The sequence below is a fragment of the Juglans regia genome, chromosome 7 (assembly GCF_001411555.2).
Source record: "Juglans regia cultivar Chandler chromosome 7, Walnut 2.0, whole genome shotgun sequence".
Taxonomy (NCBI): Eukaryota; Viridiplantae; Streptophyta; class Magnoliopsida; order Fagales; family Juglandaceae; genus Juglans; species Juglans regia.
The window spans coordinates 6,044,357-6,115,446 of NC_049907.1; the positions used below are offsets into that span (position 1 = coordinate 6,044,357).

At 36.8% G+C, this 71,090-nt stretch overlaps 7 protein-coding genes across 7 annotated transcripts in view; 3 read left to right on the top strand and 4 right to left on the bottom strand.

The window, feature by feature from the left end:
* The first annotated feature begins 8,967 nt into the window (after nt 1-8,967).
* Nucleotides 8,968-13,246, top strand: LOC108979198. The gene is made up of 2 exons (XM_018949812.2): nt 8,968-9,307; nt 12,659-13,246. The coding sequence occupies exon 2, from the start codon at nt 12,687-12,689 to the stop codon at nt 12,969-12,971; it is 285 nt and encodes a 94-aa protein (XP_018805357.1). The 5' UTR covers nt 8,968-9,307; nt 12,659-12,686; the 3' UTR covers nt 12,972-13,246.
* Nucleotides 13,247-13,662: 416 nt separating this feature from the next.
* Nucleotides 13,663-21,660, top strand: LOC108979199. Its single transcript, XM_018949813.2, has 16 exons — nt 13,663-13,977; nt 14,115-14,205; nt 14,916-15,090; nt 15,176-15,281; nt 15,787-15,869; nt 16,970-16,996; nt 17,121-17,281; nt 17,431-17,544; nt 17,890-17,970; nt 18,177-18,241; nt 18,921-18,977; nt 19,200-19,271; nt 19,548-19,793; nt 20,444-20,559; nt 20,805-20,918; nt 21,149-21,660. Exons 1-16 carry the CDS (start codon nt 13,924-13,926, stop codon nt 21,294-21,296), a joined length of 1,710 nt encoding a protein of 569 aa, XP_018805358.1. The 5' UTR covers nt 13,663-13,923; the 3' UTR covers nt 21,297-21,660.
* Nucleotides 21,661-21,746: 86 nt separating this feature from the next.
* On the bottom strand, nt 21,747-23,790 carry LOC108979202. Its single transcript, XM_018949816.2, has 3 exons — nt 23,498-23,790; nt 23,054-23,265; nt 21,747-22,363 (listed from the first exon to the last, which is right to left on the bottom strand). Exons 1-3 carry the CDS (start codon nt 23,694-23,696, stop codon nt 21,983-21,985), a joined length of 792 nt encoding a protein of 263 aa, XP_018805361.1. The 5' UTR covers nt 23,697-23,790; the 3' UTR covers nt 21,747-21,982.
* A 1,011-nt stretch (nt 23,791-24,801) lies between these two features.
* On the bottom strand, nt 24,802-28,422 carry LOC108979201 (UDP-galactose/UDP-glucose transporter 2-like). The gene is made up of 7 exons (XM_018949814.2): nt 27,956-28,422; nt 27,485-27,513; nt 27,192-27,393; nt 26,370-26,612; nt 26,174-26,275; nt 25,983-26,090; nt 24,802-25,211 (listed from the first exon to the last, which is right to left on the bottom strand). The coding sequence occupies exons 1-7, from the start codon at nt 28,079-28,081 to the stop codon at nt 24,930-24,932; spliced, it is 1,092 nt and encodes a 363-aa protein (XP_018805359.1). The 5' UTR covers nt 28,082-28,422; the 3' UTR covers nt 24,802-24,929.
* Nucleotides 28,423-40,431: 12,009 nt separating this feature from the next.
* On the bottom strand, nt 40,432-44,556 carry LOC108979196 (LRR receptor-like serine/threonine-protein kinase GSO1). The gene is made up of 7 exons (XM_018949811.2): nt 44,508-44,556; nt 43,377-43,535; nt 43,176-43,250; nt 42,850-43,014; nt 42,156-42,662; nt 41,110-41,250; nt 40,432-40,679 (listed from the first exon to the last, which is right to left on the bottom strand). The coding sequence occupies exons 1-7, from the start codon at nt 44,554-44,556 to the stop codon at nt 40,432-40,434; spliced, it is 1,344 nt and encodes a 447-aa protein (XP_018805356.2).
* A 19,163-nt stretch (nt 44,557-63,719) lies between these two features.
* Nucleotides 63,720-65,047, top strand: LOC108979195. Its single transcript, XM_018949810.1, has 2 exons — nt 63,720-64,349; nt 64,733-65,047. The coding sequence occupies exons 1-2, from the start codon at nt 63,720-63,722 to the stop codon at nt 65,045-65,047; spliced, it is 945 nt and encodes a 314-aa protein (XP_018805355.1).
* Nucleotides 65,048-69,370: 4,323 nt separating this feature from the next.
* Nucleotides 69,371-71,090, bottom strand: part of LOC108979203 (receptor-like protein 1) — a 14,168-nt gene continuing 12,448 nt past the window's right edge. The window contains exon 2 of the mRNA XM_018949817.2: nt 69,371-71,090. This exon is cut by the window's right edge and continues 638 nt beyond it. Within this exon, the coding sequence (XP_018805362.1) occupies nt 69,519-71,090 (1,572 nt within the window). The 3' untranslated portion in view covers nt 69,371-69,518.

Here is a 71,090-nt window from a genome sequence, read left to right on the forward strand (position 1 = left end):
GAGTAAGAGTTGTTTTTAGAAATGGAGAGGGGGAGGTGCTGGCAGCCATTTGTGATCAAAAGGCTAATGTAATTCAGCCAGACCTGGCAGAATGCATTGCTTTATAGAGAGTTTTGAAATGTTGTTGTGATTTGGGTTTTAATCAAGTCATTTTGGAAGGAGATGCACTATCAATTGTGCAAGCTGTTAACAACAATGAGGAAAACATGGCTTGGTTTGGACACATTATAGAATCTATCAAGAGAGTATTGGCAGCCAGAGAACAATGGAAGGTTCAGTTAGAACACAATAGCATCGATTAAGTCTCTAGTTCCAGCTATTGTAGGATCAACACAATAGAACATAGGTCTCATTCAACTTTCTAGAACATAACCATCGCAGTCTCTTATTACCATTACTCCAATACCAATTTTGTTGTTGTCAACACTTATAGCCACATCCCGGTTCACCTTGACCCAGTTTGGTCGAGGAGTTTCCCAATGTAAGATCATAGGCTCTGTAGTGGTGTTATGCACAGGTTGATTCTGCATGGCCTCTTTGTGATCCTCAAGAGATTTGATAGCTTGTTGATAGAGACAAGTAGGACTTTGAAAACAGCCTTCATGTGTTAAAGTGTGTTTCTTCTTAACCATATACAACAAGCCAATACAACAAATAATTCCAGCTCCTATGACTTTAGTGTCTAATACATCTACTCAAAAACTGCCCAAAAATCAACTTTAGGTTATAGCAACTTTTTGGAGTGCTCGTGAGCCCATAAGCCATACATCCCTTGCTGAGGGGCATGATGTAATGAAGCCCATGCAGTTGGGCCAGGCTGAAGGAAGTAAAGAACTGAACTAAAAGGGATCAGGCGCCCATACGAGAAACGGGGCGTTTTGGAAGCAATTAGAGACAAACCGTAGATGATGGCTTTTATTCTAGAAGATCCTTCTGTTATTTCTATATGTTTAGTTTACCATTTTACCCTTTTATTATGTTTTGAATTCCAGATGTAAGCATTCTAGTGGGTGAGTTTGTTACTTGTCTATAAGGGAATATAGTGGGCAAGAGGGGGGGTGGTTTACGTACGTTTTTGCAGAATATGGTCTGGAGCTTTTCTCAGAGCTATGGAGGTTGGGTATACCTCGAATATACCTGTTATCAATACTGCTTTCATCTAAGAAACTTCTATTTCATCAATATCCATTTACTTCTAGTCTATTTTATCAATATCCTTACAAGTAGTACATTACAATTGGTATTAGCAGCACCGATCCTCTTTGATTATCTAAGCATCAAGAAGTACTGCAGAGGCAAGAAGCACAGGAAGAACGCATGCTACAGCAAGAGGAGAGAATGCATTCCATGCGTGCAGACATTGCTCAACTCACCGAAATGGTGAAGACTTTGGTGACCAACCAAACAACACAAGTGGTCCATCGTGACCTCAATGGGTAGCAGGATGGTAATTTCCAGGAGTTTCGGTGTGAAGGCCATCGTGGACTGAAGTTGGACTTTCCCTACTATGACGGCACTAATCCAGCAGGTTGGATTTTCAAAACCTCTCATTATTTTGACTATGATCAAACACCACTTGCACAAAAAATGTTAATGGCATCATATTACATGGAGGGGGAGGCCCTCGTATGGTACCAAGATGCAATGGAAACGGGTCAGTTTAATACATGGGAGACATTCACTAGAGCCTTGTTACTACGATTTGGCCCTACGGCTTACGATGACCCCATGGAAGCCCTCACACGACTCAAACAAGTGTCCACAGTAGTACAATATAAAGCCCAATTTGAGTCCCTCTCTAATAGATTGAAAGGCCTTCCTGAAAGCTATAAACTAAGTTGTTTTCTTAGTGGCTTAAAGGATGAAATCCGCCTCCCCGTGCGGATGTTCCACCCGTTGACTCTCAATGTTGCATTTGGCCTCGCTAAGATCCAAGAGGAGTACCAGACCAACTACAAGAAATCAGTGAAAGGTTGGCTGGACAGGCAGCCACCCTCATATAGCTCGGGTTCTGGGGTTGGGACTCATTTTACCCAATTTTAAGGGCCTAGACAGAAGTTGATTAAGGCAGGCAGGCATATTCCTTCGTCGCAGATGGATGAAAAGAGAAAGAAAGGACTGTGCTACCATTGTGAAGAGAAATGGAACCCGAATCACATGTGCAAATCCCCTAAAATGTATGTGCTCCAGGGTTGTGAAGAGGAGCTGGAAGATAAGGGAGAAGAACTTTATTTCGATTCTCAAGAGGTGCAAGAAAGTGAACCTGTAGCAAAAAAGTTGGAAATCTCACTGAATGCCATCACAGGCACGCCTAACCCAAACACCATGAGAATCCGTGTAAATGGTGAAATGGTGCTAGTTTTGGTTATAGTTTTGGTGGATTCAGGGAGCACTCACAATTTTCTGGATCCTTCCATAGCACAAAAGGTGCAGTTACATGTGGACCATACACAACGGCTGAAAGTGCAAGTGGCAAATGGTGAAGTTGTGACTTGTGCAGGAGCATGTTCAAAGACAACACTCAAATTACAAGGTAACTATTTCCTTGTTCCATTTTATTTGTTGGCTTTGGGTGGGTGTGATGCAGTGTTGGGGATAAGGTGGTTGGAAAATCTGGGATCTATCAATTGTAATTTTTCCAAGTTGATCATGCAATTTCAATGGCAATGCAGATTGGTAGAGTTAAAAGGCCTTCAGTTAGGGAAGCCTTCATTTGAGGAAGGCAAGAGGGTGTTGTTAAATAGCATGAATGGGCCTAAAGGGGTCTTTATCTAGCTATGTGCAGTGAGTTCCAACCTAAACACCAACCATAGCCCAAACACTACCCTAAACAGCAACCTTAGCCTATTATTACAGCACTTTGGAAAGGTTTTTGAGAAACCAGTGGGATTGCCACCCAAGAGAGCCCATGATCATAAAATTTCCCTCAAGGAGGGAACCCAACCTATTTCCACAAGACCCTACTGATACCCATACTACCAGAAAACTTAAATAGAGCGAATTGTCACTGAATTACTCAGTTCAGGGATGATTAGACCAAGTTCAAGCCCTTTTTCCTCTCTTATTTTACTAGTAAGAAAGGTGGATGGCAGCTAGCGCCTTTGTGTAGACTACAGGGCCTTAAATCAGGAGATGGTGAAAGACAAGTTCCCTATTCCCGTTATTGATGAGCTGTTGGATGAGCTCTTTGGCTTGGTAGTATTTTCTAAAATGGATTTAAGGTCCAGGTACCATCAAATTAGGGTGGTTCCCGAAGATATTCACAAAACTGCTTTTCGTACTCATGAAAGTCACTATGAATTTTTGGTGATGCCTTTTGGGCTCACCAATGCACCCTCCACTTTTCAAGGCCTGATGAATGTATTTTTTAAGCCTTTTCTAAGAAGGTTTGTTCTGGTTTTTTTTTTTTTTTCATGATATCCTTGTCTATAGCCGAAACATGGAGGATCATTTGGGCCATTTGAAGCAAGTGTTAGAAGTCTTAACTCACAACCAGCTTTATACTAAGTTGTCCAAGTGCAGTTTTGGGGTTTCTGAAGTGGAGTATTTGGGACACATTGTATCTAGTGAGGGTGTTAAGGCTGACCCAAACAAGGAAGCCTCCATGGTAGAGTGGCCCATTCCTACCAATATAAAAGCCTTAAGGGGTTTTTTTAGAGTTGACGGGTTACTATCGCAAGTTCATTAGAAACTATGGACTTATAGCTGCCCCATTGACTGCCCTTTTGAAGAAGAATGCTTTTAGTTGGAATGAAGCAGCCCAAGAGGCTTTCCAGCACCTCAAAGGGCCTGTTTCTAAGCCTCTTGTTTTAAGTCTCCCAGATTTTACTAAACCATTTATCATAGAATGTGATGCTAGTGGAAGTGGTATAGGGGCAGTGCTCATGCAAGAGGGGTAACCCATTTCATATTTCAGTAAGGCCCTGAAAGGCAAGGCTTTGGCCTTACCCACCTATGAAAGGGAATTCTTAGCCCTAGTGACGGCTGTGCAACGATGAAGGCCTTATTTATTGGGCTAAGCATTCACTGTTAAAACAGACTAGCAGGCTCTTAAGTTCTTGTTAGAGCAGAAGGTGGGGACTACATCCCAACAGAAATGGATAACGATGCTAATGGGGTATGATTTCAGAATTGAGTTTAAAAAAGGTCGAGAAAATAAAGTGAAAAATGGCCTTTCTAGAAGGCATGAAAAACTTGAAGAAGAAAGGCTGCTAGCCGTCGTTTCATTTCCAACGGCTGACTGGATCGTAGAACTAAGGCATAGTTATTCTTCAGATGCCGAGTTAATTGACTTGTTGAGTAAGTTCAAAAATCACCAGGAGGTTCCAAGGGGGTATACCTTGCAGTAGGGGCTGCTTCTGAAGAAGGGGAGGTTTGTGATAGCCCCTAACTCTGCATTCAAGGAGAAGGTCTTACAGTTCATTCATAGCAGCCCACAAGCAGGCCACTCAGGGTTTCTTAAAACCTACCAAAGAGCTAAAAGAGAGTTTTTTTGGGTTGGAATGAAAAAAGATATCAAGAGCTTGGTAAGGTGTTGTGATGTGTGTCAAGCTAACAAACATGAGACCCTTTATCCAGCAGGTCTTTTATAGCCTTTATCCATACCAGAGCAAGCATGGGAAGAAATTTCTATGGACTTTGTAGAGGGTCTCCCATCAGCAAAAGGAGCAAATGTAATCTTGGTAGTCATTGACAGACTCACAAAATATGGCCACTTCATGAGTTTGTCACACCCTTACACTGCCAGTGATGTAGCTCAGATCTTCCTAAGGGAGGTATTCAAGCTCCATGGGTTTCCAAAAGCCATTGTTTCAGATCGTGATCCTACATTTCTAAGCTCATTTTGGAAAACTCTATTTTCACTACAGGGAACTTCCTTGAACTACAGCTCAGCTTACCATCCCCAAAGTGATGGTCAAACTGAAGCTTTGAACAAGGCCGTGGAAGGGTATCTAAGATGCTACGTGGGGGCTAAACCAAGACAGTGGGTTCAATGGCTTCCTTTGGCATAGTGGTGGTACAATACTTCCTACCATACCTCTGCCAAGATGTCGCCTTTTGAGGCGTTATATGGGTATCAACCCCCAAAGTTAATTACATACGTGCCTGGTACAGCTTCTAACGAGGCAGTGGACAAGATACTTCGGTCCAGAGAACAAACCAAACAGATCCTAAAGGAAAATTTAAAATTTGCTCAATAAAGGATTAAGAAATACTCGGATCAAGGCAGAACGGAGAGGGAATTTGAAGTGGGGCAGTGGGTGTACCTTAGGTTACAACCTTACCACCAGAGGACAGTGGCTATACGACACAATCTCAAGTTATCTCCTAGGTTTTATGGGCCCTTCAAGGTGGTGCAGCGAGTGGGGACCGTGGCTTACCGTTTGGAGCTGTCGTCGGGATGGAGGATCCACCCCGTGTTCCACGTGTCTTGCCTCAAACAAAAGCTGGGTTTGCAAGTAGTGCCCCTTTCGTCGCTTTCGCCAGTCAATGATGTCGGAGAAGTGCAACCCGAACCAGAAACAGTGCTTGATTGCCGCATCGTGCGCCATGGTCATCGAGCTCGCACGGAGGTGCTCATCAAGTGGGTCGGGGCATATGCTGAAAACAACACCTGGGAGAGCCTTAGGGCACTTCAAGAATCTTACCCACACCTTGTGGGCAAGGTTCTTTAAATGGGCGGGCTTGTAATGAAGCCCATGTAGTTGGGCCAGGCTGAAGGAAGTAAAGAAGTGAACTAAAGGGGACCAGGGGCCCATACGAGAAACGGGGCGTTTTGGTAGCAATTAGAGACAGAAATTGTAGATGATGGCTTTTATTCTAGAAGATCCTTCTGTTATTTCTATATGTTTAGTTTACCATTTTACCCTTTTATTCTGTTTTGAATTCCAGATGTAAGCATTATAGTGGGTGAGTTTGTTACTTGTCTGTAAGGGAATATAGTGGGCAAGGGGGGGTGGTTTACGTACTTTTTTGCAGAATATTGTCTGGAGCTTTTCTCAGAGCTATGGAGGTTGGGTATACCTCGAATATACCTATTATCAATACTGTTTTCATCTAAGAAACTTCTATTTCATCAATATCCATTTACTTCCAGTCTATTTTATCAATATCCCTACAAGTAGTACATTACACATGACCATAATATGTGACCCGGGGTCTCCTCTTCAATCTGACAGATAGGGCAAAGAGGGTCACTAGCCACACGTCTCTTGTGCAAGTTAACTTTGGTAGGCAAGGCATCAGAGCATGCACGCCAAAGAAACATCCTAACAGCAATAGTTGTCTTCAAAGATCAAATTAGTTTTTGCCACATCATGAGATGATGATAAAAAAAAGGATGATGAATAGATTTTTTTTTTCATCTCTAATATCCTCATAGACTCAAGGTGGATAATTTTGAAATCTTGAGTTTGAAATTTAAATATTGCCTTCATATTCGTAGATTGATTGTCGATGAGATGATGAAAATGGCGTTGGTGATAAAATGTCGGCTAACTGGAATATAAAATTTAAAGTTGTGATCAACAATGAGTTGATAATGGGCCAAATCCAACAAAGAGCTAAGAATAAGCCGAAAGATTGAGCCGACAATGAGCTACATATGGTCTTAGTAAAATATGCGACCAATATCAAAACACTAAGATTGGGTCTAAGGTTTCAAACCATGCTCACAATAGACCAAGAAAATCCAATGAAAATGGCTTACTCCAAATGCATTAAGTTGAAATAAAACATGGTTGAACAACATATGAAAATTTTGTGGGAGATAAAGCTAGTAGAAGAGCTTTAAAAGAAAGCATTATTGATCTATTCTCAAGCTAGTATGTAGAGCTTTAAAGAAAGAGCTATTGATCTATTCACATGACTTGAATGGTAAGATTTGATTAATAAGATTCAAAATTTAAATTTTCTATGATAAATCAAATTATGTTATGTAAGCACTTCATTAAGTGTGCTCTACACACAGGGTTGAGAATAGAATTTTTCTAAAAGAAAAAGTACATAGGATCAAGTTTGGCATCAGCCAAGAGTTCTAATATCATGATAAAAATTAAAATATAATAGAAATTGAAATGAAGATGCAAGAAGAATGAGGAATAGAGGTTTTGATGGCTACAGTTTTGCTATTATCAATTGTGATTAAATATAAAATATAAATCCCTATTTATTAGAAAAATTACATAGAGATAAGATAAGATAAATATTATCGTCATTATAAAAATCAAATCTCATGATTTGATAATTATGAAAATCAAATAAGAATAATAATCGAATAAAATTATTGATTTGATATTATCTCCACGTGCAATCATTTGCTTCCCAACCTAGCGTTTTCAGCTTAAACACCTAGGCTTCTTTCATTACATAACTTCAAACAATACTACTAGATCTATAAATTCATGTCTTTTGGTCTCCATTGATTTTAGAGATAACTCTAAGGTAGAAAAAAAATCCTCAACTCATGAAAGTGTTGTAATGACCTAGTTCAGTATTTGTAGGGATGGAATATTATTTGGCCTAAACAAAGGCAATATTTTGGGAGTCAGTTGAGGTTTATTGGGATATTTTGAATAGATAGCAGTCCCAAAATTTATTATGAAGACTATGAGATTTTAATATTTATGGAGCAAGTTGGCCCATATGTATTGAGTACTAGCTCAAGAATTTAATTTCAAGTCCAAAAATATTTATTAGACGGTTTGGACTCGTTTTGAAATTTTAGGTTGGCCCATTAAAGTTTTGAAGTGACTTGGCATATGAAAATATGGGCAGGCCCAAAAAAATCGATTGGGCCCACTGTATGTTTCAGATCATTTGCTAAGCCCATAATAGAACCCAAAGAAAAACCCCTAAGACCCACGTAAGGCCCCCCGAATACGTATTCTAGAATTTTACTCAAATTTTAAGGTCTAAAATTAAGGAAACGTTTGGATTTAAAGATGACTTGAGATGATTTAAGATAAGTTGAGATGAATTGTAAATAATAATGAGATGAGTTGTGAATAGTAGTGAGATTTATGAGATAAAGTTGTTGAATAGTAATGAATAGTAGTGAGATGAGTTAAGATGTCCTGCGAATCCAAACGTCTCCTTAAATTTTAAGGAGATGTTTAAATTCTTTAAACTTGTTTTTTACTCAAATTTTTGTAAGCTTTACAATTCTTTAAAACCGGTACTCTAGAATCTGATAAACACACAAGAGTCATACTTTTTTAGAAGCTTGCTTTGTAATACATTAACTATCTAGGAATCCAAAAAATTCATAAAAAATAAAGTTAAAATATCAATATTTTATTATATTAGATGATGTGACAAGTTTTTGTTTGTCGTGTCAATAAAAGAGCTTTCAAATAAATTTATCCAATACATAAGTTGGGGATAGAATTTAATGATATTTTATTTTTATGACAAATTCAATCGAAGAGAAATAAATGTTATGAGACCTGCCATTCCTCTTCCACTTCAACTCTCTAACATATACTTAAGATATCTTGTCCCATGATTAACATAAAACTCGAAAAATACTCATTTAAAAAATTTTCTTAATAACTTAAAAGTTTTTAAATAAATAAATGATTATTTTTAACTATTTATAATTCCATACGAAATGGAAGGTAGTTTTATGTATGAAACGAAGGATAATTTTATAAAATTGAAATTCATTCTTAATCAAATGAGATGATTAAATTGATTAATTATAAAATAATTATACATATATTATTATTTTTTGAATAAGAGAAATGATATTTTTAATCTTAAAATTATAATTTTTAAATAGTGTACAATAAAGTTACTCCTGTTTATAATTTCTCATAAAAGCTTGAACCGGAAATGACCGAAGGGCAAGTGTCCGAATCCAGTTGGAGAATGTCAGGAGGCTCCAATTGGAGAATGGATAGGAGTGCCCCTGGAGCCATTCCAAAGGCCAGAATTTATCAATTTTAAGTAGAAAAAGAGTGCCGAACAACTCAGTCCAGCGAGGCTTTCTACAGTTCACACGCAAAGTTGCAAACTATACCAAATATTTTTCCATACCAAATATTCATCTCTCTCTCTCTCTCTCTCGATCTATCTAAATAAGCTAACTATTTGTGGTCATCGCGTGAATGGTGTCTGTTAATGGTTCGGCCCGGTGAAAGATCTTCAAGCCGAGTCTTGCGGAGATGGATTAGGCGCGCACACGCATAGCAAACAGAAAGAAAAACCCAAAAAAAAGTTGAAAAAAAACGTAAATCTAACGATACCCTTCAGCTCCCACATTCACCTCGCGAAGATCTCATTTTCCCTTTTTCCTCAACAGCAGGTCTCTCTCTTCTCCTACTTGTTTATATATATCTGATTTTTGTTTATTTGGGTTCAGATCTAAGGTTCTGACTTTATATATGTGAATACGTAATCCATTTTTGAAGATAAATTTTGGTTCTTGATTATGGGTTTTGATTAATCTTGAAGGTTGTGGTGGGTTTACTGATATAAATTTTCATGTGGAAATGAACTGGCTTTGGTTTGTGTGATAAGATGTCTGATTTAAGGGTGCGTATCTTAATGTGGGTCAGATGTACTTGTGTATGTGTGTGTGTTTATATATATATATATATATATATATATATAATAGGTCAGATTTATTTTCATTTGAGTTTTGACATAACTTTAGGGTTGTGATTTGGACGAAGAAACAAAGATTTAGAACCAGGATTACGGAAACTCTTTGGCACCGGGTCAATTATTGCTTTGCTTATTAATGATACATATGAGGTCACAACTAATTACGAAAAAACATAATGGTGGTGACTTCTGCCCCTTAAACAGAAAAGGGTACCAGATGACTTACTTGCATTAAGGTCTCTCAAATTACATGCAATTGGCTAGGAATCGAGATTCAGGAATGAATATAATATGTATTGCATAATGGATATGTAAAATCAAGCGTTTATGTTTCATCTTATCTCAATAGGATGATATTGATGTGTGAAAAATCCTTTAGACGTAACCTTTTCTCATTGGATAATGGATCGGTCTTTGATTGAATTGCCCGTATATTACCATGTTCCTTAAAGTGAAACCAAAGCATCAATGTCTTCTTTTCAAGTTGCTAGCTCTTATTTTTTGGCTCACCCGATTCTCTTTACAAATATAATCATGGAGAATGTAATGAGCTTTTCACTTGACACCTAAAAAAGGCAAATGTGGAGTGGCTTTAGTTGGTAAAGAATCTGATACTATAACATACAGTTCGTCGTCATTCACTAGAGGCCAATGAAATGGTGATAAATTGTTAACAGTAAAGCTTGTTATGGACAAGGAGGTGAGCCATCTATGTAGAGATGAATGGTCATGCTGTCTGCAGTTGGTTTCCCAATGGATTTGTCAGGGGAGAATTTGTATGACTGAAAGTTTCTAGCTTAATATCAGATGGTTGATTGCATCTTGTTGGATTGGGTTTTGTACTCTGGACTCTGGTTGATTACGTCTTGTTTGATTGGCTTTTGTACTCCGGATTTATTTACCACCTGAAAGTGTCACAGGGCAATTATGCTGCTGTGGTATTGCTTTAAATCTAGGTTACATGGTTTACTATCCTCTCACTGGTTGGAAATATATAGCTAGTTGCTGTATTATATTTAAGGGATCTATATATGGCTTTCACAAGTATGGTGAATTAGAATGCCTTGAAGCAGGTTCTAAGAAATCTACCTTTCTTATATCCTTTAAAATACTTTTATGACTGTTTCTTTATTTAGGTTGAGTAGTTCTTTGCTATATGTTAATCTTTGTTTCTTCTGGGGTTGTTTCTTTATTTATGTTGGATTTTTCCTATTAATGATTCAGTTTCATGGCTAAAGTTCAAGGTGTGTAAGACCTATGCAGATGGGTAGTTTTTCGCCAATGGTTCTTAGGTTCTCGTGAAATTTATTTTTAGCATTTTTCCTGCTTATGCCCTTGAACAAACATTTCGTCATGTGAGTGGAAGTTGGATGATAATGAAAAGTTAACTTTAGTAGTCATGGCCATGAATTCTGTATGAGCAACTTTATTGTGAATAAAGATGATCAGGATAATGATCTGTACTTAGTAATGGAATGATCTTCTCTCTCTCTCTCTCTCAGAGTATTGGTTCCAGGGCACTGCCATTTACAAAAGAAGTAATAAAGTTACTGCATGTTTGGGTACAAGTATTTTTTAAAAAGTATTCAACTTCAATGCAAACATCTTTAAATCCTAATAGATTTTTTATACTTCTTGTGTACTTGGGCTATGCCTACTTTTGTATTAATAAAACTTATTTTACTTATAAAAGAAAATCTTAAAATATTTTTCTATTTTCTGCGAAAAAAATTTCATCCAATCATTTCTCCAGGTTTCCATGAAAAATTAAAAATGTAAAAACCAAAACAACTCTAATCAAACCCATAAAAGAAAACCCTAGAAAAATTATATTCAAACAACTTTTCAAATCTACTTATTTGCTTTCACAAACATTAATACGAAACATATTTAAAATAACTTTTCGTCCAAAGTTTCCTATCTACTTTCACAAAACCCAATAAAAAAACATCTCCAAGACTTTTCTCAAATATTCTCAACCATTTTTTATTTTTATCCAAACAAGTTCATTTGGTATTAGCTGTAATGTTGAAATCTTATTGTGGAATCTTTTTGTCACTAATGCGTTACTCGAGATTTATATGTCTGCATCTATATTAATGCCATGAAGATGGATGTGAAATAATGCCTTCCTGTGGTGAGATTTTTCATACTTATTAAAAGAATGGTGTGATTTATCATTGCATATGCATTGATATGCAAGTGTTAGTTGCACGTGGGGTTTCATGGTTGCCTTTTCGGTTCCTCATAATGCTTGCTGACTAAAAGTTTTAGGCACTACATGGCCATGGAGACTTGGGCTCAAATCCTGGCAGCTACATACATCATACTTTTCCACATTACTTATGTATTAAAAATATATAGGCACTTGGTATTGATGCGCTGAGAAAGTGACATGCAGCTTAGATACTTAACTTGATCTAGTTCACACCTAGGTGAGTGTGGACCCTTGTATGTGCCTGATCTAGTTCACGTCTGGGTGAGTGTGGACCATTGTATGGCCATAATATATTAGGATACTAAGTAATGTGGTATTCTTAGTATCCAAACAAGCCTTAATATATTAGGCTAGTTTGCCAAGAGCTCCATTTCTGCTTTCATATAACGATGTCTCTATAATGACCTTAAAAATACTTGTAGCCTTTATTTTTATTCTGACCTTTATATGTGATTTGAAAATAACCACCACCTCAAAGCCTCTTCATAAATCATTGATGCTAATAGTAATTCCATTGAGTTTTCTATCTTAAACAAGGGATCACCCTTTTGTCACTGCTGTTCTCATGCTAATAGTACAGTTTACATATGACATAACTTTTTTATTGGTCGACTGCTTATTCCATTAATTCTAGTGATAGAAGTGTTTTATGATTCTGCTTATAGTAATTGGTGGGTGTCAGTTATAACGGGTCTGTTGAATTGAGTTTTTTTTCCTCCTTTATAATTGTGTGCGAACAATCATATATACAATGTGGCAATACATCCCTGGATTTGCCACCTTAATCGTTAAGGTTTTCCTTTTACCTATCATCTTCTACTCAAATTTCAGGTTGGCTGAGAAAGGCAGTGCATAAGCCATGGTTCTTGACAGCATTCTAGCTTCTCCTCATCGTAGGTCACCATCATTCAGGAAGCAATTCCCGCGGGATGATCCATTGAGCTGGGCAACACTCCTCCAAAGGCACCGTTTTCTCTTAACAGCTCTAGCTCTCCTGGCATTCCTATGCACTGTTTATCTTTATTTTGCTGTCACGTTGGGGGCTACTGGGTCATGTTCTGGTTTGACCGGAGCTCAAAAAGCATTGTGTCGTCTGGAGCATGCAAAGGCTTCTGTGGCTAAGGGAAAATTGAAAATCCTTTGACAAGAGGATGAAAATGAATAGTTGGAAAGTTTTTACCTTCATTGGTTCTTCTTATTTATAAAGGGATTTAAGTAGATATACTATTAAGTTGTAACAGGTGTTGTACTGATTTTGAACTCAATGGTCCGGAGATGGCAGTGAAATCCGATTAATTACATACAAGAAATGTATCAAGATTTTCATTTTGAAACCATGTGTAACGACTTTGGTTTGAAGGAGCTGATGCTATTTCCTTTGAAGAATTTTTACGATAAAAAATTCCGCTTGTAATTTACAATTTTATGGAGTTTTGCTCGGGAAACAGAGAATGGGAACTATCGATTAATAGGCAGGACTGGGGATGAGATGAAAATTTTATATTTTATTTTAATGTTTAAAATATTAAGTTTTAGTATTATTATTGTGTTGAGATTTGAAAAAGTAGAATTGAGATTTGAAAAAATTAAATTATTTATTATATTTTATATGAGAATTTAAAAAATATATAATGATGAGATGAGATGAGAATTTTATATTTCATTCTACCCCAAACTTGCCCAAAGACTAAGACCAGGACTATTGAAAATGCGAAATAAGCATGTGTGCGAAGTGCAATGTATTTGAATTTTGTTTTTGTTCTTTACTATTGTTCGCATACGATAGATCATATAGATTATTCAATTGAGGCAGCTTCTAGCAAACGATTGAAGAACCTTCAAATAACTAAAATTCACTAACCTCAATTCCTCAGAAAACTAATGGCTTCTGATCTCAACCAAAGTAGAGTTCTTAACTTTTCTTCATCCGATACGTTTTTCAATCGATGGGAAAAAAAATTTAAGGCCTTAGGTTTATGGTACGTTCTTAGGTTTTTCATGACGGGCGCTTGACCGCAGAACCCACTCTTTCTACGGCCAAACCTCTCTCTCTCTCTCTCTCTCTCTCTCACTCACACACACACACCCCAAAAGCAATGGCGAGCCCAGAAGATGAAGCGAAGCTCGAACGATTCCTCCAGTGGTTACAGGTTTCCATTTCCTCTTTCCACGTTTTGTTCCCGATAAATCAGAAGAACCCTGACCACCACCCACAAGGAAGAAAAACATCTTGCAAGATTTTATCTTTTGCGTGTTTTTTCCTCGAATAACTTGGACTGGATTTCAGGTGAACAAAGTTGAACTACGGGGTTGTAAGATCAATTACTGTCATTCCAACAAAGGGTTTGGTATTTTCTCAGCTAGCGGAGCTTCTGATGGTAATTCATATCTTCTAGTCACCTTGTACATTCACAGAATACACATACATATATGATATATACTGCCCAAACGGGTACTTTGTTAAAATTACATCTCCGTTTTTTTTGCTAGCTGAGGAAATATTTGAAAATAGTAATAATACAAGTGGTAGGGAGTCGTGGACTTCTTTTGAGTCTAAATGAAACTACGTAGATCATGGGGTGCAAAATTGGTTGGGAGTCGTGGACTTCTTTTGAGTCTAAATTTTCCATGATTTGACTGTAGAAGCAAGAAAGGTACAATTGGCATATCTTTTTCTCAGTTTAAAGAGTGACCGAATTTGGGGGGAGTGGGATGAATTTGTGAAAACTACTTTCTTTTCTTTCCTCCCCGTCGTACAAGGTTCTTATGTGGGCACCTATTTGTCTGCTAGATATTTTAGGAAGAGCAGAAAAGTAACGGCTGAAGTTTTGGGATATGAAACCTAAGACAAGTCTGTGGCATAATGGACCAACTAATTTGAGATGAATCATACAATCCAAGATTGTAGCTTCATTAGTTTAAGCATAAGAAGTTTCTCAAAAAAATTTCCAGGACTTTGTTTGCCAATTTTTTTAATAAACCAGTGTAAACATTACTGGGAACTGTTTCTATCAACTCTTCTCTTCAGCTGTTCATAAACGGAGGAAAATAGCTTCTATTTTTAAATTGATTTTGAAGAAAATTTCAGGTGTTCTATTAGTTGTTCCACTAGATTTGGCAATAACTCCTATGAGAGTGCTGCAAGATCCTCTTCTTGGATCAGAATGTAGAGCAATGTTTGAAGAAGGAGAAGTAGATGACAGGTTCCTGATGATACTGTTCCTAACTGTGGAGCGCCTTCGTAAAAATTCTTCATGGAAGCCGTATGTATAATATTTTCTTTGTTTTAGTCCCAATTAATGATTTTTACAAGTGGTGGGAAGCATTGAGGTGAGCTGATTCTATCAGGTATCTTGATATGCTTCCACTCACTTTTGGAAACCCACTTTGTTTTACTGATGACGAGCTGTTGGAGCTGAAGGGAACGACACTTTATCGGGCCACTGAACTGCAGGTAAAATGATTTTTGGACGCATTTCCATTTCAGATGGGCAATTAATGGTTAATTCTTTTTTCTAATGTGACGTTTGGTGGAATTCCATTAAAAAGGGCGTCTGTGTTTATGCAATTACAACTGTAAATACAGGGATTCATCTCTCTTTTATATTACTCTGGGACATCCCTTTAATGTTTATACTGGTGTATATGCATTAAGCTGAATTTCAATAGACCGGGTATAGGTTGTGAAAGCTGGTATGGAACTTGCAGAAGCAGCTTGTTTAGAAGCTAAAATGGTATAATGGGGTTGATTTTCGCAATGGAGTTGATATATATATACATATATATGGTTTGTCTATCCATGTCAACTAAAGATCCATAAAGCATCTTGATATTGTTTCTCTGTGTCACCTTTAGCATTTTTATGTGTGTGTGTGCTTATTTGAACACACATTTGGATTAAGTAGGCTTTCTAAACTTCCATGTACAGCATATGTGACCAAAGACCGGTTTAACTGCAGAAGAAAGGGCTGCAGTCTTTATATGATAATAAAGTGAAGGGATTGGTGAAGAAACTTTTAACACTTGAAGGGAATTCAGAAAGGTGTGTGGCCCCTTATAGCATTGAAACTATATTAATAGGGTTTATTCAGTGAAGTGTTACTGGTTTATCAGAAGTGTGCCAACCTATATATGTTTTTATTCTAGATTAGATGCACACTGAATTTTTTTATTCTATTTTCTTAATATGACACATCTTGAGTTATTTATAAACTAATTATATTTTGATCTGTCTGCTGGAAGAGTTTCATATTTTGACGACTCACAATCAATATTGAATGTTTGAACATTTTTTTAATAGCTATTTGTGTGTTTGGTAAATTTATCCATCAGCAGAATTATGGAACTCTTTTCAAGCTTGCTATACCCAGTGTTGTGAACTAATTGGTCTTGATTTTTATATATTTTTTAAAATATTTTTCTTTTATGTATATTTTTTTATGTTTTAATTTTTAGTTATTTTATAGTTTTATCTTTATTTTTACTTTTTAAATATGTTTATTATATTTCAAAGATCGTGAGGGGTCAATGGATGAGCTTAGTATTCTCTTATTTAACACTACTCCATTGGGTGATGTAATAGATTTCAAGGGTCTAATTGTTCACGAATTCATTGTATCTCTAGTCAATCATCTAGTGGCATGCCATGCATAGATTTGTGCATGTGGCATGATGCACATATGGCCAGCCATAACCTAACAATATTTTTGGAAATCTGGTTACCATTTTTAAGTAGACCTAAGCCCAGGGAGTAATTACTATTCTTCCAATAGTTTTATATGAATATGTCTTGAGTTGAGTTTGCTTTATAGATTTCAAAGGTTCGGAAACCGAAGCAATGATGGTCTGCAAATCCTGTAAACTACATAAATATAGATTTTATATTGAGTTGTACAATATCCTCTCTTGGTTTGACTCACTTGGTTTGCTCGGGCATTCACCAGCTTTTTCTTTATTGCCTGTAATCTATTTAATTTGCTCCAAAAATAATGAAGCCATTTATCATCATCATTTACTTATTATCTTCTGAATTTCATTGCTATTGCTAAATACTAAAATGTACAATTCTTGTCACTTCTTTTTCCAGTGATTGCTTTTGCTAAATATTAAAACATATACAATTCTTTTTGCTTCTTTTTTCAGTGAGGTGTCCTTTGAAGATTTCCTTTGGTATGTACCTTTTTCTCAAAATACTCTTATGATCTTTTGTCATAACAGGAATCCTGTCCTTGCTTTGCGGTTCATTGTGTTTTAAACTTTGTAGACTAATGTTGCACAATTATCTTGGTGCTAGGGCAAATTCCATATTTTGGAGTCGTGCTTTGAACATTCCTCTGCCACATTCTTATGTATTTCCAAAAACTCAAGAAAAGGACAGTAACTTTGCTGTTAGCAAAGATTCTGAAGATTCCACTAAATACAGTGGAGATTTGGTCAGTGGAAAGGATGAAAAAGGTAAGTTTATGATGTCCTCTAACCATTGCATATATAATTAAACAATTTGCTGGGTATCAGATCTGGTATTTCTTGGGTGTAAAATGTTCCCATCAAAGTAATCTCCATGCCCAACGAGATGCACCAACATCGGTACCTTTTGATATCAGGCTGTAGGGTTCAGGATGTTAGTAGCCAAATCAATGGAGTGACATCCGCATCAATACAAGGGGAGACTATTTGGGTGGAAGGTCTTGTGCCTGGCATTGACTTTTGCAACCATGGTATGACAATAATTACCATTCTGAAATTCTTTAATTGCTACTGGTTATTTTCAATCCCTTTTTTGGTGGGGGTGCTTTTCCAACATTGATGGTTACCTTCTTTTTGCTTTTCAATTTTATAATTTCTTAAACCCTCTGAACCTGGAAACTTAAATGTGTGTTTTGAAATTGCAAGCTTTTGGACAATGAGTATCCAACAGAATAAAAAAAACAGTTACCTATCCAATAACGAGAAAATAATATTTTGCTCAAATTTTCTCGCCCAGTTTGCTTCTATAATCTGGATTTTCTTGTAAATGTTTTATATTGATTTGTACCTTACTGGTTGAGAAAATGACTGCTCAGATTTAAAGGCAGCAGCAACATGGGAAGTTGATGGAACAGGATCAATTACAGGAGTTCCGTTCTCTATGTACCTTCTTTCTGGTACTATTCCCTTTCTGACCTTTTAGTAGGTATTTTCATTCATATGGGTCTCAGGTTCAAATATTGTGCCTTAAATGTTAGTTTCTTGCAGCTACCGGAGTTACCAATGTGCATCTTCACTATTTTTTTTCCCCTTTACTTTGCTTTTGTTTGAAGCAGCTGGGATATCTGACTAGTCGTGATTTTGTTTTTTCCTGATTTAACAGCTCAACAAAGTCCCTTTGCAATTGAGAGAGAGATTTCCATCAGCTATGGTAACAAAGGAAATGAGGTGCTTCATTTTGCCTCACAGGGGATATCTTCCTTCTGATACTAAAATTGCCTTTTCTTACTTTGTGTTCAATGTGTATATCTATTTACCATTGCTGGTTCCACCAGTGAATTGATTATCCCTTGATGAATTATCTGCATTGTCCTTGTGTATAGCAATGGTATGGAGTTAAGAGTTAATTTCACTGTATTAAAAATTCATCAAATACTACCTTGCACGAAACCTGTCTGCTTGCATCATTTTACCATGTTTCATGAGGTTTTTGCATATTTCACTTTGTTTTGACTTGGCCTTGCCATGATCATTTATGACAACTTAGTTTTACCAATTTGCTCCATTGAAGAAAGCCTTATTTCAAATATTTGTGCTATGCCATGCTGATCTTGTTTCTGCTGTTCCATTCTATCTAGGTCCATATATCCTGTTTAAATATAAAGAATGGAATCGTTTAATTCATTCCTCTACTTGGGTCCACGTTCATGATGGTATCTTTAATTCCACATATAGTGCATTCTTCTCTGGAAAGGGCCAAAGTGTCATTGAAATTTCATTTTCTTGCTTTCTACCATTTTATTTTTTATGCATTTGGTAGAAGTCTGTTTAGAAATGCACTTTTATAAACATAAGGTCCAATTATTTGAGCTTGTAACAATTTCATTCCCTTTTGTATTTGATGCAGGAACTACTTTATTTGTATGGGTTTGTCATTGATAAGAATCCTGATGACTATCTCATGGTAACTCCATCTAGAGAAAATACGTAGCTTTTGAATAAAGTTATTATAGTTTGTGATGGTGACATACTTTCAAACTCAACTGGAAGAAGACAACCATTTGGTGTTTGTCTATGTTGATCCTCCTGCCCTTTCACTCTATTTAGGGCCATATATACAGTATTAAATTATTGTGGGCTATCAAGATAAGGCACATGGATCATAAGTGGTTTGATGACTACACAGGTCCATTATCCCATGGAGGCAATCCTGAATGTTCCCTTTTCTGACTCAAAGGTCCAGCTTCTTGAAGCACAGGTCGGGTATCATCTGTAATTAAGTTTATGGTATGTGGTTTCATGGTGATATATCACTTGTATGGCTCGTCCATTTTTCGGCGGATGCATCATCTAAACAGAGTTACTATACTGCTTTACTTTCCTATCTATCAAAAAAAAAAAACCTTCCAAGTTTCTTTTATAAGTACTTGCCTTCCAAAATAGAATTTGTTTTATCAGCAACTCCGATTTGTGCTCTCAGAAAGCTGAATTCTATAAAATTCACTTTATCTACAAATCTTGTTTGTGCTTACAGAAGGCTGAATTGAGGTGTCTATTACCTAGAAGTTTGCTGGATCATGGTTTTTTTTCAGAAAGCACAGAAAAAAGCGAAAGAAATGATAAGTGGGAGGGAAGAGTTTGCAATTATAGTTGGAGTGGTCAGCGCAAAATGCCCTCTTACTTAAACAAGCTGGTTTTTCCGGAAAGTTTTTTAACTGGCTTGAGGACCATAGCCTTGCTGGAGGAGCAGATTTTTCTGGTTTCATCAATGCTGGAAGAGGTTTAGTTTCTCTATCATCATCTTTTCTTCCACTGTATACCAGGCATATACATAGTTTCTCCGAGATCCATATACTAATAGATCTATAATCGAAGACTATACAGTTTATAGGTCACATTGAGGCAAAATATTTGGCTGAATGGGTTAGCCTTCGAAAGTTGTATTTCTAAACTGAAGTAGCATCAGGACGTGCAATCCTTCCTTTCCCTGGTCAAATATCATCGACTCCTAATGTCGCTATTCGTTAGAAATTAGAACTTGCTTAACCTTGCACCACACTGATTTTGAACATGATTTGGAAGAAGTGAGACCTTGGCTGCTGCTAAGATCTTGATGCTGTGCATTAAAGAAAAACTGCTGTGGACAAGCATTTCGTGATCATAATGTAATTGTTTATATACTGTTAACTATTGTTTGAAAAAGTCCAGATCTGAATATGATGGATCGACTCAACTACTCAATGGAAGATAATTTGCAAACTTGGATGCTAGCTTTATTCATGCTTTGTGTGATATTTTTACTTACAAATGGTTGGGATATATTCATATTGATACAGATTTTTTTTCATGCCATAGGTAGGAAGCCACCTCTGGTTCAAATTCTTTTTCTCCGATTCTTGACCCCTGATTGAATCTTTGTTTTTCTTGAAGCTTGCTGGGCCTGGAGGGGAGAGGCAACCATCTGATACAGAAGTCCGAGCAGCAGTATGGGAGGCCTGTGGTGATTCTGGAGCTTTGCAATTGCTTGTTGATCTTCTTCAGACAAAGTAAGCACTGGAATATATGCCATTGAATTTTGATATGCTGATACTAGTGAGTTTTCTCATAAAAATATTAGTAGTCTTTATCAATCTGCTCGCTTTACTTGCAATTTCAATACTAGCTCTCTTGGAGACTGTAAAGGTTGAACAACTTTAAAGGGTTGCATACATTAGCCATCCGCAGAAAAGAAAAGGCAAAGAATAATACTTCTCCCAACTTTGCCTAACGCAATGATTTCTGTGAATGCAAGGATGATGGATCTTGAAGAGAATTCTGGAACAGAGGAGTGTGACACTAAACTGCTAAAAGGAGTCCACACTACTGAATGCCAGGAGCAACAAATAATTTACAAGAAAAACTTGAGGTAGCATTTTTTTTTTTGCTGTGATGAGTGTCTTCTAAGTCAAAACTATATGATTCAGTTTAAGGGGAAAAAACTAACCATTGCTGGTATAAGCTTAAGATATGACTCGGTCTTTCCTTGAGACTTTACATTCTCAATCTCTCATTTCAGTCTGGCAATTCAACTGCAAAATCTTCAAGAGAAGTTTAAAATGAATCTTTGACATCTGTTTTGTTTTTGCTTGTCTGCAGCCAAGAGATAGATGGCCAAACCCAACAGAAGTTGAGTAGAAACAGGTTCTCTAGTATTGTATATCGACGAGGACAAAAGCAATTGACCCGGTTATTTCTGAAGGAAGCAGAGCATGCCTTGCAATTAGCTCTGAGAGAAGGAAACTGAATGTTATGAAAGTTCTATAGATCATGTCAGTACGGGAGTTTCATTGTTGGTGAATCTATTTTTATGAATAAGCATCAAAAGTTGCTCTTCTTTTCCAGTTCTCTGTAAAACCCAGCCATTTTTATCAGATTTTTCAGCGGATGTGCCTTCTGTGTCTGGTAGGCCTTAACCAAACGTACCATTGAGTTGGCCGTTTGGTTCCGTCCTCGACTATAATGGTTAGGTTGGTTCTCAGGTTGCATAGTTATTTATCTGAGAGCCTAACTGAATTTTACAATTATTCAGTAATTAATATTAACTTTGATATTATTTAATATTACTTAAATAGTTTTATAATTTAATACACCAAGTTAAGTTTACATCATCGATTTGTAAATTTTATTTTTCTCTATTTTTAATATTTTGGTAGATATTATTCATCCTATCTCTTGGCATGCCACCATATCAAATGAATGAAAAATTGAGGATTACAGATATTATTTTCTCAAGATATATTAGCATGTCAGCACAAACAAAATCATTGAACTTTGTTCTCTTACAATTCTTGAGTACCCGGGACCAAAATGCATGTCACTTTCTCTCAAGACTTTATAGTCTTTGGTGTACATGCATGCTGGAGTTTTTGGTTGCACATAGTCACGTACAAATTAAAATTGGCACCCCCACGCTATTTTTCCTACCGCCGTTTACTCCAGGCCGGCCACATTGGTCAGCAGGGACCCCAGGGTGTATGCAGCAGCTGCAGCAATGGCGCCATTGAAGAGAGTTACAACCATAGAAAATGCATAATTCTGGCCTGCAATCTTGGCCTTTGCTAGGCCGAGCAGCGCGAGTGCGAACGCAGCAAGGACACATGCACCCACAAACTTGAGGGTGTCGCTGTGGGTGAAAGGGATGAGGACGATGAAAGAGAGAAGAGGAACACTCCCAAATAAAAGGAAGGCCGCAAAGGTGACGAGACCATGCTTCCAGGGCTTGTCTGCTTGGTCCGGTGGTAGCATTCCTTTCTGCGCCATCATCTTCTCGTCCACCATTATCTCCTTGTATTTTGCAAATATGTTCACAACCTTGGACCAAGTAAATTATATTAGCTTTTATGGACCCTCAAAGATTGACATCCCAATGAATTCTTATAGTTATTCTACGAGCTAGTGTGTATATATATATAAGAAAATCTATTAGTCATTATTTTTCTCATCATTCTCTCATCACGTAGCATTAAATAATAGATTCACAAATGAAACATAATAAATAGTTTCTAATCATTTAATGACACATAATAAAATGACGAGAGAATGATGAGAAAATGAATGATGGATAGCATTCTCATTCCAGGAAATGCTTGCCAATATTATATATCCCAAAATTGTTTAGTTCACGAGAATTTTACTGAATTTTTAGAAAATATAAAATTATAAAAATAGAAAAGGAAAACGAAAGTCCAGCCCTAGTTACAAATTAAACCCATTTTTTCTGATCAAACATTATTTTCATCATGATTAGTGTGGAAAAAAAGCTAGTAGCCTTTCATATTGTTTCAAGAAATATATATTAAAAGTGAATAATTCTTCTCATCAATCACTATTCATTACCCCATACTCTATAAAAAAAATATATCAAGTGTGCGTAGGATGAATAGTGGCTGATGTATATCGACATCAAAAGTACTTGAGCATAATCCTAAATATATAAATGGAGCAAAAAGGCATATATAGTACTGTCATATATCTCAAACTATATATATATATATATATTACCGTCATGGCATCATTGACGTCCATCCCAAGAGTTTGATATTGTCTCAGCAACCCAAGCTCCTCGGTGCCGCCATGGTTGGAGACATCCCACTCCGTCACCGCTCTTTCTCTGGCGGCAACATCCTTCTCGGTGCTGCTCGACACAAAATCCCCAAACCCCATTGATATGCCATCCGCCACTAGATTTGCAAATCCAAGCACCAACACATCAACTGCATCCACAAGTATTAATGGAAGCCAAGAACTTTGGGGATCGATGCTAGCTGATCTTAAAAAGTTTTTGATATCTTTTATATATTTATGATAAATGGAAGAAGACTAAATCTGAATTATTTAGTTACAAATGATGGTTTGGATTAATTCTAAACTTCTCCTGCACATTTATGACATCATAATCGGCCTGACTGAATATCTATAAACAAGATCATCTAAAAAATATGGTACCGGAGGAACGACGGGTAGCAGAGATGGATGAAATGAGAGAGAAGGAAGTGACAATGGCATCAAGGCCTGCATACACAATACTCTTCACAAACTCTCCCTTCCACGGCTCTCTTGGCCTGATCTCTCTATCACCTCCCACTTCATCACGTAGCAGAGCAGTACTGCTGGTAGTAGCGCCGACACTGTTCTTCTGATCCATATTCCTTTTCTTTTCTAAAAAAAATCTGTAACTTGTTGATAGTTTTACTATTTTAGATCCAAAATCTTTTCACGGTTTGATGGTTGAAAGACGTAGACTATCCATCGAAATCAGTTTAAGGACGGTGAAAACGAAAGACAGCGGGTCTCGTTGTCACCATGCATGCGACTCAGCCAACACGTTTCATAGAGCCAAAGCCTTATCCTTACAATATTTTTTGTTGTTTGTGACATTTTTGTTAATCAAAGCCGACTTTTTAAAAGATGTATATGTGAAAGAAGTTGAAATAGAAATCAACGGATGGCACAAACACTATACTAAAGAGCTGTTGAAATATTAAAGAATAAAAAATTTTCAAGGGCCAAAGAGAAAAACAAGGAGATTTCATTTACACAACCGTCTCCTAAAAATAATATCTTTATTCTTGAATAGGTCAAATTAACAGTACTTGGGCATATATGGTTCATAGAGAGGAGCCAAATTAAGAGTCATCAATGGCAACATACCAAGAGTGTTGGGAGCCATTAATATGGATCGAACAGGCATTAATATTAAACTTGATCGAAGCATTATTGAATAATATATTATTATTTTTTTAATAATAATATTTTTAATTTATTTTTTTATATTTTACAATTATACTAATCATATATTAATTAATAATTTAATTTGATACTTAAATTATTATTTTCCAACTTAAATATATTGTGGCTCAAAATTGAGAAACAATAATTTAAGTAAATAAAATAATGGTTATTGAGTGTGAATAGTTAGGGTGTATTTAGATGTTGAATTGAGTTAAGTTGAGTTGAGATGATAAAATACTATTAGAATATTATTATTTTTTATTATTACTATTTTGGGATTTGAAAAATTTGAATTGTTTATTATATTTTGTATTGGGATTTGAAAAAGTTGTAATAATGAGTTGAGATGAGTTTACTTTCCAAACGAAGCCTTAGTCTTCAAATTTGGAGATGAATTTAAATGTACTATAGTTCAAAGTTGAATATTTTAGTATATCATGCTGAATCTATTGCAGTGATTTTAAATACAAATTCATCAAATTTTGAATATGACACTTATTTGATGAGTCAAATGCCAATGCTCTAAGGTCTTATTTCCAACGTAGAATTACCAGAATTAACTTATAAGAATATTGGATTAAAGGGGAATAGCATGGAGAATAAATATAAGTTTCAACTTGCAACAGTTCTTAATAATAATATATGATCAGACTAGTCGCCTCTCTTCTTCATGATATTGTCCTACATTTTCTATTTCGATTATCTCATGATCATGATCAGTGCTGGAAGGCTTTGCAATATTCTTGGCACTGGCAGAAGAGGTACTACTGGAGGAGACCCTGATCTTGTTTGGTTTGTTATCAGGCAAGAGCTTCATTGTGATTCCCATGGCTATCAGCAGAAGCCCAGTTCCATGTTGCTCTGTCAATGGCTTTGTAAATATCATGTATGAAAGTAACAATGTCACTGCCTTCCTTGCTGTTGTCACCTGTGAATCATTTTTTTTTTTCCCAAAAATTTTATGTTAAAATTTCTTAAATTAGGCTAGTTTCAGTTTTCTTGCTTCAAACTAAACGATTGCAATATTCACATCTTTCCATCCATTAATCGTGAAACTCACTCAAACTATAGTGTCTTGAGGCCTGTTGCCGCCCCGGAGGACTGAAGTAAGACATTGCTAACTTCTAGCAATGTAGTATTTTATTATATTTTTCATAATCTTTAGTCATACATTTTTTAAGTGACTTCATAGATCAGCAACGGAAAATGTGACTTGTTCTAGAAAAAAAAGTCAAGTTTGCTAAAAGGGGGTACCTTGAAAGAAAGGGCACTTGTTCCTGAAATAAATAAGTTTCAAAGAAAGGAAAAACACAACAACCAATGACACTAATGAGGACTGATTTAATTGGATTCAAAGATGAGATGAGATGAGATGATTTTAGATGAACGATGAAAGTTGAAAAAAATATTACTAGAATATTATTTTTTAATATTATTATTATTTTAGAATTTAAAAAAGTTGAATTGTTTATTATATTTTATGTGAGAATTTAAAAAAAATTGTAATAATAAAATGAGATGAGATGATATTAAACGTTTTTTCAATACAAACGGAGCGTAATTGCATAACAAATTGATGGAAGATTTTAAAGGCACAAGAGAAGGAATGGAATTTATTGAGCCACATAAGATCTCATTCTGAAATAAATTGATATAAATATTGGAACAAGGAAAAAGCTTGTGAGAATAACGTACGTACCATGGCAGTGGTGGCAGCACCAAAGAGGGCAATGAGAGAGAGGACTGAAACTTGGCCAATAAACGTGGCCATGGCTTCAAACACCAGCACGCCATAAACGTATGGATGCTGCATGAAAAATCAACAAGATCTTTTAGAACAAGAACAGTACAGTTTTGAGAGGGGGGAAAGAAAACATTTTCGTCTGTTACATTTGAGCATGAAACCCAAGCTTTGAATAATTCTCCTGTTACAAGCATTGGTGGGATCAAAAAAGGCAAGCCAACAACGGTTGAGCAAAACAGCATCTCAGTCTGCGGATAAAGATAAAATAAATAACAAATTACATGTAGATGTCACACTTTCTTCATGAATGCCTTCGTTATTTTTTCACATTTAAACACACACCTGGGTGGTTTCAGGATTGATGTTAAAGATTGCTTCTTGCAAATTACCCAAAAAGGAATCCATGATTAGAGCACCCGATACCATTATAACACCAATTACACTGAAGTTTGGGGAGGTTTGTGCATCAGCTAAGGTGAAGAGGATCAAGCCCACAACCAAAAGTATGGCGGATAAGTATTCGTGAGGCGGGTATTTCCGCCTGAGACCGGGTATGAATGCACCCATTATCATGACAGGTAGAACCTGAAACACCAAAATTATAGAATTGAGAAAATATATTCAAGGACCTGGAAATAGACTCATCTCAAAGTGCCAACCGAAGCTGATGGTGTGACTGTAGTCAATATTTGTGAAGAAGGGATCTGGTTCATTAAAAGCAATCAAATAAGAGTTTCGATATCCTAAAAAGCCTCAACCATTTCAGAAAGCAAACATTTTTGTAAATCAAAATACTTCAATTTATATCTCATTGGAACTTTAAGGCCAATTACCTCAAACTAAACAATATCTCGTTGTTTTCAGAAAATTTTTCAACTCATTTAATCTCATTTTATCTAATTATTACAATTTTTCTAAATTTTCATACAAAATAAAATAAAAAAATTTAACTTTTTCTAATCCTAAAACAAAAATAATATTAAAAAAATATATTCTAATAATATTTTATTCAATTTTTAACTTTAATATCAATTCATTTCATCTCATATGCAAAAATAAACGAGGTTTTCTTGTATCAGTGGGTGAAGCCATGGGTGCATTTATAAGTAACCAATGTCATCAAATTTACAAGTAGAACAGACAGATATTAGACTAAATGCATACCTTTGTGGATTTGAACATGAGTTGTGCAGGGTAGTTAAGGAAAGCCAGAGACCCTTTGGTAAGTCCATGGGAACCCATAAGTACAGCAGAGAGTTTCACGTAAGTCTTCCAAGGGTTCACCATCTGCTTGGGGGTGAAGCCTTGGAGATAAAGCAGAAACAGGTAGACGAATCCTTGAACAAATGTGAAATACCAACCATAGCTAGGGAAAAAAAAACTAAATAATTCATCCAAATCCATCATGAATTAAAAATAAAAATAAAAAGATATCAATCAAACAGTACCAGAATTACCTGAATTGGAGCCTGTTGTACACATATTCCTTAAAAATAAGGAAAATAAGAGGGACGTTAGAATTTAGAAAAGAATCTTGATTCTTGAATAAAGGAGATGTGGATAGTTTTCTAGCGCTTTAAAAGTCATTTAAGAAAATACGATACACTCGTTTCCTTTCAATATAAACAAAAATAGGGTCGAAGTTTCATATCGATTTCTTTCCCTCTATTTTAATTCTCAAGAACCAAAACCAAGGCAGTAAAAACCTCAACACTCGTCCATCAAATAAATTATTCTCGGAAAATAGGTGCAACCAACGATTGTTCTCTGTTCAGTGGAGTACAAGAACGAAGAAAAAACAGATAACTATGATAACACATACTAAAAGAATCAAGTAAACTTCGCTTTATTTCTCTTTTCCGTATCTCAGTTTTCTCAACAGCCAAACAGTGGAGAAAGATATCGAGAGAGAGAGAGAGAGAGAATACCTCGCAGATACCATTGACAAGATAGCCAAAGAAGAACCCAGCTGAGCAGATGAGGAACTGTTGCCATCTGGGTCTGACAGTGAGGGAAATCCCAAACAAAGACCGTGCTTGCTCCTCGTTCTTCATCACTTCCCTTTCGTTTCTAAGAATTACTCGCAGACTCTTTCCCCTCGTATTTGATTTGGGTATCTATCAAAGTGGTCAAAATCAATCAAACCTTTGGTTGCAGAGTTCGGTTAAAGGATGTAAGAATACCAACTCGGCTTTAGATGCATTTGCATGTTGACCCTCTTGAAAAGATAGAAAGAAACAGAGACGGAGAGAATTGATAAAACGGCAAAAGGCGTCCGTTTGATTATACTAACCACGTGAAAGTCATCAGCAATATGGAAGATTTATAGACAAAAATTGTTTCCATATGGAGAGTGAGAGTTTCCATTCTCAAACTCTGCTCTCAGTATTAACTTTGTAGTTGAGAGAGAATTTAAGGGAGAGATTTTGTGTACGATGCGCAGGGTGAAAAAAGTTGTGGGCTATAATCAAGTGCAGGTCGTTTGTATGGTTCCTCCTCTCGATGGATCTGACTTCATATATTAAAATTATAATTAAAAAACCCCAAGTATTAAAAACGAAAAAAAAAACATGAATAAAAAGTCTTAAAATATTTGAAATATGAAAAACTTCTTAAAGAAAATAGAAAATAAAAACATAAAATCCGAAAACCTGCTCGTGATGGAGATTTTTCCCTCTCAAATCTTATTTAAGTCCGGTGGATTTGGATTTTTTAGAGTTTTTACCTAAATTGTATGATTTACTGTGAGAGATATAGACACATGATATTGACCTGACATAATTTATAACTGTTGGGATTAACCGGAGATCTAGTGGTTAATTTGAAGTATAATAGCAGAAGTAAGCAAAAGAAAATTTGACAATCACGCGAAGAATACCAAAATTTACATGGTTCGGCTTGAACAAGCCTACGTCTATTGGCGGAGTTGGTCTTAAGGAATTCACTATCACAAAAATGGAGTACAAGAGAAAAATCACAAATCACTCATCAATCTCAAAAGCCCCAATACACCCAATGAGTTCTCAAAATCTAACAAAAGGAGTTTGCTCTCTTTTCTCTCTATTCTGGCCGCAACACTGTACATTTCCTATAAAACATGTGTTTTTATACTTAATAGCATAGGGATTAGGGTTTAGGAACATTCGTTTGAGTGAATGTCGAGTGAACAATTTGTCATTCCCTCGAGTTGACTGTCGAGTGCACAATATGTCTAGAGTTCGCTCAAGCAGACGGTCGAGCTAACAATTTGTCTGAAGTTCACTCAAGCCGAAGTTCGCTCAAGCCAAAGTTCGCTCGAGCCAAGTTCTAGCTAGGGTCAAGCCACAGTCAAGCAAAGTCTCTGGAATGGCGTTTTCAATAGGAAATTATCAAAGATGCCCACTAAAATTGAAAAATAAAACTCCTGGACAACTACCAAACGGGACACACAACGCCTACCTCTCGAAAATCGATTACCTCTCGAAAATCGATTTCCACCCAAAAGTCTTCATCTCCATAGACAATTTGACAAAATTGCAAGTTTGGTCCTAATGAAGAGATTCAATCTCTTGACACAAAAGCAATGCACCACTATACAAACTGCTTAAACAACGACTTCTGAATACGCGCGGAAGGCTAATAACCAACATTCTCTACCAAAGTAAATACATGACATTGTCTGCATGAGCATATCCTCAAGGTGGATAAATTGCCTCCTCTATCTATGAGATGAAATTGTAGACTTACTCTCAGTGTGCGCCAATGCCAAAATTAGAATCATGCTCCTTTCCAATAGCATGATCTAAAGTGCTACATGCACTTCTTTGGTGAAGCTCTCCCAACAACTCCACTTTTTTGTCATAACCATGCTCTCATTTCCAATGGAAACACCAACTGAAAAGCTATGGAAGGAGAAAGGTTCACCCAATAGCAAGTTGTGTTGACTGCTTCATCCGATCTTTAGACAAGCCTAGCATACGAAAAACATACTATGGGCTCTCACAAAAGAGTCCGATTCGTTCTGTTCAGCTACCCCATTTCTCTGAAGTGGACCCAACTATATAGTATTTGACAATATCAAAATTCCATCCCAAATGTCAGTCCAAAGTAGCTTTACCTTCTTGCCTATCAGATTCTCAATCAAAGTCTTCCAATGTTTGAAGATTATCAAACATGTCACTAAAAAGATAAAAAAAAATAAACCTAGACTTTTTCTCAAATAAACTACAGGAAATCTGATTTTGCATTGCTTCCCAAGAATATAATGCCAACATAAAGAATCAAGCTTCCTTGTATTCTAATCACACAAAGCAAAAGCCGTCTACTCACAAATTACCACGCTCGTTCACCCATATGCCCAATCACATGTGCCATAAACGAGTAATACCAGAATCTGGAATGTCTGAAGATGCAGCTCCATCAATCACTATCTCATCAAGAAGAAAATAAAGAGCATCTGTTTTCTTCCCTGTCATTACCATCGAAGAGCTCTTGTAGACTCGAATGACTGCACCTTCAGCTGAATATTGATAACCAAAGGAGTCTAGAATGTCCAAAGATATAAGAGTTTTCTTCAAAGATGGAATATGCCAAACGTTAGACAAAGTTGTAACGGTTCCATCATACATCTTAGTCTCGATTGAACTAATCCCAGCAATATCACAAGCCATATAATTCCCAACCAAAATAGAATCATAGTTGATTGATTCGTAGGTAGTGAACCAATCTCCTGAAACTTATATGGAACGTACAAGCTAAATTTATGACCAGCTTGTCACCAAAACGGCCGCTAGAGCCGCTGTCTACTAGGATAATATTAGAGCCATTAGACTGTTCTTCAATGCTAACAACATTGGAGGAACTTTTATCTTCCTTCTTCTTTTTTTTTTTCAATCTGGGACACTCTTTCTTGTAATGACCAAACATATGACAGTAGTGACATTTAATATTTTTCTTGTTAAGTTTTGAACTGCCATTGGAATTACCCCTGCTCTTTTCTAAACTTTTTTCCCCGGATCTACCATTAGAAGAACATTTCACAAACAAGCAATCGGCTTGATTATCCGTGCCTTGTACAACCATTTTATTCTTAACTCCTTAGAATTCAAAGCAAAGTTTACATCTGCCAAGGAGATAGGATCTCTACCATATAAATTTGAGTTCACAAAATTATCAAATGAAACCGGCAACACTATATATTCCCTGTGAAAGTATGTGTTTTTATACCTAACGGTGCAGAGACTAGGGTTTATAAACATTTGCTCAAGAGAGGTGTTTAGCGAACAATCTAAGTAGGGGTTCGCTCGGGCAGACTGTCAAGTGAACAATCTGTTTGAAGTTAGCTCGAGCTAGGGTTGAGCCAAAGTTTGCTCAAGCCAAGGTCGAGTCACAGTCGTGCCACAGTCAAGCCAAGTTTCTGAAATGACATTTTGAACGAAAAATCAAGCGACCATTCCAAAAATAACTACTCTAGTAAATATTTTTTAGCAATATTAAATACTCAACAAATGTTATAAAACTCACTTTATGCGTCTATCTGTGTTCCACTTTCATTCTTAAATTTCAACCAAAAAGTTTAAGAGATCTATATCCAACTCAGAATGCGAGAAACATCCCCCCACTTTTTAAATCTAGGCACAAGGTAATTTGATAACTCAATAGTAATTATAAAAATTAAAAGACTTGAGCTATAGTACTGTAACGAAGTAGATCAAAAGAAATCATGATTTACATACCACGTTACTACAAAGTAGATACAAACAATATTAATTTAATCTACATTAAAATAGCACGATTCTTTCAAATATGGAAATTCATAAAAAGAAAAAAAAATCAAATGGAAATTATAATTTGAGAAAAAATTGATGCAGTTTTAGTTAGTAATTTATAAAATTATTATTATTTAACGTTCTGAGACGCAATGGAACCTCGTGCCTCTAATTCAAGACTTCGGTTTTTTACATAATAATATAAGAATTAACTTAACATATTGGTTGCATCAAATTATGCGCAATGATTGGCTAGACGGGATCATATAAAGTGAGGGTTTGTGCACCTGATTTGGGCTCTTGAGGTTTTTATTTATGACAAGTAATTATTCCGCAATTAGAGAAGAAAATGTTTGGTTACAATTATTTTATAACTCTACGATAACAGTGAAAACAAGAGTAGTTTTGTTATATTTAAATTTATTTTTTGGCTACTCTGCCGCCCTAACTTAATCGTTGGGCATACCGTCCAGCGTAAATTTTTTTTTTCTCACATTTTTTAACATATTTAAAAAATAAAAAAATACATCAATATATTTAAAATTATTTCCTTAACTACTAAGTAAAAAAAAAAAAAAAAAGTGACCAGCGGTCAAATAGAAGTGTTAAACAAAGTGGCATAGCAGTGTTTTACATTATTGTATTAATGTATTGGTTAACTGAAAACAGGTCTGTGGGTAGGCGGGCAAGCATCCCACCACCTGCCCGCGCTTGGGAAATCTAGTACATCTGAGCGTGCATATGAAAATCTAGCAGGCGGATACCTAGCCTACCCCGCCCGCTTGCCCAGTAATACTTGGCAAATTGCCCGCTTTATACCAAGCGGTCACGAATGGATGAGCCGGATGGGCTGGATAGAGGGGCCCACCCAACAGATCTATTGAAAATGATTTATAAAATAATTACATATATATAATTACTCAATAAAAAATCTTTTGAAGTCTTTTTAGGTCAGAACAAACCTCATAACAATATAACATATTATACTGATATATGGGTTTGATGTTTGTGATATTAATAAGGGACAAGAAAAAAATGAATGAGAAAATCCTCAACTCAAAAAATTTGAATTTCGAAACATAATTTATAGGATTCTTTCATACTTTCTTGATAATATAAAACTTTCACTCTACTCTAACTAAATAGTACTCCACAAATAATAGTCAACCGTCAAATAGTATTATTCTTAAATTTTGTTTGATAAGATGGATAACAAATAAGTCTTATGCTTTGCATTAATTGTTTTAATAAATCTAGAGTGTTGTATATTAATTTTGATAGTTTTTATTTAAATGTCTTACTTTCTTTATAGATATATTTTAAAACATATATATATTAAAGAGGAGAATATATATTAAATTCAAGATGGCTGAAAAAAATGAAGTACAATATCGATTTGGTTATAGGACTAAAAGCTATACATGAATTTAGAAGTTTTAATTCTTACGCACTCAACACACCGATTGCATTTTTTTATTTTTATTTTTTTACTTAATTGTTAAGTAATTATTTTAAAATGAATTTATATTTTTTATTTTTCTTAAAAAATATTGAATGAATTTAAAAAGTATTTGAAAAAAAGGAAAAAGAAAAAATTGTTTTTGCCTATTCAGTTGTTGTTTTGGTGGATTCCCTTTTGGGAGTGGCACCACCCTTTATATTTTATATACAAATCATTATCTAGTCAATTCTCAAAAAAGAAAAATTTGTGGAAAATAGCCTAATCCTTATAACTTATATTCATCCTATCTATGAGAGTACTACTGTCACTAGAGGGCTAGTTTCAATAGATTACTTATGCAAATCAATACCAACTCCCGGCCTACTCAGAAGAAGAAAATGTCTTATTAGATATAAATTATATTACGTCTCGATTAATAACTAGGGTTGAGCAGTGGGGTCCATCCTCCATTATTTTCGTATGGTGCGGGTAACATCCTTATTAATAATTATATATTTTCTTTTCGACGTTTTTTTTAATTGGTACTAATGTATTTGAAAATAAAGTTTCGACTAATTTCAAAAGTGCACGGATCTTTAATAAAGAGTTTTTTCTCAAGTACACATGGAATAATTCGAGAGAAAGTTTTCCAAATTCGATAATTATTATTATCTGTACTCAAAAGGTTCAAATCTTAGAGTTAATCCAAACCCTTTTCCATTTGAGCTAACCATGAAGGGACTATACCACCAATACCAAACCCTTTACCATTTGTGCTAACAGCAAGGTGTTTTCTTTTGCACGTAATTGGTTGAAATTTGAAGCTCCTAAGTACACTCCAGCGAAGAATAACTCAAATATCTTTATTAATGCATTAACACAATAAATAACATTTATTTGATTGATTTATAATTAATATCTACATGCCTTTTTGTTCTACCAAAAAAGCTCACACTCTTTTGTTTTTTTTTTTTAAATTTATTTCCGTACTGTGGGGTTCACATGTTACCTTTAGAGGATTGATACACCAACCACGTCTAATTCATGATTTATTTACAACTTCATCATAAAATAATATTATTTTTGAATTTCAAATCCAACACATTAAGACAAAAGTAAAAAGAACAACTATTAAAACTAATATTTTATTAGATAGTTGTCAAGAAATTGTATGTACATCAGTGGTATGCTTATATATAGATCTCTTTTTAAAAATATCCAGAGATGTTGTAATCATAATATTATAGAAAATCATTATTTTAATTCAAGTGTGCATGTGATATTTTTATAATTAGTATCGTCACTATAAAAAAATTATTTATTTATTATTAATTATTTCTTTTTAAAATAATTATTTTTTATTAAAATGAATATAATTTCGTCACAAATAATAATTTTCATCACGTATAACTTGTTATAAATGCTTATCCTTCTCTTCACGTAAAGTTGCAAACTTTTAAGGAAAGAATTGAGATGAAGAGGTATGCTTATATAGTTGATTAAAATGGCAATAATGGTGCTCCTATAGTAATTATGATGTCATCTGATATGTTTGACATCGAGTTCTTATATTCTCAATCTTATCAAAAAACTTAAAATAATAGTTAACTAAAACAGTATCAAGTGATTACGTGCAAGTGTTTGGCAAAGAAATCATCATTTAAACTTGATTAAAGATTTTAATATTGTTTCATTGAATCCTATGATTTCAAAAATTTATAATTAATATTACCAGTAGATCATGGATTTGGAGATAGTGAATATTTGTGATGTTCTTGGTATTACAGATAATGGCTCAAAATAATATTAGATCATCACAGCTCATTGTCGTCGGTTACTTGCATGATTTTAGGCCAAAATACTTGTATATATCTTTCCATTTATAGAATAATGTAAACTGTAATAAATTGTATTTATATTCTTTCCTTTTTGATTTACATTTGTAATACTCAGATATATATATATACAACAGTTACACGTGAATACAATTGAATCAATTTTCATCAATTGTTTATCTTCTATACTTGGGCGCCCCGCTTGTGAGTAGGCAAAAGTTCGTGATGTTGGGATGCACATTGCACAGGCACCCCTTTCATTCTGTGAAATATTGTGTGCTTGTATTGTCGTATGCTCTGCACACGTGAGTAAAAGTAGTCGCAATAGAAAGTGCCGAGATATATGTCTATTGTAAAAATATAAGTAAAAGAGAAACTAATTTAACACATCAAATTATCCCTAGCACATCTATACAATAGTTTGCATATTTATTACAGAAAGATAAATGCCCAAAATAGGGATAGCCCCCTACTAACACTACAATTTCTCATCAGGATCATAGATTTTTACCTACTCACACTACAATGTAGGTAAATGACAGTGAATATATAAGTATTTGGGTAGCTTAAAGACTGAACCCGCTCTCCTCAGCGGGAGGGTCTGAGTGGTCTCTGGCTCAACTTGTCCTTGTTACCCCGTATGGAGGTAATTTCTTCGGGCAGCTTGAGTCTGAACCCGCTCCAACTTGTTGACACTGTGAAGCCCCTTGCTTTGACTTTTCTAGTTTGGAGATTTCGTTCACGTCGAGTGCACGAAAGACTAGGCCCTTACTTTATTAGGGAGAGGTTAGGATGCCTCAAGTCAAACCCGCCCCTTTGATTCTCCAAGGTGGTAACCTCTTTGGACAACTGTGGGCTTGTTCACTCTTTCGCCGTGATAGGAGACGAGGTAAGTGTTCGCGTGGCCTAAAGGCTAAACCTGCTCTCCTATGTGGGAGGGTCCAAGTGGCCTCTAGCTCGACCCGCACCTGTAATTTGTTCAGGCAGTTTGAGACTGAACTCACTCTCACTCTTTGACATCGCAGGGAAAGATAGGATTTAGGCCAGACTGGCGCTGAACCCACTTTTCGTTCACAACAGAGGTCATGGTAAGTATTTGAACCGCCTAAAGGCTGGACCAGCTCTCTTCTACGGGAGGGTTTGAGCGGCTTCTGGCTTGACTCGACCCTGTTACCCTGCGAGGAGGTAAGTTTTCAGCCAGTCTGTAACTAAACCCACTCTTGCCTATTGACGCTGACGAGGAAGGTAAAATCTTTTGTTTTCAGACAGCTCAGAACTGACCCGCACACTACCGTAGGAGGGATAAGACAACCTTTAGGCTTACCTTTTCCTGTGGTATCTTGAGGGGGAGGTAAGTTTGGACAGCAAAATAGCTAGTCTGCTCTTCGTTGCGATATGAGTCGGGGTAAGTTTGGGCTGCCAAGGGTAGCACCTGCTCTCCATCATGAGAGGGGTAGGACGGCCTTCGGCCTAGTTCTCCCCTTTGGTCCTGTGGGAGGTACGTTGTTCGGGCAGTTTGAGACTAAACCCACTCATTGATATCGTAAGGAAGGTAAGTGTTGGGTCAGGCTGGCATTGATCCCACTCTTCATTGTGGTGAAGGTCAGGGTAAGTTGTTAGTGCAGCCGAGGGGGCATGACCCGCTCTCATTCGTAGGTCGGGGTAAGTTATTCGGGCCACCGGGGGGGCAGGACCCACTCTCCATCACGGGAGGGATAGAGTGGCATTTGGCCTATCCCTTCCCTTTGACCCCACGGGAGGTATGTTGCTCATATATTTTGGGTTGGACCCACTCCCGCCCGCTGACATCAAAAGGAAGGCAAATATTAATCCAGCGACGATTTTGTTGTTGCAAATTTGGTTAATTGTAGATTGTCTTCTCAGTATTTTGTTGATAACACGAAAGTTTGAAGTAGACGTCTTGTACTGTCCTGGAAAATCAGGCTTTTCATTAAATAGTAGGAATTTACAATACTAAAATGACATACTACAAAATAGAGGGGAATGGATCTTTCGGCCTAGGAGCTTTCATTCGTTCTGCATGTTCTTTTGCTCATCCTCCCTATTTGGTCCAGCCTATGTATTCTAGGACCCCATGAACTCACTATCACTGGACTCTGCTTCCTCATCCTGCATCTATTGAGATTTTCAGAGTTTCTCGTTTTCTTTGCAAAACGTTTGCACCTCATTGGTTAGCTTTGTCGCCCACTCGTCCATGTTTTTTAGTCTTGCTTCCATGGCTTACTCTATGTCTCTTCTGAGTTGTCTAGAACATTTTTTCGCAGGTATGTGAAATACACGTACGATCTATAAAGATCCTACATACGGTGCCACTGTTAACGGCTGTTGTGTTTCGCACGCCTTTGGGCCAGGTTCCAGTAGCTCAGGTCTTCAGAACTTGGGCATGCAAAAGATAGGAAATGGGGCAACTAGGAGAGGGTAACCTTGGGGCTAGGGAGTCTCCGATACCAAAATTAGTAAACTCTCTTGGAAGTTTGTAAATAAGTGAAAGATTTTTTTTATTGGAGAGAGTTTTCTCATACCTAAGACTTACTATTTATACCATAAGTTTGGGAGGATAGATCGTGTCTGCCTCCATGCAGTCTGTGTCCTTCGTACTGTTCATTTTGTCAGAGTCATTTAATGTGCCATTGCTCAGCGACGATGTCATTAATATGGTGTGTAGCTCAGGTAGTGGTACCATTAATGCGGTGTGATTTTTTGATTTTCCTCACCTGCTAGCGTCCTTGCTGGTCTGTTGATACCCCTCCTATCAGAGGATTCGGGATCTCTCGTACATTATGCCCACTACACGGACAAGCACTCATGAGCTGGACATTATTTGAGGGGTTTCCAGGTTGATGAGTCTCATCTCCTGCAGCATGTTCTCTTTTGCAAGTTGCGTCTAAAGGAGCCTACCCATGGGCTCCTTTAGATTTAACAATAGATATACAACTCTTTTCACAATTATACTTTAAACTGAAGTATCTTTATATATAAAACGACGACACAACTTTTATAATTAGTTTATATAAAACATGATTGTGAAAAAAGATTTTGTGTTTATCATTTCATTCGAACACCAAGTGAAAAAAGAAAAAGAAAAAGAAAAGAAAATAAGAGACTAGCTCTACAGGCTTGAGGTGGACTGGTGGAGGAGGAGGAGCCTCCATAGAGAAGAAGAAAACGAAAAAGAGAAAGAATCCATATAAGATTACGTAAAGAGACCAATTAAAAGATAAAACTAAGCTAGGAAGGTAAAAAACATAAGCCAAAAGACTCAATATGAAACAACAAATAGGACAGCTTACTCTGTTGTTTAGTAGTGGACGTACAGCACAAAAACCTTAATTTATTATTTGGATTCTTGAGGATATAATTAAGTCAGTCTAGGGCTGGCCTCTTTGTAATAATCTCGATCTGAACTAGAATAAAAAAACCAAAAACAAATGGGTTCTAATGGCGTATTCTCATAGTATATGTAGCCAGTGGTCCTTCTTAATAATATATATATATATATATATATATATTTATATGTTGGAAGAACGACTGATCTGCAGATGTCAAATTCAAACACCAGACAAACAGCCGTTATCAATCGGCCTATAGAATATATATGTGTGCAAACCAACAAATTAAACTCCACCATAAACTTGTATGCTTTTGCGTTGCTAGCTAGCTAGCAAACTCCACGTACATGATCACCAGCAACCATATGCTGCTATATATGCACGTATGTACATCTCCCTCTATCAGACGTTACAAACTGCATGCATGCATAGATCAACATAAGATAAAGAATTGTTTGGGACTATCATCTACTCTCATTGGACTGTTATTTTAATGATTCTAATGAAATAACCAAAACCTACTAGAGCTAATGAGTTCTTAATTAAATATATTCTACATTAGCTTATATATTTATTCTCTCTCTATAGCATTTCAGTAAGTATATTTAATATTTGCAACTTTAGGCCCTTTGTTTTATGGTGTCATAAGTTCTCACACTACAACGTAATTACTTTTTCATGACGGTTGGAAAATTGTGACAATCTCTAAACAGTCACTAAAAATCCTTTTTTGTGACGATTTCTGGAAACCGTCACTAAAGACAGATAAGATTTTTTTTACGTTCCAACGTATGGAAATTTTACGTTCGAACGTCACATATATGTTCAAACATTGTGGCTACTTACGTGCGAACATTAAATGTTTTGGCGCCAACGTTCGAACATTAGTAATTAACATTCGAACATAAAATGTTTTGCTCCAACATGTGAACGTTAATTACTAACGTTTGAACGTTGGCGCCCATTTTAATTAAATATTACTCTAATTTAAAAATTATATGATTTTTATAGTGCATAATTTGTGAACAAGTCTATATAATTGACTTGTATATATTTATATATACACAATTTGTAATATATAAATATATATTTATGTTTATATATATTTGAAGTGCAATGATTTAGAATTAAAGATGAAAAATATAACATTAAATAAGATTGAGAATTGAATAGTGAAAAACCATAGAAATATTAAATAATATTTTTCTTTACAAATAATAAAAGAAAAATACAAAATATGATCGAATTTCTTAAATAACACTCAGATGATAGTGTTGTTTGCGAAATTCAAACTTCGTACCTCCTGAGTCAAGATATCAACCTTGTCGTTGAGGATACCTACACGATGGGCGATCTCAGAGATAGACACCTTTATAGCTGCTAGCGATTGAATATCGATCTTATGATCGATATGCGCAGTCAGCTGTGAGATTACCGCATCAACCCAAGCAGGCTGCGCATCTCCCGCAAATGTACTCGACGGCTGTTGGCTACTCTTCCCCACATGACCTGGCTCAGGCTGCATCGGAGGAACTAGATTCTCTACAGGGATGGCTGACGTCCCCTAGCCTGTCCAATGCTACGTCGATGCATGGTCATGTCGAGGGGGCTCATATGATCTTTGACCCGCTCCTCTACCTGAGTTGGCACTCCCTGTACAAATAATAGCCAGCTGATCAGGACACCGTATGAGAGATTATCTGTGGAGACAATGCTCGCCTAGTAACGGATCCTCTCAAAGATGTGAAGTGGCAAATTTATGGGATTTCCACATGCCACTCGTATAAAAAACTGTGCCCAAAGCAGACTAAATGTGGTTTTGTGTGCCACAAGATCTACATTTGTTGCAACAATAAGGTGCAACATGCGGAAGAAATGTAGCAGATGGTTCTGGTTGAATGTGTTCTTCCCCTCGATCTGCATGCGGTCCCTCCCGATGAGGATGTAGAAATTCTCATCTCGGTCATCATCCCGAGCCTCAAGGCCAGTATCCTTGGCCTTTGACCGGTCTGCATCTCTGGCTCATGTTGGCTAAAATGGGTGGCCAGTAGATGATGCAGAAGTGGCTACATTGTCACGGGATGTAGCGTATGCAGATGTCTCAACTCCTTGATGAATTCCGAGGTGCTCGGCGATGACATCTTGTGAAATCTCAATAGAAACACTGCGTATAGTCACGATCTTCCTTCTCCAATTAAACCAACATTTGCCTTGATTTGGCAGGGTACCAATGAAGCCATTGTTGCTTATGTCCACCGTGTTCAAGTTTCTCAACCCAACTAATGCAGCATTCCAAATTAAAGATATAGAAAAATAAGTTGGAAATATATTTGTCCAATAATATATACTACAAAAAGTATGAAATTGTAAATAGCCCTTTCACAAACAAGTTCCTCACACAAAATATACTTCATTATATGTTTGCTCATCATGAATACTATTGTCCCTGTGGAAATGACCATGAAACTCATCCACGTACTACTTTGATAGCTTCTGCACTTGGAAGACAGATTTAGAAAGCCATCAATTTCAAAAGAAAATCAATGTATCTTAATTGCATAGACAATTTGACAACCTTTTTGAGGTATCAAAAACAAAATAATAACAAGAAAATATAAGATCTTCCATGAAGTTGTAGCATCTTTGTAGCCAACAAGGATTAATATAGAGAAGACTCATAACACTAAAGAAGAAAATGATGTAAGATACCGAGAAATTGGGTTGGTCTTGGATCTGACTTGTTTACTTTGGTGCAACTTTTATCTAGTGGTGGTCCATAGAGAAATAGGTTTCCTTCATAGCTGCTTTTCTCAAATGTTCCAAATTGTGCTTTCATATCTGGAACTTTACCTGATAAGTTGTTGTGAGCCATGTTGAATACCGCAAGAAAGTTTAGATCAATCAATTTTGAAGGAATTTCTCCCCTCAAACTATTATGAGAGAGATCTAAGCTTTCCAAGAGAGCCAAGTTTGAGAATGTTTTTGGAATTGTACCATCCAATTGATTATAAGATAAGTTCAATGCAATGATTGAAGATATTTGCCCTAATTCCAGTGGAATGCCCCCTGTTAGGTTGTTGCATGACAAATCCAATCCAAACATATGCGCAAGTACAGAACCCTTATAAGAGAGGGACCTATATTTGGTTACAAACTCAATCTTTACTTCCCCATCAAAATTATGGTACATTTTGACATTCTTCTCTAGGAAACCTTTATACATGTAAGGTAACCTATGTAGATTCGAAAAACCACCTTCTCTAATAAAATAGTCAAAATGAGTAGCCCCTATCTTCCCAAAATATATATTGTTAAAGCATTGCGGTGTGGTCCCAGAAAAAGCATTTTTGAAAAGATCCATTATGCTTATCATCTTTAACAAACACAACTGATTCAAGATTATATCGGTGAAACGATTGCCACTCAACAAAAGTACTTTTTAATCTTGAATTTGTTTGATTTCAACAGAGATGCTACCTAAAAATCTATTGTCTCTCATGTTCAATGTCAAAAGACATGAGGAAGTGAATAGAACTTTCGGTATTGATCATGTGAACTTGTTCCCTTGCAAATATAGGTGTTCAAGCTCTGGTAGATTCAAGCAAACAGGTAAAGGTCCTGTAAATAAGTTATGGGAAAGGTCTAAAGTACTTTTTTCGCACTTAGTTTGCATGGGATTTGACCATAAAAACTATTGTTAGCCATGGGAAGAGTCTCGAAGTATGTAATGTTTCCGAACACTTTGGGGATCGTACCTGAGATGTCGTTGTGGCTGATATCTAAATAATTTAAGTAACAATTCCTTGAATTATGCACCGGTAGAATACTGGTGAATTGATTTCCACTCATTTGCAAGGTCGATGTTGACTTCAATTGCTCTAATAAGATTTCGCCATGAAAGTTATTATAACCAAGGTTCAAATCCGTCACCTCTGACGCATTGCTAGCCAATTCTCTTGGGATTTCAACCGAGAATTCATTGAAGGACAAATCTATGGCTTCCAAAATAGTCATGTCACCAATTGAGAAAGGAAGATTACCTTCAAAACAATTATGGGAAAGATTTAGATGGTTTAAATTTGGACACATCTTCCCAATCTTTTCTTGAAGTTTTCCCTCCATGTGATTGCTCGAGACATCCATCCGAGAAATATAAGTGTGCTGCTGTAGTTGGAAATGTAAATGACCCACAAAGAAATTATCCTGAAGATCTAGGCCTCTTAATCTCGTATTGTTTGCAACCAACCAATTCGGCAAGCTTCCTGTCAACATATTATAAGAGAGATCAATTACTTCCAACTCATGCTGGTTGAGGAGAACTGTAGGAATATTGCTGGCAAGCTTGATCAAGCTAGAATTAGTCATTTGAAGAATATTAATGTTTTAGAGCTTAGGAAACCACATGAAAGATTCAGACCTTTGGACACCAATACTTCAAACAATTCATACCTTCCTCATTTCCTTGTCTTCCCAAACCCAAATCTTTATTATTTGCAAGACTCAGTGTCGTAAGGGATGTAAGCCTACTCAGAGATGGTAAGATGCTGTCATCGAAGTCATTTTCATCGAGGATCAATGTCTCCAAGTTTTTCAGCACCGCCAGCCTCTTGAAACCTGCAAGAAAATTATTGGAAGATCAGGAACACAAATTAATACAACTTTATCAAGAAAATTATTTGAATTTGCTCTTCAAAGATATCACTTCAAGCATCAATGTTTCTAACCCACTGTTAAAGGGCTCCTGATCTTCCTTCTCAAATTAAAATAACACTTGCCTTGATTTGGCAGGGTACCATTGAATCCATTGTTGCTTATATCCAGCGTGTTCAAGTTTCTCAACCCAACTAATGCTACATTCCAAATTAAAGATATAGAAAAATAAGTTGGAAATATATCTGTCCAATAATATATAGTACTAGAAAAAGTATGAAATTCTAAATGCCCTCATTTGATAATATAAGATATAAGAGACTTACCTTGGGCTGGAAAGTAACCAACCAGCCCATTCCAAGTAAGATTTAAAGTCTTGAGCGAAGTGATAGCACCTAAAGATTGTAGTATACTATGGTTTGCAAAGAAGTTATAACCAAGGTTTAAACTTTCCAGATTTCTTAAGCTTGAGAACTTTCCCAATCCTGCAAAGCATTTTAACAACAAATAATAATAATAAGTGTATGCATTGAATAAAGAAATAATTACTTTATATATCTGAGTGGCTTTAAACTCTTTGAATTAGTTTACCACTCTGTTTTAAATGGATGCCATTTTTATAAAATACTAATACAAAATTGTTAAAGAGGTTTTCATAAAACTTGAATTCAAAACAGAAATCTAATTGGGGTTTAGAATTTTTATCTGAACCCCAAATTTCTAAGGAGAGATACCAACACATCAGAACAGGGTCAAAGGGTATAACAATAGGATTAAGATTTTTTATAAGATTTTTATTAGATTACTAAATATTAATGTAGAATTCACGTGCTATGTACATATATGTATTGTAATGAAAATCTGGTGTTGAAGATGTGTCAATAAAAGTGGTGTATACGACATTGCCGTTTTTACTTTCTTTGCATTATGGTAATGGCACTTTTGTAAAATTTGATTTATGACAAACTTGTAAATATTTGATTTGTATATAAAGGCAAGTGTGCCTTCGTGAAAAGCGTAGAGTACAATTTCACTTTACCAAAAGTTTGAAGCCGCGATCCTGGAGAGAAACGGAAGGAGTTTTTCAAACCCTAATTTTATTAATATCAAATTAGAGCTTTAGGAGATGATTATTGACAGATTTATTTCTTCCATACATGCACCGAATCAAGACTCACACAATTTTTGTAATTAGCTTATTTTTAGGACTCAATCAAATTAGTCCACTTTCCTTGTATATATCTTTCCTTAGCAAGTTCATTGTACATCTATTTATTTGAAAAGCTTAATACGAAACACACAATTTTCAGTCCAATATTTCTCTCAATTTTTCCTTTTAATATAGTATCAGAGCCAGGATATCACAAAAAATGCGATTAAAACGAGAATCACTTTTAAATCTGAGGCTTACACCCATTTAATGCACTTCTTCGCTCTTGTCACTATCAGTTTAACACCATCGTCAAAATTCTTAGAACTGGTAATGGACAAGAATTTCTTTTCCATCAATTTCAAACATACATGCACACACACGGCATCATTCATGAATGTACCTGTGTTGAAACTCCCCAACAAAATGGTGTTGTGGAGCGTAAACACCGGTACCTTCAAAATGTTGTCTACAGTCTTCGTTTTGAAGAACACTTACCTCTATCTTTTTGGGGTGATTGTGTCCTCACTGCAGCCTATCTCATCAACCGCACTCCTAGCCGCTCTCTCCAAAATAAATCCCTTTTTGAAATTTTGTTCAGTAAAACTCCTAACTATGATCATCTTCGTGTATTTGGTTGTCTTTGTTATGCTCAAACTCTCAGCGCTCATCTCGACAAGTTTTCACCTCGTGCCACTAAATGTGTCTTCCTTGGCTATCCAAGCACACATAAAGCCTACAAGCTGTACAACCTCCAGACTCAATTCTACTCCCAAGATGTCACCGTCCATGAACAAACATTCCCTTTCCAAGATCTTCATGACACTCCATCTCTTTCAGCTCCTATTATTCCTCTTCTCGTCCCTCAACCTATTATATCTCTTGACTCTCCTGTCTCTTTTGACTCTCATGTCCCACCTGATTCTCCGTCCCCCACGACCTTGCCCAACCCCTCTCCATCAGCTCCTCGCCCTCGCCGAACTATTACTCGACCTGCCTACCTTCAAGACTATATTTGTCCCACCTTACATGCAGAGCCCACGACATCTACACCTGCTTCATCGGCTTCAGGTACTGCTCACCCTTTATTTGCTTTTATTTCATATTCCTGTTTTTCTCACTCACATATTACTTATTTGAATGCTCTTACATCTTGTACTGAACCCTCTTGCTATACTGATGCTATCCGCCACTCACACTGGTGCGAGGCCATGACTGTTGACCTTCGTGCTTTAGAGGATAATTCCACCTGGACTCTTGAGCCTCTTCCTCCTGGTAAGAAACCCATTGGGTGCAAATGGGTTTTCAAAACCAAACTCAAAGCTGACGGATCCATCGAGAGGTACAAAGCTCGGCTTGTTGCCAAATGATACACTCAGGTTGAAGGCCTTGATTACCATGAGACTTTTGCTCCAGTCGCCAAAATGACCACAGATCGCTGCTTATTGGCAGTTGCAGCTACCAAAAATTGGATTATTCATCAGCTCGACGTCAACATTGCTTTTTTTCATGGCGATCTCGATGAAGAAGTCTACATGACCCCACCACCTGGATATTGTCCTAAGGGGGAGACCCCCGTCTGTAGCCTAAAAAAATTCCTCTATGGCCTCAAACAAGCCTCTCGGAACTGATTTTTTAAACTAACCTCTGTGCTTCTTGATGCAAGTTTTCGTTCATCTCAGGCAGATCATTCTTTGTTCACTCTCACCACTTCCACTAGCATCGTTCGTGTTCTTGTTTACGTTGATGACATCTTAGTAGCTGGTAACGACCTCTCTCAGATTGAGATTTTCAAGAAGATTCTCTCCACTCATTTCAAGACAAAGGACCTCGGTTCCCTAAAGTACTTTCTTGGACTCGAAGTTGCTCGCTCTCCCACAGGCATCTTTCTTAATCAGTGTAAATATGCCCTCGACATCCTTTCTGACAGTGGACAACTTGGTGCACAGACTGCTCATTTTCCTATGGAACAACATTTGAAGCTTACTACTTAAGATGGTGATCTCCTTCCTGATCCTGGCCTTTACCGTCGCCTTGTCGGTCGTCTCATCTATCTGAACATCACCAGACCAGACATTATTTATGTCGTCAACACACTCAGTCAATTCATGCATGCTCCTTGGGTTCCCCACATGACTGCTGCTACCAGAGTTCTCCGCTACCTCAAAGGTTGCCCCGGCCAAGGTATCTTCTTCCCTTCATCTAACAGTACACATATTTTGGCCTGTACAGATTCTGATTGGGCCAGCTGCCCCATCACCTGCCGCTCCACCATTGGCTACTTTATTCAGTTAGGCACCAGTCCAATCTCATGGCACATCAAGAAACAGAGTACAATTTCTCGTTCTTCTGCTAAAGTTGAATATTGAGCTATAACCGTCACATCCTGTGAACTCACTTGGTTAAAACAACTTCTCACTGATCTTGGTGTTTCTCATCCCGAGCCTTTTAGTTTACATTGTGACAATCAATCTACACTGTACATTGCACACAATCCTGTGTTTCATGAGCGTACCAGACACATTGAGATTGATTGCTATATCATTCGTGACAAAATCCGCTCTGGCCTCCTCAAAGCTGTCCACACTTCTTCACAAGAGCAAATTGCGGATATTTTCACCAAAGCTTTGGGGCAGGAGCTTTTCATCATTTTTCGAGCAAGTTGGGCATTACAGACCTCCATGCGCCAACTTAAGGGGGAGTATTGACAGATTTATTTCTTTCCATACATGCACCGAATCAAGACTCACACAATTTTTGTAATTAGGTTATTTTTAGGACTCAATCAAGTTAGTCCACTTTCCTTGTATATATCTTTCCTTAGCTAGTTCATTGTACATCTATTTATTTGAAAAGCTTAATACGAAACACACAATTTTCAGTCCAATATTTCTCTCCATTTTTCCTTTTAACAATGATCAAGTGTGTTTTATGGTATGGTTTCATTAAAGGATAATACAAGGAAGCCAATCTATATTTTGTGTTGTGATTAATGGTTGAAAGTGATTTTAAACTTAAGTTTCGATGCATTCTTCAATTATAAAGACTCTTAGACTGTTCATGCCGTGGATGTAGACCATTAGGGTCGAACCACATAATTTCTTGTGTTGATTTCGCATTTCTTTTATTATTCTTGCTTTTATTTTTTATCTTAAATGTGTATATACTGTGATTTCGGGTTTCTAACTTGTTTAAATAGAAAACTAAACCGATCACGTTAATCATATATTTTTTTGGGAATTGGTTGTCTGCTGTTCAATATTAATTGCATATTACAACCAGTTATGTTAATTTGATTTTTTAAGTATTTTTTTGTGAGAGAGCTAAAATTATAACATAATATATTTAGAAACTGCTCATCCCTCACAACATACCTCGCTACAACAGAAATTAGTTTTTGTGATGGTTTGTAAATTGTGACAGTGTCCAAATCGTCACAAAAGCATTTTTTGTGATGGTTTATGAAAACCGTCATTGAAGGTAGATGAGAAATACATTATGTTCGAATGTATACATATTCACGCTAGAACGTTCTCTGGACATTAGAAAGTGGAGGCTATTTACATGCAAACGTGAAAATTTTTTATGCCAACATTTGCACGTTATTGATTCTCATGTGCGAACGTTAATTGATTTTATATTAAAGTTGGATATTTCTAATTGAAGAAAGATTGAGAATTGAAATTAAAAAATAGTAGATCTATTAAATAGTATTGTTCATTACATATGATAAAAATAAAGTACAAAATACTCAGAACGTGTTGGTTACATATTTATTAAAATCATCAGTCTATGCGTTGACGTTTGCATTTAGGATATCTATCCGATGCAGAGCATTAGTGATCAAATCTCCAACACTTTGTTCTACTGACGTGACATTTCGGTCGATGTGCGCAGTAATATCTGAGACTATTGCACTAACCCAAGTAGGTAGCGCATCTCTTATAGATGTACCCGTCGACGGCTGACTAGTATTCCCAACACCAGGCTCAAACTAGGTCAGAGGAACAAGATCTGATACAGGGTTAGGCTGACGTTGAGCATGGCCCCTCCCCTGTCTAATGCTCCGACTGTGTGTGGTCATGTCGATGGGGCTCATCTGGTGACTCATCCAGTCCTCCACCTTTGGTTGCATACCCCGGGCCAGTAATAGCTTGGTAATGAGGACTCCATATGGGAGGTTTTCCGTGGAGACGACACTCACCTCATAATGGATCCTCTAAAAAATACAAAATGGCAAGTCGATGGAGTCTCCATATGCCACTCATATAAGGAACTATGCGCGAGTCTGGCTTAATGTGGCCTTATGACCCATAGAATCCACATTTGTTGCAACAATATGATGCAATATGTGAAAAAAATGAAGGAGTTGTACTTGGCTGAAGGAGTTCTTCCTGTCGATCCAATCTCGGTCACTCTTAGTAAGGATGTAGAAATCCTCATCTCAGTCACCATCCTCCTCATCAGAATCCTCAGCCTTTGACCGGTCAACTGAGCCATTAGATAATGCAGAAGTGCCTACATCTACATCTACTCAGGATCCATTTATAGGCTGAGTATCTCCTACAATCAATATCTTAGCTACGCGATGGATCCTCAGAAGTTCGGCGATGACATTCGTAAAGACTTCGAATTGAACACTGCATACTGTCATGGTGTGAGAGGATGCATCTTTAGGCATGGAGCACATCGCTATATAAAACTCCCAAACTATTGAGAGGTGATACCCCTCAATGTGCAGATACTCATCCAGCCTTTTGTAACGAACACGTCTCGAACACTCTTTTGCTCCCATATGAGTTCGTGAAAGTGGTTGATCATGACTTCTCGTTCAGACATCACTATTCGAGCCCCGATTCGAGACGTGTCCTCACTTGTTCCTTCTCTCCCCATTTTCATAGTCGTCAGAAGATGAGTCATATCCTGAAAGAAAGAAAAAAAATTAAGCAATATTAATATTATGATGCATATTATGTACTATAATCTATACTAATACATAGGGCACTAGTATAGTATATATAGTATATATACTAGTCTAGTATAATAAAATGTAATTATAAATTAATGTTATGTACTTATAACATATTATAAGCTAATAATATATGCTATACTAAAAACATTATGTACTAGTATATAAGTTATATTAGTACATAGTGCACTAGGATAGTATATATACTATATATACTAGCCTAGTGTTATTAATTAGTTTAATAAAGTGTAATTAACAAATAATGTTATATACTAACATATTATAAGCTAATAATATATGCCATACTAATAACATTATGTACTAGTATAGTATATATACTATACTTATTTATCTAGTGTTGTTAATTAGTTTAATCAACTAATTTTGTTGTCTAACATATTAATTCATGATAATAATATATGCTATACTAATAACACTATATACTAGTATATAAGTTATACTAGTACATAGTGCACTAGTATAGTATTGTTATGTAATTAATAACATTCTAATTAACGATTAATGTTATGTACTAACATATTATAAGCAAATAATATATAAATATATATATACCACTAGTGTTATATAAACCACTATTGTTGATATTTTTATATAAATATGTGTATCACATTCGAACGTTTTGTATTGATGTGCGAACGTCGAGTTACACATGCGAACATGTTTAAAATTTTGGTGGGATCTTTTCCCGTGTTATTTGTAAGAGAAACTGATATTTTTACGTTAGAACGTGTATGCGTAGGCATGGGAACGTAACGCCTAGATGTGCGAATGTGAATGGAAAAATGGCGGGATCTTTCCCATGTGAATTATGGGTCACCTCACCTGTGAAATAATCAACAAAACGTACAGACGTTTGGAATTATAAGTTCAAACTTAATCTGCGTGATTTGTGCTTCTTGTGGGGATTATTAACGTAACATTCGCATGTGAACTATTGTACATTTGAATGTTTGTGGGTGTTAAAAATTTGGTGATTCTTTTAGCGGGAACCAAAATTTCACGTATCTTGTGACGTTCGAACTGAACTGTATTTTGCTGCAGCGACTTTTCATTTAAAATGTCGTTGCAATAGCTTGAGGATGCCTTTAATACGCTGTCGCTGCAAGTCTGGGGCGTTTTAATCGCATGGGTTGAAGGCAATTCATCCATTTGCCTTCAACCTGTTCCTTCCTCTTGGAGATTATAGTGAGAGAGAGCTAGAGTGAGTGAGAGTTAGAGAGAAAAGAGCTTAATATTGTGAGGTTAGTATTATATTTTTTATTTATTTATTTGAATTATGTTGTGATTTTTCTATGTATTATTTAATTTGTACTAACTAGTATTGTGTTTTTGTTTGAATGATTATTTGTTGGAGATTTTTGAAGCTTGGCATTTGTAAAAGGAAATTGCTAGATATATTTCTAAATTTTGTTAGAATATTGTAGTGAAAATGTGAGTATGTAAGTATGTGAAAATGTGAGTATGTGAATATGTTTGGATATTGTGAATATGTAGGATGATAATTGAAAGTGAATATGTTTGGATATTGTGAATATATGAATATATTGTGAATATGTATGTTGTGAATTTAATAAGAATATGTTGTGAATACATTGTGAATGTATTGGTATTTAATTGAAAATATGTTGTGAATGAAGGAGATACAATTACGTAAATAATAGCTTTAACAAATACTATATTGCACAAGGATGCTAGATTATACTATAGAATAACTAATAAAAAATAAATGATTAATAAATAAATAATAACTTTAACTTGAGTTTAAGTTATATATACTAATATAAATTAATATATATCATATTATACAAAAAGGTGTAGAGAAAAAATGATTAATAAATAAATAAATAAATAACATATATAAATTAAGATATTAGATATTATACAATAAAAGTACTAAGTAAGAAATATCATACTTAGTAATAAAAACCAAATGATATTTTTTAATAAATAATAGCTTTAACTTGAATTTAATTTATATATACTAATATAAATAAATTAATAAGATATTATACAAAAAACTAATTCATGATAACATACTTATTAAATAAAACAAATAAGATAAAAGAGTACTAAGTAAGAAATAGCATACTTAGTAAATAACTAATAAAAAAACAAATGATAAAAAAAAAAATACATTTAACTTGAATTTAATTTATATATACTAATATAAATTAATTAATAAGATATTATACAAAAAGCTAATTCATGATAGCATACTTATTAAATAAAACGATAAAAAAGTACTAAGTAAGAAATAACATACTTAGGAAATAACTAATAAAAAACAAATGATATTTTAAAAAAAAATAATAGCTTTAACTTTAATTTAATTTAAATATACTAATATAAATTAATGAATAAGATATCATACAAAAAGCTAATTCATGATAACATACTTATTAAATAAAACAAAAAGCATAAAAAAGTACTAAGGAAGAAATATCGTACTTAGTAAATAACTCTCGATATAGCTTGTGTGTCGTATATATGTATATGTTATTTGTTAGATTTTGTGACATTGCATGAATAACCTTACACCTATTTGGGAATTAGTGTACACTCAGGTGTTCACTAATTCTTGAATTGCCCAGTGTAGATAGTTTGAGATTATATTATCTATATTGCACATTTTTGTTACTCCTACTTTACACATTTAATATGAAATTTCGGTATCTTCAACATTTGTTTTGCGGGTATACTATTCACAAGGTGAGAATATTTCTCTGTGAATATATATACTCGGAGAACTATGGGGATATGCTGTTGAAATTTCTACTGACGTGGAAAGTAGAGAAGTGAAAAAATTTGTGCAATATGGATGATATAATCTCAAATGGGATAATGCAATATCGCTTGCCTCCTATGCCGGCACACTAGTCCGAGCTTATGCCCAATTTTATGTGCGATCATAGAGAGATGTTCCGAATGAGGTGAAGGATCTCACACTCGGAGTCATGTACTGGTGAGTTTATATAACATAAATGTTTTTAGAGATGTTTTGGTTTTATATTTTTGACGCAATTAACTTCTTAGGATGAATTTGACCTCAATTTTGGTCGTAGCAAGAATGTGTAAACTGTGAATAAGTTGATGGCTACATTATTTCGGTGTCACAATGGACGATGCTATAACCATTTCAAGAAGTTCGAAACATTGAAAGAGGCAGTTCAGTCTCCTTTTCAAAAAAAAAAAGTTAGACGATTAGAGGAAGTGTTGTGATTTTTTCGAAAGTTTAGATTAATTATCAGGTTATATTGGCTTAGTATATTATATTTAACAATGTTAATTTCTTCTACAGCACTTGAGTTCTATTAATGTACAGAATAGAACGGCTTTGACAATCCACCATTGCATCGGCTTAAGATCATTCCGATGTCTTGCTGATTAAATAGTAATTGATAACTTATTAATTCTCACTCATTTTTATCATATTCTTTTATTTGAGTACTAACATTATTTTTTAAATTTACTTATGTGGCTTTGTCAGAAACGTGATGATCCTCAAAATTTCTCCCTTTTTCATGTCTTGCTACTCACACTGATGAGCACAATGAGTGGGTTGAACTTGTCGCTAAAGATAATTATGTAAGTGATGTTATTTTCTATGAATAAATTATGCAACATGTGAATTCATATTATGTTTGATTCCTCATTTCTTTTAATATGTGAGTTTTATTATCATATTTTTGTTGTAATTGCAGGATAAAATGGTTGAGATCCAATCAGACTTTGAGGAATCCTCTCCTAGTGACATAGATATATTCACGCAAGTGCTCGGGACCAAATCTGGTTTTGTAAGAGGTTTGGAACGTTCTTTCAAGCGTGTTGGTTCATCTTTCAAGACCTCGACTTCGGAAGTTAACAATCTTACTAAAGATTTAGATGCAACACCCCCAAAAAATTGAGCAAACGAAGTCGAGACAGTAGGAGTTGGAGTCTCTCTTATCACAACAGTCTAATTTAGATATGCGTTTGTAGGAGCAACAAAGAGACAACGATGAGAGAATACACATTGAAGTCTAATAGCAAGTGCAGAGAGAGATGATGGTCCAGATGGAATGTGTTATGTCAATTCAGCAAGATCGCAATGGGTGAGAAAAGAAGAAGAAATGATCAATATATTATTATCATTATCATTATTAGAAACTTTTATTGTCTATTCTTGCAGTTCTATAAGACATTATTAGTTATTACATTTATGGTGAAATATGAAACTATTTGTATGCTTTTTAATTTTATAAAATTACTATTTATGATTATAATGTTCGCACATAAAGAACAAACGTTCCAACATTGATTCACGTTTGAATCAAAATTTGAACAAAATACCAGAGAATTTGAACAAAACGTTCGAACGTAAGACACTACAATCACACGCTTTAATGCACAAACAATCTAAAAGTTTGAATGATGAGAAATGATACTTGCGAACAACAAACTAACATCTGAATGTTAAAAACTTTACGTTCCAACTCTCTTCTCATTTAACATCCGAATGTTACGTTCAAACGTCTTTGAGTTAACGTTCGAATGTAAATATCATATGTGAAGCAAAAACAACGAACGTCAACTTTTTTACCTGTGAATGTTAATCAGTCGGGTTAACGTTCGAATGCCGGTTTATACGTTCGAACGTTACTTTCTATGATGATTTTTAATTATCATGTTCAAATGTTACATCTCACAAAAGACTTCCAATGGTCACAAAAAACTTTTTGTGATAGTTGAACGAAAGCATCACAAAAAAGTTTTTGTGACGGTTTCGTCGGCTAGAAAAATCAAATTCTGTTGTAGTGCCTTCATCTAATATCCATCCCTTAATCACATTAAGGGATAAATCAAGACTTCTTAACTCCTTGAAAGGCTCGAATAGAGACATGTTTAGTGACCATATCTCAGCAACAGTTTCTGGTGTGTAGTAATATGGATTACCGAGGGACAATTTTAAATTGTCAAGGGATAGTTCTATCACATGATCTGATGTGGAGTTGCACATGACCCACTCCCAATTGCAACACTCACTCTTTGAGTCATCTTTGACATATGAAGGAAGAAGATGATCTGAAGAAGTTTAAGGGTTGGACATAAGAAATGACTTGAATTGAAGCATACAAATTCTCTCTTCCTCCAAGCAACCCTTGTGCTCGCAAATTTGAACAAAAACCACTAAAACCCACAGCAAAACTTTCATTGAGAAATAATATTGTAAGACTCCCATCTTTGTTTCTTTCTAAAACTTGCTTGCTTGGCAGTGGTGCTAGTATTGTGGGTTTCACAGTTGAAGGATTTTAAAAGGGAAATTGAATATGGGACTTTGAATGTTGAGTGGCTAAAATTTACTTAAATGTTGACTCGGAGTATAAAATGCCAAATCTTACTCATGCTATAGAGACATGACGAGGCCAATGCCTTAATTTCAACGTTTAGATATAGATGAATTTTATGCATCAACCACTAGTTACTTTCACACTCCACAGTTATAGTTTTTTTTTATAGGGTGTGGGGATATTTCTAATTCAAACACCACATCGACAGACTTACACAAGTCAAATTCAAACACCACGTCAACAGTTACTTATATTCCAACTCATGTCTTGTAACAAATTGCACCAACATGAGGGACGAAATCAAGATTATAAGTGAGATACTTATAGATTGATCATCATTCATATGCAGAGTTTTATGGAATTCCACAACAAAAATTTAGATATTTTAAATTTGGAAGAAACTTGCCAATGTTTTCTTGAAGTTTCCATCCAAGTAATTGTATGACACATCCATCCACTAGTATTGGTCACGAAGAAATTCCAAAATGTTGCCAGTGAGATTGTTCAAACTAAAGTTAGACAGCTCAATGATCTTTAGCTAAAACAAAGGGTTCCAATCCATAGGATCATAGGATTTATATTTCAACTTTATTGTTTTGTTTCTAGAGTTTAAGAACCTCAAGCTTAGTGCGATTGGCCAAGAAGTTAAACGACAATACCACAAACTGTGTTGATGACGAGTTTAATAGGCCTACCTTGGAAGGTCCACTTGCAAGCTATTCAGGAGAATTAAGGCCCCGAGTGGCCTAACAATTCCAGTACTTATCCTACTCTTTCTTTTTTGGCTATATGTATCCTGTTCAGAGGTTGGTGTAGTTTCTCCTACTCCTGGTGACCTCCCTTTGGGAATCATGTTGCAACATTTAATGCGGTAGCCCCTCTGGATTTTTCGATCAGCGTGGCCTGATACATAAACGTTCTCTGAGAGGGCAATTTGCCACATTTAATGCGATAACCCTTTCTAATTTTGAGATATAAGGTAGCATTCTTATCTGACTTGATCACTGACCCAACTAATTAGTGTATGTAGGCCGGATTTGAAGGTGCCCCTTCATTTTGTTGAGCCTCATCAAGTTGCAACTAAATGTCGTATTTGTTAATGTAAAAATGAGTGTGTTGGCATATTCTTGTGAAAACCTTTGTAAAATTGTATTGTAACAAGTGTTGAAGTGTGTCAAAGTGAAAAAGGGTCAAGTGAGCTTAACACGGCTCGAGCAAAACAAATATAGGAAGTTCGCTCAACCTACGCTCGAGTGAAACTCAAACATAGAGTTCATTCGACATGCGCTCGAGCAAAGCTTATACAGAGAGTTTGCTCGACTTGTGCTCAAGCAGAAGGCAATAAGAGAGTTTGCTTGACAGACACTCAACGCATGGCTTTAGCAAAACTCATCCAGAGAGTTTGCTTGACATGCTCTCGACATGGCACTCGAGCAAAGGTCATCCAGAGAGTTCGTTCAACATGGCGCTCGAGCGATGCTCATCCAGAGAGTTTGCTCGACATGTGCTTGACATGGTGCTGGGGTGGCTTCAGAAGTACAGCGTGCGCTTGACTTGCTCTAGACACATTGCTAGAGCCATTTTTCAGAAAACCTAATCTTTCTTAGGATTTGAGCGCCTCACTTCTTGGGAGGTATAAATAGAACATTTTGTTCTACCCTTTGGCAGAGGTGAAGGAGCCAAAAATAGAGCCTCCTTCCAGTAGCTCTTGAGAGAAACTCTCCGCACATCCAAAGTTGAATCTCTTGGAAAATATACCTCCACCATATCACACTCAAAATCAAACACAGTTGAGTCCAGTGGAGTGGACGTGTTCATTGTTCGAAAGGTTTCTGGAGCTGCTTTTCCAGCAGAGATCGAAAGGTTCTCGTTTGTGTCCATTGGAGTGGACAAGTTCATTGGCCGGAAGGTTTGCAGAGCTGTTGTTGCTACAGAGATCGAAAGGTTCTCAGTTAAGTCCATTGGAGTAGACGTGTTCATTGGCCAGAAGGTTTTTGGAGCTACTATTGTTGCAGAGATCGAGAGGTTCTCGTGGGACACTATAGAAAGGTCGAAGTTTTGGCACTACATGCATGTAGAGATTGAGTGGGTCACTCGTGGTGTTGCAAGCCAAGTTTAGCAACTGCAAAGGTTTTGTGAGTGTTTCTAAATTGGTGAATCCATTTTCGTCTATTGACGACATGTGGAGTTTCCCTCTTTGGGTTAGACCGTCGCTCCTATTGCTTTAACCCTTCGCATCTCTTTCGTACACATCACTTTTTCAATTTCTCTAGCGTTTCTTACTTCGTCTGCCTCCATTATCGTTGGAACCTTTTTGTTTTGTCATCCTCATGGTTCCTCAAAATGCTTTCCACGTCGGCGCCTAAGGCTTCTATGTTTGCCCCCTTGTAAGTCTCCAGATGGGTCCGACAACATGAGCTCTACTTAGGTTGAGAGGTTCAAAGGAAGTCATTGGTCAGCAACTACTACTCCAACAAGCTTGGATTCGGTGAGGACCTATATGGGATCCCAGACTTAGTTGACTTTATTCCTCCCATACCCATCGTGGCACGGTCGACTCGGAGGGATTGTCCAGGCACATGGCCTTGTTTGTCAACATGTTTTCAATGGGGCTACGACTCTCTTTTTGTAACCCCATTCGCAAGGTCTTGGACTTCTTGGGGTTGGCTCTGTCCCAATTTCTTTCTAATGCTTGGAGGATTTTGCTTTCCTGTTGTGCAGCATGGCACCTGATGTTAGAGCCCACCGGTGATGAGTACCTAGATTTTACAACTCACAAGTTCTTTTATACCCAGAACATCCTATCATTAGAGGGGAACCAATGCAATTTTTGTTCGTGGATGGGTTCTTGGGTGGCTCATTCGGAGCCTCACTTTTCCCACATGAAGGATTGGCACAAAAAGGTTTTCTTTGTGTCTAGTTTTGGTTGGGACTATCTTATGAACGAAGCCAGTCATCATGAATTTCCAGTTCGAGCAATATGGGGCTGCGTTCCAAAAAGTCATGATTTTTACGTTGTCCTTTCCAAGAGGGAGGAGGGTCACTTAGATTTTGTCTATTAGTGGGTTTTGGAGAATCCTGAGATGACTTGGTTCGATGCAATCCTTATCATGGAGAAGATAGACTGTTTGCTAGTTTTCTTGGACTGGTCGTGGTTTTTCAGCTGCCCTGCCTTAGATGTAGAGGAAACTTCTCTGCCTCATGGTTAGAAGAGGCTTGTTGTTGTCCCTTTAGGTGAGGTTTGCAGTAGGTTGTGCCTTGGACATGGTTAGGGTTAGAAAGCTCGCCCGAGTGCTATGGCACTCTCGATTCGGGTGAGGTTTGTGGTAGATCGCATTGGCCATAGTTTGCTGATACCTAGGTGGTCCCACACCACCTCATCTACGTAGTCCCCCCTCCCATATGGAGCCCAAGGATAGGTTCAGGCTTCGTTGCCCAACATTGATAATTTGATAGAGATCCTTCGTAGAGGGGAGGAGGACATTAACATGGTGTTAGGCCATGGTGCCTTTAACTCTAGTGATTATGATGAGGTTTAGGGCAGGCTGCTAGTCAATTGTGACACTATAGGTCAAAAGGGGGACTATGTTGCCTCGATCGTGCATCCCATCCTTCATATGCATTCAAATGCAGGCCCAATCCTCCCCTAGAGTTATGGCCATCTGGCAGAGATCTTTAAGCAGGGGGAGGAGGACATCCATATGTTGCTAGACCCTGAGTTTTTTTAGCCCATCTCAGGCGAAGTTCACAGCCTACTTGCGAGGGTGTTGTTTGAGAGATTTGAGACTCTGCCAGTAGTGTTGAGTGATCCTTCGAAGGTGTAGGGAGGTGGCAAGAAAGCACATTCCCCTCTTTTCGATCTAGTCTATGCCTCCCGGTGCGATGCCCGAGATGTTTCTCTAGGGTCTCGATCTTTTGAGCCTTGAGCCCGACTATGAAAACTAGTCGATCCCCCATGTACATCCAATATATCGTTTCAATGTCATCTTCCATTGAGGAGACCCCTTTTCTCACATCCTCCCTAGTGAGGTCGTGGGGGATATTGTTAGAAATATGAAAGGTCAGCCCATAATTGAGGCAGGCATGGTTTCTACTTTGCTCCTTTCCTTGCTCTTCGATCGGGTAATCCAGGAGGGGTGAGCAGTCTTTGGCCTACTCTCAACGGTATGGAACAAGCTCTTTGGAACTATGAGGCCCTTCAGAGTCTACCCCACCAATTGAGGACTCTGAGGATCTAACTTTGCATCAGACCATGGCTAGTCTTGATCGCTTCCTTTCCACACTATGTCCCTTTACTTTCATAGCAAGTTCTTCTTATAGTATTATCTAATAGCCCTTTAGGCTTTGTAGTTACTCACTAGCAGGTTGGATCGTTGGCCACTAGGCTCGATTGGAGAAAGCTAGGCAAGTTGTTGAGGTGTACTAAAAAATTTTTTTTGGAAAGCTGTAAATGACTTATTACCAACCAATAAAAACCTATTCCAAAACAAGATTACTAAAAACTCAATATGTCCCATATGTGAAAGAGAAGAAGAGTCAACTTGTCATGCCTTGTGTAGCGGTGGTGCAACATCTGATACTTGGGCAGAAACACATAGTCTAGTATAGAAGTGGCCTTGCAATGAAGAAGACATGATAAATCTGAGGGAGAAGCTGGTGTAGAAATTGAAAAAGAAAGATTCGCAACTCATTACATCTATTATTAGAAATATATGGTTGAGAAGGAATAAATTCATTTTTGAACAAAAATTTGATAGCCCTAGAACTATTGTAAGTTAGAAAGTGGAAAATTTAGATGCTTTCCAAGAAGTTAAAACCGAGATGCTCTCAAAGCAAAATAATAGAGAAATAACTAGAAGGGAAGTAAAATGGAAGAAGCCTGGAGATAATATGCTTAAAGTCAACTGGGATGCCAGTTTTAATTCAAAATAGAAAAAGATGGGTGTTGGTATTATTGTAAGAGAGTGGGAAGGGGAAATATTGGCCTCTTTATGCATGAATAAAAATTATATTTGTCACCCAATCATAGCTAAAATGAATGCACTATGGAGAGCACTAGAACTCTATTATGAGTTGAATTTTTCAAATGTGATATTTTAAGGAGATGCTCAAGTTATTATTCAGGCTATAAACGGTAAGGAAGATCAAAATTGGCAATGGTTTGGACAGCTTGTTAAAGATAACAAGAAAATATTCCAAACTTCACCTAACATGGAAGTTACAACACACCATTAGAAAAGGCAATAGAGTTGCTCACAAATTGGCAGAATTAGCTTTAGATAATAATGAAAAAGTTGTATGGATGTAAAATGGTCATAGAAATTCTCAATTTGATTATTCAGGTGATTGATTATGGTAATAAAAAGCTTCACATGATTTAAAAAAAAACTATCAAATAGTACGATTAAATGACATGACATGATCCAAGGTGGAGATCTAACACAGAGTATCCTCTTTGGTTCTCGAGCCGAGGTGGAGTTTTGCGAGGGAAAGTTTGTTGTGAGGCAGTTACGACTGTTTGGGAATCTCTCTGGTTGCATGACGATTGCGCCAGGGGGAGGCATGAAGGGGCTAGAGGACCTGTGGGAGAATCTCTGCCTGACTGAGGAGGAGGGCTCTCTAATAGAGCTTGGTGGAATGGAGGAAAGGATGTGCGAGAAAGGGGGAAAGAGTCTGGGGGGTAAAATTTGGCTTGATAGGCGAATTGGGAAAGAGTTTGTGGAGACTACGATGGCAGATATTTGGAGGGTGAGCAAGCAGGCAAAGTTCCAGGAGATCGGGGCAAACACGTTTATCATTTCGTTCTCAACTTACACAGATAAGGTAAGAATGTTAGAGGGTCGCCCATGGTTATCTGATAACCACCTCTTCACACTCAAACTGTTTGATGGTTTGGCTCAAGCACAGTCTCTCATGTTTGAGACTGAGGTGTTTTGGATACAAATGTTGAATATGCCTCTGGGAAGTATGAGTAAAGAATGTGGAAACAAGATTGAGAGTTTAGTGGGAAGGGTATTAGAGGTTGATGTTCCTGAGGATGGTATTGGTTGGGGCAGCTCGTTGAGGGTGAGGATCGATATCCCAATCAAACAAGCTATTACAAGAGGTCGTATGGTTGCCGTGGAAGGTAAGAAAGTTTGGGTAAATTTTAAATATGAAAAGCTGCCTCAATTGCGCTTTGATTGTGGATGTATGTAAGAATGGTGTGGGATGGAGAAGGGACCTCAATATGGGGCATGGTTGCGTGCTAAAAAAAGTTAAGGGTGGTTTCTAGAGGAATGGTCCCCCTCAAGGGAATAGACCTAGGTCACAGCAAAACAATAGAGAGAGTGATGGCGAGAGTAACGGGAAGGGTAAGCGGGTAATGGAGGGGGAAGGGGAAGGGGAAACACAACTATCGAGAGAGAGGGGAGGGGAGGTAAATGAAGGCAACTAGTGAGCCTTTAGGGGAGTTACTGGTGATGTAAAGTGAAGGAGATTAGGGGAAGGGAGATAAGGAAGGGGTGGAAGTTGACCAGGGGGGGGGGGACTTGTGAGCCTACAAAAGGGGATGAAAATAGTAGTTATGAGGGGAGATGGAAGAGGAGGGTTAGGGAAAAAGGGGAAAGTGTTATGTCTGGAATGCAAAAGATCACAAAGAGAAAGCTGTAAGGTGAGGGTCTAAAGGGGGTATGAATATTGGGGGTCTGAAAAAAATAAAAGTTGAGAAAGGGGGAGTCATGAGGAAGCAACCAAGGTAATGGAAGAGGCTGTGAGGCAGCCCCGCCAGCAGCTATGAAAATCTTAAGCTAGAACAGTCGGGGGCTTGGCAACCCTCGAATAGTTCAATGCCTTTACGTAACAGTAAGGGACACACAACCAGGCATTATTTTTATAATAGAAACTAGAACGATAGTGAATAGGGGTGCATTGGCACTAAAGAAATTGGGATTTAAAGGTTGTGTGGGGGTGGACATGAGGGGTCAAAGTGGAGGCCTTCTTCTTTTGTAGAGGTTAGAGGAGATGGTGGAGTTGATTAACTTTTCTCACAGGCATATCAACAGTTGGATTGATGAAGGGGATGGGGAAAATAAATGGCTACTCACAGCCTTTTTTGGACTTCCAGAGTCAAACAAAAGACAAGGGTCATGGGATCTACTTTCTGCTTTTGATCCTGGAAGGAATAAGGGGTGGCTGGATCAAATGGATGCTTTCAGAAGGGTATTTGAGGATGGTTGTTTGACTGACCTAGGTTGGAGGGGTAGCAAATTTACATGGTACAATGGGCATGAAAATGAGTTGATTATTACAGAAAGGCTAGATCGTGCTATAGTAAACCATTGTTAGAGAAATAAATATGTTCAAGCAAGGGTGGACATTTTGGCTGATGTGTGCTCAGACCATTGCCCTTTACTATTATCTTTTAACAGAGTAGCTTATAAAGGAGGTTTTCGAATGGGCCATTCTTTTAAGTATGAGCTAAGCTGGGACTTGGGGCAGGGTTGTAGAGTGGTAATTAAAGAAGTATGTGAATGGGAAAGAAGACTGATGAGACCACAAGAGAGATTGGGAAACAAACTGTTAGGGTGTATGGGGCTTTGAGTTAGTGGAGCAAAAGGATTTTTAGAGAAAGGGCTCAAGAGCTGAAAGAAAAAATGGAAGAATTGAAAAAGCTGTAGGAGGATGAAGGCATTACATAGATGTTTCTAATAAAAGCTAAGAGTAATGAAGTGGAGGAGTTGTTGGAACAAGAAATTTTGAAATGGAAGGTTAGAGCAAAGAAACATTGGTTGCAACAGGGTGATAGAAACACTAGGTATTTTCATACCTATGCTTCTTAGAGGAGGAGAAAAAATACAATTGTGCAAATTAAAGATGAGGAAGGGAGTGGGGTACAGGGTGAGGAGTAGTTTGAAGGGGTTTTTAGTGAGTATTTTAGAGGGATTTATACTTCCTGTAATCCTACAATTGAGCAAGTGGAAAACTGTGTGCAGGGTTTAAAGCAGAAAATTGATGAAGAAAAGAGGAGAAAGATGGAGAAGCAGTTTTTTCAAAAGAGGTGCAGAGGGCTTTGAAATAGATGTCAGTTTTAAAGTCCCCAACACCTGATGGTTTTGGGGTGAGTTTTTATAAAAACCATTGGGAGGTGGTTGGGAAGGAGACCTATGCAGATGTCTTAGAGTTCCTAAATGGAGGGGAAATGAGTGATTGTATTAACCATACATCGATTGCCCTAGTCCCTCAGGTTAAGACACCAAACACAGTGAGGGAATATAGACCAATCAGCCTCTGCAATGCTTTTTATAAGCTGATTTCAAAGGAGATAGCAAATAGGATGAAAGAGGTACTGCAAGGATGCATATCCCTAAATCAGAGTGCCTTCATCCCTGGAAGGTTAATCTATGATAATATCATGATTGCTTATGAGTTGCTGCACTCCATCAAGACAAGGAAAAAGGGGAGAGTAGGGTGCATGGCAGATAAATTAGATATGGCCAAGGCTTATGACAGAGTCGAATGGGTATTTCTAAGAGCAATGCTACTGAAGTTGGGGTTTGGAGAGAAGATGAAAAAGTTGATAATGGCCTGTGTTAACTCAGTTACCTACTCAGTCCTAGTTAATGGAAAACCTGGTTAGTTGATAAAGCCCACTCGAGGTCTTAGGCAAGGGGACCCTTTGTCCCCTTACCTGTTTCTGATTTGTACTGAGAGATTAAGCCATTTGCTGAATAGAGCAGCTTAGGAGGGGCATATCAAAGGAGTCTTAGCAATCAGAGGGGGAACAAAGGTTCATCACCTCATGTTTGCGGATGACTGTGTAGTTTTCTGCAGGGCTCTAATAGATGAATGGAGAAGAGTTGTTAGCAACCTGGGCAACTATGAATTGGAATCAGGTCAGACCCTTAACAAACAGAAAACAACCATTATGTTCAGCTCTAATACCAAGAGATCAGTGCAAGATGAGGTGGTGAAGGAGATAGGTTCTACTGGGTGTGATAATTATGATAGATATCTTGGACTTCCAGCAATGGTGGTGAGAGCTAAGTATAAAACCTTCTAAGGTGTCAAGGAAAGAGTGTGGCAAAAGATTCAAAACTGGAAAAATATTTTCTTATCCAAAGCTGGTAAGGAAATAATGATTAAAGTAGTACTTCAAGCTGTTCCATCATACTCTATGAGTGTGTTTAGATTGCCTAAAAAGTGTAATGATTTTGAGGCTATTATGGCAAGATTCTGGTGGAAGCAAGGTAAAAAGGAATCGGGTATTCACTGGAAGAGTTGGGAGAAGCTGGGGGTGTCAAAAACAGCGAGTGGCCTTGGTTTCGGGGATATGGAAAATTTTAACAAAGCTATGTTGGCAAAACAGGGGTGGAGGCTTATGAGAAGAGAGAATTCTCTTGTAGCAAAATTTTTTAAAGAGAAGTATTTCAAGAATTCCAAGTATACTGATGCAAAATTGGGTGTGATGCCTTCCTATATATGGAGAAGCTTGCTGTCAGTGCAAGAGGTAGTGAAGAATGGGGAGAGATGGAGGGTTGGGGATGGGAAGGATATAAGGATTTGGGGTAAAAAATGGCTGCCTATGCCAACCTCTTTTTCCGTCCGATCTCCTGTAAATCTACTTAGCCCTGATGCAAAGGTTAGTGAACTGATTGATGAAGAAAATATGGAGTGGGAAACTGAGTTGATCAGGGATATTTTTAGCAAAGAAGAAGCATATAAACAGATTTGGGGACCTACTAAGGATGGCAAGTACTCAATTAGGAGTGCTTACCATGCTGAGAACCAAATGTGCAAAGATAGGAAAGGGCAAGGTTCTAGTACTGAAGTGGAAAATGAGAGATGGAAGAATGTATGGCAGCTGCTAGTGCTAGGGGGATGGAAGCATATGATTTGGAAAGCATTGCACAACATTTTACCCACCAAACTGAACCTATTTGGAAAAGAGTAATAAAAGATCCAAGGTGTCCAATTTGCTTGCAAGGAGAAGAATCAGTAGTCCATGTGTTGTGGACCTGTCCAGCCTCTATAGACGTGTGGACAGAAAGGGGTAGTTCATTGCAAAAATGGAACTCAGAGGGAGGTGACTTTGAGGAGTTGTGGATGAAAATGGTTAGAGACCTGCCTCAATCAGATTTAGAAAGAGGTGTGGCTATAATGCACTCGATATGGACTAGAAGGAATAACTAGGTTTTTGACATTAGGTTCTGTAGCCCCAATAGTGTCTTGAAAAAGGCTCTAGTTAGCTTAGATGAATTCCAAGAAGCACAAAGAGAAAGCAGATCAGATGGGAGGAAGATGGGACTGGCTCAGCAAAGAAGATCATGGCAGAAACCTGAGCAACCGAGTGTTAAAGTGAATTTTGATACGACATTGGATCTAAAAGAAAAAAGAATAGGAGCAGAGGTGGTGATAAGGGACTGCAGGGGGGATGTGCTTATATCCTTATGTGCTCAACTTCTATATGTTACTTCTCATTTCTTAGCAGAATGTAAAGCTTTCGGAAGGGCTATAGAACTTTGTAAGGAGTTGGGTTTCTACACTGTCTAGTTTGAAGGAGATGCAAAAAGGGTGGTGGATGGGGTGAACAAGGAAGAGGAGGACGATTCATGGGAGGGTCAAGTGGTGGGGGATCTGCAGATGGAACTTAGAAGTTGCAGAGGGTGGCAAGTGAGTTTTGCTCATAGAGAATGTAATGAAGTGGCACATAGCCTTGCGAAGTTAGGATTGTCTATAGATTTGGAAAGGGTGTGGATGGAATGTGTCCCACCTGAGATTGTTCAAAAAGTTGTATATGACAAAATTTGTAATCACTTGAATACATAACAAAAAGGATACACACAGAGGTCTATTTAAAAACAAAATGACATGACATGATTTATGCTTTGCATTTTTTTAATAAATTTAGAGTGATAAATTAATTTTGATAGTTTTTTATACACATTATAAATGCATATTAATTTATGCAAGGTGGAAAGTATTTTTAGATGTTACCTTTATAGTTTATATTTAAATGTCTTACTTTCTTTTCAAATATATTTAGAACATATATCTATATATTTTTTAATTTAAAGAAGATGTATGTTTGTAAAATAAAGTACAAGAAAATATATTGTCTTTATTCATCCAGGATAGTACATGGTAGTGTAATATATACACACGTACGACTTTAAATATAATCTCATGAATTGCGTGGGATATGTGATAGTTGTACGACAGCAATAGAAATTCACTAATGACCAGCTCGATCTACGATGATAGCTTGATCTTCGGAGGTTGACTTTCTGGACTTCTATCTTTGGAGTGATTTGCTGCTTAAGCAGTGGATATGCTAACATCCCTCCTCAAGCTTAATGGAGGTGAACAAACGGTGAGCTTGTCTCGAAGTGGAGAAAGTTTTGGCACTACAAGTGGCTTAGAAACACATTGCCGACAAGTAAAATGTTCACGGATAAAGTGAAAATCAATGGCAACATGTTTAGTGCGAGCATGAAAAACGAAATTAACAGACAGATAGGTTGTGCTAGTGTTGTCACACTAAAGAATTGAGGGCTTTGGAAGAGCGATACCAAGTTTCTCTAAGAGAGCTTGTAACCGAAATAAGTTCAACAGTATAATTTGCAAGAGTCTGATACTCGGCTTCGGTGATTGAATGGGCCATTGTTTGTTGTTTCTTGGAACTCCATGAGATGAGATTTTTGTCAGAGTAAATGAGATAGCCACTTGTAGAGCGGCGATCTATAGGACACCCAGCCCAATCAGTCAAAGAAGGCTTGCAAAATAGGAGTTGAAGTGGGATTAATGCGAAGGGATGTGATGATGTTGAAAGGAGATAGTGAAGAATGCACTTAACGGTTGTCCAATGATTTATCGTAGGACGCTGCATGCATTTGCGAAATTGATTTACAACATAAGAAATATCGAATCGGGTTAATAAAATATATTGCAGTGCACCAACTATGCTACTGTAGAGAGTTGGATCCAAAAATGCCTCATTTTCAAACAAAGAAAGGGAGCTTGTTCAGAGGACGTGGGGGTGGTGACTGGCTTTGCATGGTGCACATTTGTTCGTTGTAAAAGATCCATAATATAGCGAGGCTAAGATAGAAAAATCCTATTCGAGCTGCAATGAGTCTTAATATTGACAAAAACATTCAAATGACCCAAGTCCTTGACGGGAAGATCAAGACACAATTGTTGAAAGAGAGTGTCAATGGCCATAATGATAATCTAGTCCACATAAATTAGGAGAAAGAGTTGCACATTGTTGTAATGGTATAGAAACAGGGAAGGATTAGCCTTGAAGGAATGAAAACTCAATTCAAGTAGCTGTTGACACATCCTCAAGAACCAAGCATGAGGTGCTTGTTTTTTACCATAGATGACACGGTTCAACGTCAAAATGTGATGAGGATACTAGGCATGAACAAACCCTTGTGGTTAGGACATAAAAATAATCTCCAATAGTTGAACATCTAAGAAGGCATTTTGTATGTCCAACTGGCATATTGGCATCGACAGGGGAGGGTCCCAAACATCATAGAAAATAAGATCTAAAACATGATTGGATTTAGATGTAGATGAATACAAAGGAGTTCGTGACTTTTGGCTTATTGACAAAAGTCACAAACTGAATCATTTTTATTAGCAAAAACAAGGAGTTTATTGGAAAATAAAATACAACAAACTAAACGAAAGGAGGGATGGCCAAGCTAGCAGTGCCAGGTATCAAGAGAAGCACGTTTCCCAATGAAGGCAGCTTTGGAAGAAGATGATGGTGGTGGAGAGAGAAGGTAGAGTCCATCTTTAATTGGTCCATGGAGCATAAATGTCCCCATTTTGAGATCCTTTGACATAGAAAAAATGAGGGTGAAACTCAAAAAACACATTATTACCATAAGTAAATTTACTAACAAAGATAATATTATTTTGAATTGAAGGGAGATGTAAGTGTTGATGTAAAAATAATGATTTGGAAGGAGAAGAAATAAGGGAAATACCCATGTGATGAATAGGCAAATCTGTGTCGTTACCTACATGGATCTGATTAGTGCCAATATATTCATCAGCTCGAAGACTTAAATCGAAAAACTCAGAAGTGAGGTGATGAATTGCAGTTGTGTCTGGGTACCAGGCCTGATCAGAGGGTCCATTGTTGGAACTCATAAAATATTGGTATTGATTTGATTGGTTCGCTTGATAAGCTTGGTAAAAATGATGAAAACACTGCAATGCAGTGTATGCTACCCATCTGCACACTTGATAGGTGGGCGGTTACCATTTTAAGTTGAATTACTTTTGGCATTTCCACGTTCGAACCCTCTTGAATGTGAATAGTTTTGGTTTGAGTTCTATGTGTTGGAATTTGAAGCTTCATTAGAAGCAGATGAGCCACAACCATGGCCACAATTATTGTGGCTGCAAGATATTGTGTTGATTGAAGCAGTAGCCAAGTCAAAGGCTAGGTGTTGTTTCTCATTCCAAAGTTCATAGTTTAGTTGATGACCGTACACCTCTTGAATGGTCATTGGATCAAGGTGAGTGGTGAGGGATATGATCAATGGATCATATTCAGGGCCCACATCTGCATGTATATAGTTGACGACTTCCTAGTCAGTGAGTGGTTGTCTAATGGCAGCCAAGGTATCTCTATAGCTTTTCATTTTCTAAAAACAAGCAGCAGCTGAAAGATTGCTTTTCTTGGACGAAGCAAGACTAAGTCGTTAGTTCATGACACTAGCTTGAGATTGAAGAGAGAAGGTTTGCTCCAAAGCAACCCATACTTCATGAGAGGTGTGTAATTTGACGAACTGAGTGAACACTTCTTCGGAAAGGGAAGAAACAAGTGCAAAGAGCAAGAGTTGATCTTGCTAATACCATGCAACATATTCTAGATTGGGGATTAAAGTTGGAGAAGTGCTGTCGGGAGTAGAGGTTGAAATCATAGGTGGGGGTGGGGAGTGAGAGCCATCAACATAGGAATAAAGACAATGGCCATTGAGATAGGGTAGAAACTATGCTCTGCACAATAGATAGTTTTCACGAGTAAGTTTTATGGTGAGAAGGTGAGAGATATTGGTACGGATAGTGGGTGAAGGCATTTGGGCACTGGAGGAAGATGAAGACATTGTTGAGAAAAGAAAAAAAAAATAAGGAAGAAGACGATGTTGGTTAGTATTGGCTATGAAACCATATGAAATCACCACTTGTCCTAAAAGCTTAAGCTGGTAGGAATAGGTCGATTTTAGTATTTATATTTATGTCTTAACACTCCTCTCACCCGTGGGCCAGACTTCCCCTCAATGAGTGGGTCTAACACATGTAATATTTAATTAAATGAGGTAGAGTGTAAAGTCAAGATTCGAACTCAAGACCATGCTCTAAAACCATGTGAACCAAAGTACAACAAAATGTATTGTCTTTATTCATCCAAGATAACTTGGCGGTGTAATATATATACACGTAAGACTTTAAATATAATCCCATGAGTTCTTATATACTTAGTGTTCTTGTAAAAAACTTAAAAGAATAGTTAATTATAACTCTATCAAGTAATTACGTAGTACTGTTTTAAAACAAAATGTGATTATGTAGTACTTTGTTTTTTAAAAAATGGTTTGGTCACCATTTTTTCTGTCAATAAACTAATGGGATTGGTTCAAAGGACTAATTTTAATAAAAATGTTTCTAGTTATTGAAAACACTATCCATCATCAAATAGAATGAAAAGTGTAACCGAACACCAAGTTTCATATTTGATCACAATAACTAATTGTTCATAATCAAATGCATACACAACAAACTGTTATCTCTATCATGACATTTCCACGGAAAGTCAATATATCTAATGAAATATTGATGATCTCTTTTAGAAAATAAAATATATAATAGTAATACGAGTATATAAGTCACTAATTTACCTCCTTCACATTTCAGTCCAATAACTAATTATTAAAAATAAATTCATTGATAATTGACCATTGTTACTATCATTAAAGATACTACTAGAAAGTTAGTGTATCTACATACATAGAAATTTTTTAAGCTTCCAAATAACAAAATAATAACCATCAAATATGAGATCTTCAATCAAGTTGTAGCACCTTTGCAACCAATAAGGATTAATATAAACAAGACTGATGACACTAAAAAAGAAAATGATGTAAGTTACTAAGAAGCTTGTATGGAAGACCACAGGATCTACTTCATACCATTTTTTGTCACTTGCATTTGAAGACTGTGGTTGTGTTGGATATGACACATCTACTTTGCCGCAACTTTTATCTAGTGGTGGTCCGCAAAGAAATAGGTTTCCTTCATAACTGCTTTTCTCAAATGTTGCAAATTGTGCTTTCATATCTGGAACTTTACCTGATAAGTTGTTGTTGGCCACACTGAATACCTCAAGAAAGGTTAGATCAATCAGTGTTGAAGGAATTTCTCCACTCAAACTATTATGAGAGAGATCTAGACTTTCCAAGGGAGTCAACTTTGAAAATGATTCAGGAATTGTACCAGTCAACTGATTATAAGATAAGTTCAGTGCATGCAATGAAGATATTTGTCCCAATTCTAATGGGATGCCACCTGTTAGTTTGTTGCATGACAAGTCCAATCCAGACATGTAACCAAGGATAGAACCCTTATAAGAACTATGCCTATATTTTGTTACAAACTCGATCTCCACTTCTACATCAACATATTTAAGATATCGATAAGAGTTACTATCCCAATCTGAGAAACCTTTATAGGTGTAAGTTGGTTCTATACCCCAACCAATATGATCAACTTTTCCACTAAAATAGTCAACACTAGGTGCCGCTGTCTTCCCAAAATATATGTCATGGAGGCATTGTGGTATGGTCCCAGAAAAAGTATTCTTGGAAAGATCCATTATGCTTATCATTCTTAACAAGCACAACTGATTCGGAATTATACCAGTGAAATGATTGCTACTCAACAAAAGTACTTTTAAGCTTTGAAGTTGTTTGATTTCAACAGAGATGCTGCCTGTAAAGTTGTTATCTCCAATATCCAATGTTAAAAGAGATGTGGAATTGAAAAGAACTTTTGGTATTGATCCTGTGAATTTGTTCCCTTGCAAATATAGGTGCTCAAGCTTTGGTAGATTCAAGCAAAAAGGTAACGATCCTGTAAATAAGTTATGAGAAAGGTCTAACGTACCTGTCATACTTAGTTCACATGGGATCGGACCATAAAAACTATTGTCAGCCATAACAAGAGTTCTCAAGTATGACGTGTTCCCAAGCCATCGGGGGATAGTATCTGAAATTCTGTTGTTGCTGATATCTAAATATGATAGGTGAATTGTTGAATTATGTACTGGTGTGATACTTGTGAATTGGTTATCATTCATCTGCAGAACTTCCTGGTTTGTCCCAATGAAAATTGCACCGTTGAAGCTGTTGTGAGCAAGGTTCAAAATACTCAATGACAAGCAACCTGTATTTAATTCTCTTGGGACTCCACCTGAGAAATTATTGGAAGAAACATCTAATACCTCCAAATAAAGCATCCCACCAATTGAGGAAGGAAGATTACCTTCAAGATTATTATTGGAAAGATTTAGATA

What these genes read in the sequence shown, in the direction of transcription:
- LOC108979198 (XM_018949812.2), top strand. Translation starts at nt 12,687, where the DNA reads ATGGTTCTTGACAGCATTCTAGCTTCTCCTCATCGTAGGTCACCATCA.
- LOC108979199 (XM_018949813.2), top strand. Translation starts at nt 13,924, where the DNA reads ATGGCGAGCCCAGAAGATGAAGCGAAGCTCGAACGATTCCTCCAGTGG. An exon ending in TTTCATCAATGCTGGAAGAG is followed by an intron (nt 19,794 to 20,443) that starts GTTTAGTTTCTC and finishes TTTTTCTTGAAG; the next exon opens with CTTGCTGGGCCTGGAGGGGA. An exon ending in GTTGATCTTCTTCAGACAAA is followed by an intron (nt 20,560 to 20,804) that starts GTAAGCACTGGA and finishes TGTGAATGCAAG; the next exon opens with GATGATGGATCTTGAAGAGA.
- LOC108979202 (XM_018949816.2), bottom strand. Translation starts at nt 23,696, where the DNA reads ATGGATCAGAAGAACAGTGTCGGCGCTACTACCAGCAGTACTGCTCTG. An exon ending in TGCTACCCGTCGTTCCTCCG is followed by an intron (nt 23,266 to 23,497) that starts GTACCATATTTT and finishes TTGTGGATGCAG; the next exon opens with TTGATGTGTTGGTGCTTGGA. An exon ending in ACGTCAATGATGCCATGACG is followed by an intron (nt 22,364 to 23,053) that starts GTAATATATATA and finishes ACTTGGTCCAAG; the next exon opens with GTTGTGAACATATTTGCAAA.
- LOC108979201 (XM_018949814.2), bottom strand. Translation starts at nt 28,081, where the DNA reads ATGAAGAACGAGGAGCAAGCACGGTCTTTGTTTGGGATTTCCCTCACT. An exon ending in TCATGTTCAAATCCACAAAG is followed by an intron (nt 26,613 to 27,191) that starts GTATGCATTTAG and finishes TTGGTGTTTCAG; the next exon opens with GTTCTACCTGTCATGATAAT. An exon ending in GTGCTGCCACCACTGCCATG is followed by an intron (nt 25,212 to 25,982) that starts GTACGTACGTTA and finishes AATGATTCACAG; the next exon opens with GTGACAACAGCAAGGAAGGC.
- LOC108979196 (XM_018949811.2), bottom strand. Translation starts at nt 44,556, where the DNA reads ATGGAAAAGAAATTCTTGTCCATTACCAGTTCTAAGAATTTTGACGAT. An exon ending in TGGTTACTTTCCAGCCCAAG is followed by an intron (nt 43,251 to 43,376) that starts GTAAGTCTCTTA and finishes TTTGGAATGTAG; the next exon opens with CATTAGTTGGGTTGAGAAAC. An exon ending in TGGTACCCTGCCAAATCAAG is followed by an intron (nt 43,015 to 43,175) that starts GCAAGTGTTATT and finishes ATTTTCTTGCAG; the next exon opens with GTTTCAAGAGGCTGGCGGTG.
- LOC108979195 (XM_018949810.1), top strand. Translation starts at nt 63,720, where the DNA reads ATGGCAAGATTCTGGTGGAAGCAAGGTAAAAAGGAATCGGGTATTCAC. An exon ending in AAAATGAGAGATGGAAGAAT is followed by an intron (nt 64,350 to 64,732) that starts GTATGGCAGCTG and finishes GTCTTGAAAAAG; the next exon opens with GCTCTAGTTAGCTTAGATGA.